Source organism: Lactuca sativa, chromosome 7 (genome assembly GCF_002870075.4).
Source record: "Lactuca sativa cultivar Salinas chromosome 7, Lsat_Salinas_v11, whole genome shotgun sequence".
Taxonomy (NCBI): Eukaryota; Viridiplantae; Streptophyta; class Magnoliopsida; order Asterales; family Asteraceae; genus Lactuca; species Lactuca sativa.
In genome coordinates, this window is record NC_056629.2 from 99,794,411 (window position 1) to 99,866,499 (window position 72,089).

Here is a 72,089-nt window from a genome sequence, read left to right on the forward strand (position 1 = left end):
ATTGGTTGAGTCCCAATCATGCAGATATCCTTTGTTTCGAAAAAGCCATCCGTCTCAACCTTCCTTCGGGTCAAACCCTAGTGATCTACGGCGATAAACTCGGTTCCAACCTTCGTATTATTTCCTGCATCAAAGCTCAGAAACTCCTACGAAAGGAGTGTGTTGCATTCTTGGCCCATGTAATCAATGAGAATCAAGAAGTTAAAAACCTCGCGAGCATCCCCGAGGTCTGCAATTTCCCTGATGTGTTTCCCGAAGAGCTTCCAGGAATCCCTCCCGAGCGTCAGGTCGAGTTCCGTATTGACCTAATTCCTGGGGCTACTCCTGTAGCGAAGTCTCCGTATCGCTTAGCTCCAGCAGAGATGCAGGAGCTATCCAGTCAACTTAACGAGTTGCTTAGCAAAGGATTCATTAGACCGAGTTCCTCACCCTGGGGAGCCCCGGTTTTGTTTGTCAAGAAGAAGGATGGATCCTTTCGTATGTGTATTGATTATCGTGAGCTAAACAAGTTGACTGTCAAAAACCGATATCCTCTTCCACGAATAGATGACCTTTTCGATCAACTCCAGGGAGCCAGTTACTTCTCTAAGATAGACCTTCGGTCAGGGTACCATCAGTTTCAAGTTCATGAAAGTGATGTGCCCAAAACAGCTTTCAGGACTCGATATGGACACTACGAGTTCGTAGTGATGCCCTTTGGTTTAACCAACGCACCGGCAGTGTTCATGGATCTGATGAACCGGGTGTGTCGTCCTTATTTGGATAAGTTTGTCATAGTATTCATCGATGACATACTCGTCTATTCCCGAAGTGAAGAAGACCACAAACAACACTTAAGGCTAGTGTTGGAGACCCTGCGATCTGAGAAGTTATACGCGAAGTTTTCAAAATGTGAGTTCTGGATACGGAAGGTAACTTTCCTTGGTCACGTGGTAAGTGAGGAGGGTATTCATGTCGATCCTTCCAAGATTAAGGCAATAGAGAATTGGTCCGCACCGAAGACACCCACAGAAATCCGATAATTCTTAGGTCTCGTTGGCTATTACCGAAGGTTCATCCAAAACTTTTCCAGAATTGCCAAACCTCTAACCACTCTAACGCAGAAGGGTGTACCCTTTTGTTGAGGTGATAAACAAGAAACCGCATTTCAGACGTTGAAGAAAGCTTTGTGCAGTGCACCTGTCCTGTCCCTACCCGAAGGGACAGAGGACTTTGTTGTCTACTGCGATGCATCTACTCAAGGTTTAGGCTATGTGCTTATGCAGAGAGGAAAAGTTATTGCTTATGCCTCTAGACAATTGAAAGCACACGAGGTCAACTATACCACACACGACTTGGAGTTAGGAGTCGTAGTTTTTGCATTGAAGACTTGGAGGCATTACCTTTACGGAACCAAGTGCACGATCTTCACCGACCATAAGAGCCTACAACATATCTTCGACCAAAAAGACTTGAATATGAGACAAAGTCGATGGGTAGAACTACTCAGTGATTATGAGTGTGAAATCCGTTACCATCCCGACAAGGCCAATGTGGTGGCAGATGCCCTTAGCCGAAAGGAGAGTACAAGCAACAAGGTGAAAAGCCAGTCGATAACCATCCATTCCAACCTACCCATGCAAATCCGAGAAGCTCAATTAGAAGCCCTGAAACCTGATAACATGACAACTGAAGCTTTGAGAGGAATGGAAAAGGAACTTGAGATCAGAAGTGACGGAGTCCATTGTTTCATGGATCGGATCTGGATACCCAAGTCCGGAGGATTTAGAGAGTTAGTCATGGAGGAGGCACACAGAACCAGATACTCTGTTCACCCGGGCTCTGACAAGATGTACTTAGATCTCAAGAAACAATATTGGTGGCCAAATATGAAGGCTGAGATAGCTTCATTTGTGGGCAAGTGTCTGACCTGCGCCAAGGTAAAAGTTGAACACCAGAAACCCTCGGGTCTGCTCCAACTACCTGAGATACCTTAATGGAAATGGGAGATGATCACCATGAATTTCATCACCAAACTACCCAAGTGCTCGAGTGGGTATGATACCATTTGGGTGATTGTCGACCGTTTGACAAAATCAGCTCACTTCGTCCCAATCAAAGAATCATACAAGATGGAAAGACTCGCGCGGATTTATATTCAGGAGGTAGTCCGACTACACGGTGTACCTGCATCCATTATCTCTGATCGAGATAGCAGGTTTACTTCCCGATTTTGGCAGTCTCTCCAGAAAGACCTTGGAACCCAACTAGACATGAGCACGACATACCATCCTCAGACTGATGGACAAAGCGAGAGAACAATCCAAACCCTGGAGGACATGCTTAGGGCATGTGTCATTGACTTTTGAAAGTCGTGGGACGCACATTTACCATTGATTGAATTCTCGTACAACAACAGTCTCCACACCAGCATTAGGGCTGCCCCGTTCAAAGCCCTAGACGGTCGAAAGTGCAGATCCCCTCTGTGTTGGGTCGAAGTGGGAGATACACAGTTAGCCAAGAGTCGAATCCCCGACAGTGCACTTACCGGTCCTGAAATCATCCGTGAAACCACTGAGAAGATTATCCAAATCCGTGAACGACTAAAGGCCTCACGCGATCGTCAGAAGAGTTACACTGATAATCGTTGGAAACCACTAGAGTTCCAGGTTGGAGACCGTGTTCTGTTGAAGGTCTCGCCCTGGAAAGGCACTGTACGCTTCGGTAAACGTGGGAAACTTAATCCGAGGTACATTGGACCTTTTGAAATCATCGCCAGAGTTGGTCCAGTAGCCTATAAGCTTCATCTACCTCATGAACTTAGTAACATCCATCCCGTCTTTCATGTTTCAAACCTCAAGAAGTGCCTATCCGATGAAACCCTAGTGATTCCATTAGACGAGATTGAGATCGATGAAAACCTCAACTTCGTGGAGGAACTGATTGAAATTATGGATCAAGAAGTCAAACGTACGAAACAGATTCGCATCCCGTTGGTGAAGGTTCGTTGGAATGCCAAGCGGGGACCGGAGTTCACTTGGGAACGAGAAGACTCGATGAAACAGAAGTATCCACAACTCTTTCTAGATCCATGATTTGTATTTTCTTTTATTTCTTGTCTTGAATTTCGGGACGAAATTCCCTCTAACGGGGGGATAATGTAACAACCCGAAATTTCATATCACTTCTTGTACCACTACTTGTAATCCAATCCGATCAACCAAACGTCATTTTCAAATTCGTTTCCAATTTTGCCATTTTATTAAGTCATTAGTTTATATCGACCTAAAATGACTAAATGGGTGTCTTAATACATTTAGAAATCATTTTAACTCCCCACTTAAGTAATCGGAATAAGTATAGAATCGACCGTATCGAGTCACGACAATTTGGTCGGGTATGACCAAGAGCCTCACGTAACGTCGGTATCGGGTAAAATTCCGTCGTGTCCAATTCCCGAACACTATATAAAGTGTTTTAAGACTTCATTTGAAGCCTTTGGCCAATTTCTCATTAAATTCTCACAACCTCTCTCCTCAAGCTAGAATTAAGATCTAAATCTCAAATCTAAGGCTTCAAATCTCTAAGGTACTTTCCCTAGCTTGTATTGTAACCTTCTTAGCCTTCAAATTTGAGTTCAAAGAATGGATAAAGACCATATTCATGAGTTTACGGCCATGGAGCCTTCATGGGCCGTAAACTCATATAGCATGGGTTTTTAAGCCCCAAATCCCTTCCAAAGCAATTTTGGACTTTAGTTATGGCTTAATGGCTTCATGGACAAGACTATTATCATTTAAAACATAGATTTTGAGCCATTTGAAGGAGTTTACGGCCAAGGCATAAGCTTGGGCCGTAAACTCATGTAAATGAGGTTTTCATGAACTTAAACCCTTCCAAATCATAGTTGGGACTTAGATATGACATTAAGGCTTGCTAATCTCGACTTGGAATACTTTAAACATGATTTTTGGGTGGTAAAAGTGAGTTTACGGCCAAGACATATTCTTGGGCCGTAAACTCCTCTTAAATGGCGATTTAGTGCCTTAAAACATAACAAAATGCTTTCAAACTCAACCAATGGCTTTGTAGTAAAATCTAGATGCATCCAAAAATAGTTTAAGGGTTTGTAACACAACAAAAATGTCATTTATAGGAGTTTACGGCCTAGGAATATACCCTTGGCCGTAAACTCATAAATCTTGCTTAAGGATGCATCAAATTCACTTATATGGCTTGTATAAAATTCTAGAATCACATGTGATTGTTTTTAAGTATCAAAAACTAACTTTTCATGAGTATAAGAGAGTTTACGGCCATAGAACATGCCTCTAGGCCGTAAACTCCCAAAAATAGGTTTAATGGTGTTCTAAATTCATTTCAAGGCTTGGAAAAATTAACTAGAATCACATGTGATTGTCCTTTGTAGTTTAAACTAATTATTCTTGGCCATGGGTGAGTTTACGGCCGTAAACTCTAAGAGTGTGGCCGTAAACTCATGTTTTAAATGATTTAAATTCATTCCAAGTGTTCCAAGGCATTTTAGATAATCCATTCCAGCAATCCCCGACCATGTCCATTTAAGCCCTTAAACCTTCAAAATCACACCAACATGAGTTTACGGCCGTAAACTCATGTGTGGGTGTGTTTTGTGGTTGCAAACTCTTTAAAATGTTTACTCTTGGGGAGTAAACTCAAGTCCCAAGTCCCTAGTGCCATTACAAGTCCGAAGATGTCACCCGGGTCACTCCAAACGCTCGTTTTGAGGTGTTTAACCTCGTTGGAATGTAATGTTCCATATAATTAGTGAATGTATCCCTAATTGTATATATATGGACATTATTTCATTTTACATAGGGACATCGCGAGTAATCAAACCCCAAACCAACGTCTAGTATCCAAAACCGACGCATTCCCGAGTCCGGTGAGTTCATACCCCTACCATTTTTCACTGTTTTTTTTCACTGTTTTCAGGGGGGGAACACAAGCAAAGTACAAGGGTTTTCTTTTAATCAAAACTTATTTTCATGTGTGTATTTCACATTTCATATGCTTTTAATATTGATTACACAACTGATAACGAGTTGAATACACAGATTACTTAAACATTTATTTGTGAAATGAGTTTTGTAAACTGTTATGCTTTATATATTTCACAAATGGTTTCCACATTTTATCAGTTAAAAGCATGACTTTATAACACATGAATAATATATTTCGTACACTGTCTTGTCCTCGGTAACATTCCATAGAGATACGCGAATGGAGGATTATCCTATTATTACTAGTAAATTTGTTATTCCGTATGATTGGAGACACGTCCTCGGCAAACACTCCACAGAGATACGCGAGTGGAGGACTACACCCGTAACCAGAATCTCTGGAATTTAGAGAGCGTGACTTGAGTGTATAGATCTATACGGGGCTGACTACCCCATAGCTGGCTGCTAGCTACAGCCGAACCGAAATGGTTCAAGGGTGACGAAAGTCATAAGGATTGTGGACTACTTATTGCCACAAGGCTGTGGACTACTTATTGCCACAGGTTTAGTCTTTAGTATGGTTATGGAACTCGCAACTAGGATAACAAAGATTTACTTATAGTAATAATGAACCACATACTACATTTTACAGATAACCAGGATTCAGTTTACATCTTTTACATCTTTTACATTTTTTTTACAAATGATAACCAACATTCAGGAAGGTATGGGACCTTCCTGGGGGAAACTTTGTACATAACCAGGTTTAATCGAATACATCTTTCACATTGAGAACCAACATACAGGAAAGCATGGGGCATTCCTGGGTAACATATACATAACCAGTAAAGTGTAACCAACTGTATAACATTATATCTTTTACATTAACTAACAATTCAGGAAAGTATAGGACTTTCCTGCGATTACACTGGTACATAAAAGGAATAGAAAAATGAATTGGATAATCAAACTATACTTTACTTTTGTGATACAACAACCAACTTTTAAGAAAATATGGGATTTTCTTGGCGTGTGTTGCATTTCAGAAAACAGAAAGGAAACATAAACATTTTTACAAAACAAAACTACTTATGAACTCACCAGCATCATGCTGATTTTCAAACTACTTGTGTTCTCAGGTCAACGATAGTACAGGTACCCGAAGACTTACTTGATTCAGGATCGTGTGCGTGCAAGGCTCGTTCATTTTGTTTATATCTATATTATGTATCACAACTGTATAAACTGTGTCTTTTGAAACAAATTGTAAAACTTTTAATATGTAATGCAATGTTTGTTTCACTTTACTTACTATGTACATTGGATTTGATACTCAACGTGGAGTCAACCCCGGAAATGTTTCCGCCTTCGGTTTTCGGGGTGTGACAGATTGGTATCAGAGCCCTTGTTTATAGTGAATAAAGTATACCAAACCTTACATGGTATAAAACTATAAACACTAAAGGGCCTAAGTGCTCTGAAATAAAAGTATCTTCAGACTACAAGTATTTTCAAAAATAAAAACACTGTTGTTACAACGTCTTTCTAAAAAAAATCAAATCTGTCAACTTATCAAAATATAGGGGCTAATTATGTAAAAACCGTTTTAGTTAAAAGAAAAGCCCGTCAGTGGAGTGGACGTCACATTTCAAGAAAGGAAAACATAATAATAATCTCCATATCTAATAAAAGATTAGTTTTTTTTGTCATGTGTCACAATGTTAGACATTGTAATTAATATCATGACACTTGTCAATCTATTCGCAGTTGTAATTAATATCATGACACTTTTCAATCTATTAATTCTCCAGATTAAATTTCAAATTTCAAAATTTAAATCACATTTTAATTACATTAAATTAATAATATTAGAATAAAAATAAAATAAAATTTATATAAATTATAATAAAATAAAATTTATACAAAGTATAAGATGATATATTACGTATTTATTTGAATTAACGATTATAATTTTATATATAACTAAAAAATATATTTTAATTAATAAGTTATTTAAAATTATTAATTAATAGTTTTGAGTTTTTACTTAAAAAGCTTAATTAATTTTCTAAACGTGTTTCCCACGGATTATAAACTAGTAATAATGATAAATGGTGCAACATTTATACTAGGATCGAAGTGGTAACGTGGCATCCTGCTTAGTGGACCAAAACACTCTTTTGTTAGAAGCCCAAAATTATTTATTTAAAAAACAAGAAACGAGTACAACCCCAAAAACTTCGACCCAGTTTCTTGTCTTCTTTACCCGAAAAAAAAAATCAATTTGCAGCCATTTTTAAATTCAGTAAAGCTCTGAAATTATACCAAATGAATAATTAAATCTACCATTCATTATCTCCACTAAATACCAACTTATTTTCATAATAAAATACAAAACGTATCCAAATTAAGTTAAATTAACATTTTATTGCACTCAAAATAACACTTCAAAAATTCTCATCAATTCTTAGTATTGTAGCCGAATCGAGACCCTAAGGGGAACCAAAACACACAAAACGACCTTGTAAACATACTCTAACAATTATAACGAGCTGAAATTGAAGGTTTATACCTTGATTTCGAGCACAACTCCAAAAATGCTTTACGACCTTCTTCCTTTGATTTCCTCTTCGATTCTCAATTGTTTTTTGCAATTTCAGTGGGATTTCCACCAGAAATTTCGAGCTCTATATATTACCTAAGGTTTCATCAGTTACTATCCCCTCAGTTGCTCGAATTTAAGGTCTAATCATGGATGACGGTTTCTAGACATTATACCTCATAATCCCCTTCTAGTTAACCCATTAATTTTGAACTAATCATCTTTTATTAACATAACCTGATTATATATATATGATATATATATTTTTGATACAAGTTACAACATATATATATATATATATATATATATATATATATATATATATATATATATATATATATATATATAGGGTGAGGTTCAATAGAGAACCGAACCATAATTAACCAAGGAACCAATCTTTTTTTCAACTTTTAGAACTTATTTTTTATCAAAAAAAAAAAAAAAACTAAAAGTACAAAAATTCATAACTTTTTATCCTTTTTCCAATGATATAAAATTTGATTTTTTTTACGTCAAATTCACAATGTGAATCTTCGAAAATTCACAACATGAATCCGGATTCATACGGTGAATCCGACAAATATTTTTCACATTCACAATGTTAATATATGAATTTAGATATTTTTAGATTTTTTTTTCGATAAAGAATGTGCTCTAGAAATTGAAAAAAAGATTTGGTTCCTTGAAGAACCCATAATTATGGTTCTCTATTGAACCTGAACATATATATATATATATATATATATATATATATATATATATATATATATATATATATAGAGAGAGAGAGAGAGAGAGAGAGAGAGAGAGAGAGAGAGTTAGGTTCAAATGTTTTCACTATCTATTGTGTGCATGTATGACATTCTGAACCAATCATTTTAGTTATTTTAAGAAAAGTAATTAATGAATATTAAATGCTGAAGATGTAATTAATATTCATTATATTTTCAACATGTAATACGCATTAATTACTTTCTTAAAATAACTAAAATGATTGGTCCAGAATCAGTCATATATGCACACAATAAATGATGAAAAACAAAATAACTAACCCTATATATATATATATATATATATATATATATATATATATATATATATATATATATATATATATATATATATATATATATATATATATATATATATATATATATATATATATATATATATATATATATATATATACTTCGGTAATTCTTTTTGCTATTTCTTGTTACCATTAAATAATGAATCGAGAAGTGAAAATAATTAACATGTTATGTGCGATAGTCTTTTAAGATTAAAATCATATCATAATTGCATGCACCATGCAATTCATTCTACGGTCTAGAACAAGAATCAAGATTCTTTATTGCTTAGGCTCCGCTCCATTGCCAATAAAGGTAGCATCCAACTATAAAATCCGTAGGGTGTATTCAAGGACTCCTACAAAACAAGAGACTCACTTGTGCTGGTAGAAAAACCTATACCTAAGAAACTCATTTTCCAATCAGAAATATCTGTTTTTCAATAGTTCAACTAAATGGGAGGACATAAAACTCAACGGAAGTCTTCTTTTTCTTTTTTTGGCATCTTCAAAATCAAGAAGAGTCATATAGGTGGTGGGAACGATACATGGGATGACTCAATGAAGGCTTATAAAGTGTATCCAAGTGATCAAGACAGAGCAGGACGTTGGGCTGATCCTCGTATTGACAACAAAGCTTCTGTTTACATCGACACCATCACAAACAAATGGAACCATGTTGAGGTATCAGGTTGATTGACTTCATGGTTCGGATGAACCAGATGAACGAACCCCTTTGTGCATTCATCATGTAGCATGTATAATACTAGCTAGCTAGCCAATATTTCAATTGCAAATATACAATAAATTGGTTAATTAATTTGACATCATTGTTACAATTTATCTTGGCGTTACCATTTTCAAAAGTTCATTTACGGTTGATATGATATCAAGATATTTCCGAATCTATAGTTCTATCTCTTTCTTCAAAAGTTTTTATTATTTCATGGATGCCATATATATATATATATATATATATATATATATATATATATATATATATATATATATATATATATATATATATATATATATATATATATATATATATATATATATATATATATATATATATATATATATATATATATATATATATATATATATATATATATATATATATATATATGAAAATCTCCAGAAAAGTCCTAAAATTTTATCCTAATTTACGAAAAAGTCCCAAACTAAAATTTGTTTACGAAAAAACATGAATTACCGGTAAAAATAACGATTTGACCCATTTTCCCGGTTTACCGGTTTCATTACTTACCTGTTTCATTAAAGTCACATTATTTTACCCTAATTTACGAATAAGTCTCAAACTAAAATTTAATGATGATTTGAGCATTTTCTCTATGTAACATACATTTTAGTGGTTTCATTTTTGACCCGGATGCCTAATCATTAAATGAGTTGATGAAATGAATATGTTGAGTTAATATAATGTTATGTTTTGCATAAAACTTGATATCTTGATCTATTGTATATTTTTTTGAAAATAAAATGTATCCAACAAAGACTACAATAATTACATAAACTAGCAACAACTACGTTTGTTTTTACGTTTATAAGAAATATCAAATTGTCTATCTAATCTTATGTAACCCAATATATCCATCTTTTCAGACATCTACTCATTTTCTGCCATTTTTTCCTCGAATCACACATTTTATTGGTTTCTTGCTGACCTAGATACATAGTCATAAATGAGTCGATGAGATGTATATCAAATTTTACAGTAAATGTAGCATTATATAACTCATCGTATCTATCTTATCAGCTAATTTAATGACTAGGTGCCTAAGTCAGCAATGAAACCGATAAATGTATGTTACATGAAGAAAATGGTCAAATCATCACTAAATTTTATTTTGGGACTTATTCGTAAATTAAAGTAGAATAATGAGGTATGCTCTGGGGGAGCCCATGGCATCCTTATGCAGGGATATATGGTAGATATAATTTTTATAGCTAATTTTGTGTGGTAGAGATAGCTTTATGGCTAATATGATATGTTATGTGGTAGAGATAGCTTTTATAGCTAATATGTTATGTGTTATGTGGCTTGTGTGTGGGGTATGCTCTGGGGGACTCACTAAGCATTAGCTTACAGTTTATGGATTTGTTTCAGGTACACTTGAGCCCAAAGGCAAGGGCAAGGTTTGATGGTGCGGCGTGCACTCTCTCACCGACATTTTATGGGATACTCTAATGTTTTTAACTAAAGTTGTAATGAATGTAGATTTAAAAACTATTGTTTTGGGATTTCATGGTTTATGGAAATGTGTTTGATTAATTAAAAATGAAAATTTTCTTTTGAACATTTGGGTCGTTACAGTTTAGGGACCCATAGAGCCCGACAAAAGCTTTAGGGACTCAACGGTGTAGAAGTGTTTAATCGAGTATGTGAATCAAATCAGACTAAACCAATGTAAAGATTGAACACAATAAGTAAATAAGATCTGGGTTTTTGCTCATATTACTTCCGATGAACACGAGTACATGAATGATAGGAAAACAGGGAAAAACTCTATCATCTACTCTATGTTCATCTCCTATTTATAGGCGACTGAAATTACAAAAAATACTAAGGCTAGACTTTCATCTTTGTTAAACAGATGCCTTAGTAAATACATAAGGAAACATACGAAACAGACAATTACACAGACTTCGACATATTACAAGACATTTCGACTCTATAATCTCCCCCTTTGTAATAATGTTGAACTTCTCAATTCGTGAGAATCTGTGCAGCAAAATGCATCATCCTTTGTATCTCCGAACACCATGGAATTATCTCCTTAACTCCATCTTATCACCATCATTGTTCTTCTTGGAATTATTCGTACGAACAATGTAGTTCGTATATTGTGAAGTGGTATATCTTTCTATCACTGAAGTTTGGAAGAAAAACCTCTTAGCTTTACCATTCTTGTCTTTCCCAGCAAATACCAATCTAAATGGCTTCAAACAAATCTCCCAATCCGCATATTTCTTCAGTATGCTTGAGTTTGCGACAATACCATAGCAACTTTCACTTCCTTTCTAAGAGTCGTTGACAATTCAACATCATTCAAGGCTAGACAGTCATAATAATTATCTATGAAAATTTTGATATGACCAAGACCAAGTCTCAATATTTCCTTGTCAGTTCCTTGAAGTTGAGAAGCATTCATCTGTTTCAGAATTAATGCAACTTGAATAAGATCATTCAAGTTCATGAGAGGAAAATCTGCTATCGAGAAATCATATGCAACATTGTTTTCTGTAACAACAAGATAATGAAAATTTTGTATCATGTTCTCAAACATTACATCTCTTGTAATACTCAACAACCTTTTCATCTTGAAGAGTGACCAAACTTCTTGTTCCTTTCCCACAACAACATGAAATCAAAGTTTCATATGAAGAAAATCATCTTCGGTCTTCAACTTCTCTATCACCTTATACTGAGAATTAATGAACACCATTTCATTAACCAGAAAGTCGAGTTGATTCATATCCGAATTTTCGATAGAATAACTCCTTCGTGGTTTCTTCTCAAATGCATACATTTGATTGTATGACACTCTGGCTTTAATGTTTTCGTAACTATGTAACGTTTTTGGATCTCCCTTATCCGTACCAGGTAGATCATTCTCACGAAGCCTGATAATGCTTTGAATATGTCTTTTTTTTTCATTTCAGCTTCTATTTCAACCTTCCTCTCTTCCTTCGATTTTTTTATCAAAATTCCCTTACCTTTATCATCATCTTCAGAAGGTTTCACTACTAGCAAAACAGCCTTTTACGACGCTCATTGTGCGTCGTAAAAGGCTCAGACGACACGCAAATGCGCGTCAAGGAAGGCCCTGTCATAAAGAGAGACGACGCGCATTTACGACGCGCGTTTACGACTCGCAATGCGTATCAAGGAAGGCCCTGTCATAAAGGAAGACGACACGCATTCGCACGTCGTAACCTTACGGCGCGCGTGTTAATGACATGCAATGTGTATCAAGGAAGCCCCTGTCAAGAAAGGCCATGTCATAAATGAAGATGACACACATTTTTGCGTATCATATTTTAAATGTTAAAAAAATATTATTTTTAGATTTACTAATTTTCAAATTAAATTTGCATTTAATGTCTCATAACAAAAAATAAAATACTATATACAAAAAGTACAATCAATTGCATAAAATTTAATATCATACAAATAATCGATCCATGTAAAGATAAAACAAATCAATAGAAGTTGTTTTCTCCCTATACATGATTATTACGTACTGAATAACAAACTTTATTTCATATTCATACATATGATTACATTATTCATTAAGAAAAACATATACCTACAGATAGACTTGGAAGATCCATAATTGAATACGATTTCCAATGTAACTTCGATCCAAATGAGAAGTAAATACCTTATATATTGAGGACATTACACTGCGACATTCTTCAAACTGTGTAGATTGTGTATGCAATGTCTGAAACTGACATGTCATTTGGTCCAGGGTGGTATCTACAAATGTACAAAAGCATTTAATTAACACATATAATAATTGCAGAATAGGATTCAAGATTAACAAGTACATAACATAATATGAAACTACTCATAAAAACAAGAATGCTCAATAGTTTAAGTTTAAAACCACAAATAGACAATAGAAAATAACTCATTTAAACTTGGTAGTTTACCTTGCTGAAATTGTTTGTGGGGAATGAACGATTCAATTCCTTACACTATCCCATCCTACCAAAACACTACATAAACCAAGGGCATAAAGCTTCTTGTTGTTCTTGTTGTTCTTTATTTTGCTGAAAGAAGGAAACTGAAACTCGAATGCAAACTGAAACTCAAATGCAAATTGAAAAGTGAAAAATAATAAAACATAAAGTGAAAGATAACATAAACTGAAACTCACCTGAATCATATGCATAGCCTCATGTGATCTCAACATGGAGTTTCCTTGAGTAGGTGTTGGTGTTGGTGTACTGGAGGTCAACAAACCAGTGGTGGAATTCATGATGGAGGAAGAGGGGGGGTCTTGCCATCTTGATGCGTCTAGTCATCCCACACATAACACCCATACCGCTTCCAGCTAGCAACATGCGTACACCTGTAAAATGTAATTTAGAATATTTTAAGCTCAAGTCCAAAACAAATAAATAAACTTGCTTACAAATAAGATTAGTTTGAATTCATCACATAACTAACATCACACTTCAGGCTAACAAAATCCCAAATACAACAAACAGAATCTCAAATCTAAAATTCTGAATAGGAGGTTTTGAATTTAAAATTGGAATAGCATATCTGATTCATATCCCAAAGCTTCAAGATGAGCAGCCATCGCCTTGTTCATTGGTGGTGGTCCACATCGTAAAATCTATTCACACAACAAACACATAATATGTATTTTAGCCTTTTTTTTACCACTGTTGAATAAATATTTGAAAACATGTTTGAATGAAAGGAGTAGAATTACAGTAAGATACTTTGATATCAGATGAAGGTGCAGGTAAATGGTCTTGGATCATTTTTTTTCATACAAACCCAACGCCACCTGTCCATCCCTCCAGTGGCTTCACAAATACAAAACCAGGCCCTTTATTTTAATTTATATTTTATAATAAACCCAAAAATTATTAGGTTTAATTCAATGCAGCAAACAACAACCTACTATCATTTATTTGTTTATCATAGGCTTTTTGTTACTAAGAATAATACCTACCTGATTCAATACATAGTAAACTTTGAAGCGATTAGGGTAATTAGAAGTAAGTCCCTCCAGTTCTTCCTGTAAGTGTAATTAATCCCTCATCAAATTATTTAAATTATCCTTAATTCAATACTATCAAAGAAGTATATAAAGTTCGCTTACTTTCAACTGATCGATCTGATATAATGTACGTTGGTTCACCAAATTCACCATATGTATTCACAGGGGTAAATTTGGCAACAATGTAACATCCAACAGCTCCTAAGGGTATGCGAAAAGCCTGAAATGAAAATAGTTATAATTAATCAACTAAAATCATGTGTTTTTATAAGTGTCCACGTTCATAAGATCATAAGAGTTAAAAGACCACTAACCTTGGCCAATTTGGATGGCTAAAAAAAATAGTGTTTATCAAAAAAGTAAATATGAAAATAACTAATATAAGGAAATCAACTTCAAGAAGGTTTTGAAAGATACACATTAGCTACCTTGTATCTCCTTCAAGTATGAAATAGTCTATTAAATATGAAAGAAAAATCTATATTGGGGATGATAAGTTGGTGGTTATGTGTTTTTCAATTGAGGCTAAAGAGAGGGTGTTACCAACAGAGACAATATTAGTAAAAATTAGAACAAAGAAATTGTTAAAAACATTACCCGATCAGAGTCGTATTGGCCCTTCTTTCTCTAAATTTCTTTGACCCAAAAGGGGTTGCACTGAATGTTAAAAACATTACCTGATCAGAGTAGTAATGGCCCCTCCTTTTATACACGAGACTCGCTCTTTTTCTGATATGTCATGCCATCTGTCTGGGATAGTAGAACGACCTCTTCAAACCTATGACTTCAACATTTTCACATAACTTGAAACCAATAAAGATGGCGCTGAAAGGATTGAGAATGTGTATCAGAAATCAATCATTTAATATAGATAAGTTGTTAGAGGCATTTTTACAAACAGGTGTTGTGCACCATGAAAAACATGTGGAATTAATCTATCTAACGTGGATGATGATTACTAATTCCCTTGATCTAACAAGCATTCATATCTAAGTATCCAAAATTAAACCTTTAAGCTAGAAGGAAAAAATGGAAACAAATCATAACGAGAAGGAAAATTAAGAGCTGCCTTCACAATTTATTTACATTTAAAATAGAAAAACAAATGACCTGTTTTGTTTGCTTCTGTTTAAGAAGAGCTGTCTTTGCATTGACTTCGTATGACTTGTCTATGCTCATCATCTAGTTTCAAGCCATCAAATAACAAGTGTTTTGTTATTCAATTTTACATTTACATTAATGAAATTGAAATTAACAAAAACTCACTCTCTTGAAATCTCTTCTTGCTTCCTCAAAATCGCCAGTCCCCATGTATGCCATTCGTCGATGATAAAGCGCCTTCACATGAACAGGATTTGCATCCAATGCCTGCACATACATTATTTATTAATATATATCACCAATCAAACAATTTTTTTATTTATTTAATAAAAAAAGTAATTACTTTATTACACGTCTCGATTGACTTTCTACAATCCCCCATCTTCAGGTAACAAGCAGCCACGTTCAGATTCAACAGATTCTTTTCATGCATGTTATGTTATTAGCATTTAGCAACCACTCTTGGTAAATAAAGAAATTTTTTAATTATTTTGTAATAAATAATGAAGGAGGCTCATTCATACTCTTGTATTTGCAAACTCTTTTCCCTCCTCATCATCTTGAGGATTTACATGATTGAATTCACGTAGAACCTACAACAAAAACCACAAATTAAATCATAATAAATTCACACACACTAATTTCGAATTCTTTAATAATGATGTTGTGTACCTGATCATACTTGGCTTTGGCAAGAGCAAATTTTCCTTCTTTGAATAGTCTGTTACCCTGAATAAGAAACATCAAACTGGATAAAAAAAATTTAATGCTCAACACTTGTTAATTTCATTTAAAAATACATACCGTGCTTTTCGTGTTCTCAACATCATTCATAATAGCTCTAAAATCCATACCAGTCCAATCCTACATATTATACATAATACTCCACTAAAATGACTCATCCATAATTCCAGATGCATCAACTCAAATACTAAAAATACAATAAAATGTTTTACCTTTTGCATTTCAAAACCAAGAAGCTCAATCACCTATTCAACATAAGCACCTTCAGGAACATTATCCGGCCTACTCACACAACAAACAAACATCAACATTACTTCATTTCATAATTTTACATATTTGTATGTATTAAGTTATCAGAAAATTAACTTGTGAACTTGTCATAAGCATAATCAGGGGGGCAGGTGACGTGTGATACCTCTTCAGGCAACATCAGTCGAACACACATCTCAAAACCTTCAGGTACCTAATCACAATCACAACCTCATATTACAATTTACAACAAAACTAACTAACACCAATAACATTTTTTATTCAAACTCAAAACTTACAAGTCCTTCCCCTGAGGAAAACTCCAAAGGTTCCCCATCATTATCAACTTTTGTATCATAGAAAACTGTCTTTTTCTCATCAAGAAGCATGCCCTTGTAATGGACACGCAGTCTACTGTCTTGAAGAGGGCAATCCATAGGAAATTCACCTAATTGTTTCAAAATTCACATCCAGTGTCATTACTAGTATAAACCAAGGACTAATATGTAATTATGTGTTACTTGAAGGACTGAAACAACACCTTTTCCATCTCTTATTCGACGTTTAATTAGACGACCATCTCCTATATGTTGAAAATAAGAGCAAATAAAGATACCTGAGAAAAAAAATGGAAACCTTAATAATCAGAAATATCTAGACATGCAGACGAAACAACACATAACGAGAAGGAAGAAGAAAGGTTATTGTTTGTTTATTGCTTCCGGACAGGACGAGGACTTTGTATTTTTTGAAGAATTGGCAATAGATGCACGAATAAGTCCAAATGGGCCATTACTACAACAAATCAATTTTATTCATGAAGTATTAAGGGATCACTACAAGAGGGGAATGTCGATTTTCAATTTCAAATGAAGTATTAGAAGACGTTAGACCAAAATCCTGATAAAAGTCGTCGGAGCCAGAAGCACAGGAACTACCGGAGGTATTATTGACATGAACAACTTACTTGATGGAAGAGACCGCGGGATATACAACAAATCAATAAGCAAGTCAGGGAATGAAACCTATGTAAAATTTACGTAGATATACATGAAAAGAGATGACTGCATCAACATATGCAGTCTGAACACCAATATTTAGGAAGTTCATAAGCTAGGTCAGAAAGGAATTGTCAAAAACACAAATTTTAAGATAGTTTACGGTCGGAGATCGTGATTTATATCAAGTTGTTTCTCCTATAGTAATCTATAATAAATCTATGAAACAATCAATAACCAATATCACTAAAAACAGGATGAAATCGAACTTTTCTTTTTGACAACATAATAATCGAGATCAGCTTCAAGTGAGAACGATTTTCAACTCCAATCAAGTAGATAACCCCAAAATAAACCCAGATTTAACAAAAACAACTGAACCGCTGTCCCCGGGGATGATGACTTTTGGAAGCATTCTTCTTCTTTAAGGCATCGTAATTTAAAATAATAGACGTTAACTGACTTGTAGAGATAATCGGTGGTGGAGAGCGACGGTGGCTTGGACCATGGTGGTGAGCGACGTTATGTAGACTAAATTGATCAGAACTGATAGTGGTAAAACTAAACTGCGATGCCGCAATCGATTTGCGAGACCTGAAGATCACAACGCCTCTAGTCACCGCCACTGGCAACCCACAAAAATGCGGGTGTTCAAAATTTTGGGGGATTTAGTTTTCCCCCTTACCTATCAGGGAGTCCTACAAAAGCACGTTTAGTAAAATCTATAAAGCGACATTTGTAGGGACGCCCTTTTTATTATAGGTGCCCTCCGTGTTTTTTATTTTTGTTTAATGGACATTAATTTTAGAGCGCACAAAAATACGTGTTCTCTATTCTTCAAATTTTGGAAGGTTGACATTATTTTTAGGGGCACACAAAAATGCGTATCGTAAATCAGCGAGTGTCATTGTTTGCACGTCATTAAAGGGTATTTTTCTTGTAGTGTTTTGGTTTAGATGAGCTTGAACTTCCTCCTCCAATAGATGAACCAATAACAATTCCCTTTAAAATGGGTTTTGTTGTTGTGTTGATTGCTTCCAATGTAATCACCTTTGCAACTATAGGTATCAGAACTTGAGTCGATACAACTTTTGAAACTTCACAAGTAGTTACTTTCAGCTTATCAACTCCTTTTGTTATTTTCGAAGATTTTCCTTCTTGATTCTTCTTTTCTCCCCCTAGCACCCTTGTGAGAATAGGTGGGGCACCAGTGGGTAACATGTTTGCAAACTTCAAAATAGGAGAAACCGCCTTCTGAATAGCTTGATCCAAAGAATGTAACTTCTGAGTTAAAAACTCAGGAGTTAAAAACGAAGTTAGAGTTGGTTTCGACACTAACTCCTTCAGTTTAGCAAGTAATTCACCCATCTTGTCAAAAATTTTAGCATCAACTATATCCTTTGCATCAAAACACTGGGAGTTACAGCTTGATACCATTGAACAACCGTTCGAACTGTAGCCGCTATAGTATCAACGTTCGACTTGATTGTCGAATAAATGGAATTCAACTCATTCGGTTCTTTGGAAACTTCAACCTTCAGCTCCTCAAGATTTCGATTGACATCTTCACGTACTGTCTTGACATCTTTAACAAAAAGGACATGTCATTATTTTGCATCATTTCGAAGCTCCTTAATCTCTGATCTAAACAAATCAGACTGAGCTTTAACCCTCAATATGTTATTTTTATCCATACCATCGAATTGCTTCTACAGTCGAAGCTCTATTGCCTTCATCATTACATCAACCTCTATTCCCGAAACCGAATGCTTTAAAACCAGAATTCGCTTGAGATTGAAGAATAGAGTTAAGTTTCCTGTTCAAAATTTTAAACTACTTACCAGACATCAACATGCGATCTGGTATATCCTCTTCTTCCAAATCAAAATGAAGATCTTCAAACGTTCCTCCGAAACCTCCTCCATCTGTTTCATCATCGGAAGTTGGTTTTGGTGGATCGGTTGATTCAGATGGGAAAAGTGTATTAAAGGGTTGTTGTAATACTTGATCGAAAGTTGGTGAAGGATTGGTAGTGGAAATGTGTTGAATAAAAGGTGGAAGTGAAACAAAAGTACTTGAAATTGGTTCATAAATACCTTGAGTTGATGTATTAACAGTAACCACAACATGTGCACCCGTATCAGATACGTTTGCAACAATGAATGAAATTGGAACCTCCTTAGGAACTGGTTTGGTTACGACAACTTCAAGTTGAACTGTTTTTATTGGTAATGAAACATTCGGAAGAACCAATGTTTGTGATATTGTTGGGGAATTCGAACCAAAGGTGTGTTTGGAACAATTTCACTATCTGATGAGTCATCTTGAATCACCAGCTTTCGTTTCTTCGTTTTCATGTTGATGTGATTCACCACATCCTCAGGTCGTCGCTTCTTTGAGGATGGCGAAACTGATGCAGGAATCTCACGAACTTTAACTCCTTTTCTATTAAGATGAGGTTTTCGAATAATAGGAGATTGATCGTTTGATAAATTTCGTTTCTGATAAGATAATGTCCTCAACTGTTTGAACACACCAGATTTTGAAGGAATGACTTCCTTGAAGATTCAGGAACAACCTTTTCCTTTGGCTTCTTAGTTTAAGTTACAATTTTCGCAGGTGCATTAGACTTAAGTTGTTTCTTGGGACTTTCGTGAATCACAACTTCCTCGGGAACCTTTTTTGACTTCGTGGACTTATTGGATGAACCTTTATTACTGTTGTCTAACAAAATACCAATTGTAATGGAAGGATTCACATTTTTCAAATAAGCCACCAAGACAGAATTGGATGGATCAACCTTCTTAAGTATCCCATCAGGAATTCAAGCAACATTGGGGAAAACCTCCAATTCATCTTCAATGGTCTTTGGAAAATGATACTTCATGAACTCTGATTTATCTTCATCACCAGGAACTGGAATACCTTCCTTCTCTGATATGATAAATGGTTATACCAAGAAAATTATTGATTTTACCCATCATGCACATTTCAAATTGGCTTTTCATCAAACTTTCGAATTCCCTAGATAAAGTAGGGTCAGTAGAGCCAAAAATAATATCATCGACATAAATTTGCACAAGCATTAGATGATTCCCAACTTTCTTTCGAAATGATGTGGGGTCAACTGAACCCTGTTTAAATTCCGATTATTTTAAGAAACTGGTAAGAGTTACATACCAGGCTCTTGGTGCTTGTTTTAACCCATATATTTCTTTATCTAAAATATAAAGATGACCAGGATATTTTTCGTTAACAAAACCTAGAGGTTGTTCCACATAAACCGTCTCTTCAAGTTCACCATTGAGAAAAGCACACTTTACATCCATTTGATAAACATCAAAGTTTTTGTGAGCTGCATATGCTAAAAATATTCGAACAACCTCGACTCGTGCGACAGGGGAAAAGGTTCTCTTCATAATCGATTCCTCCTTGTTGCGAATATCCATTAACAACTAATCATTCTTTATTTCGAACAATATTTCCATCCTTGTCGGTTTTTTTTGAAAATCCATTTTAATCCAACAATCGAAACATTTTAAGGTTTAGGAATTAATCTCCAAACCTTATTTATTTCGAATTCAACCAATTCAGATTGCATTGCAACAACCCAATCTAAGTGATCCATTGCAACCTTAACTGACTTTGGTTCTATTTTCGAAATGAAAACATTAAGCATGAAAAATTCTTGATGAGTATTTAGTACCTCATTCTTTGCACGAATTTGAGCTCTAGTCAAAACACCATCTTGTGGATTTCCAATGACTTGTTCTTTTGGATGATTTCTTGTCCATTTTTCTAATGGTGGATATGTTGGATCAAAGTCCAAAGGTGCATCTTCGTACATATCTTCATTTTCCAATCCTGCAACAGAATTATTATCATTTAGGTCATGAAATTCATCGTTTTGATCAAGATTTATGGTTTCGGCATCATTATTCTCTCCCTCAACATAATTGTCATTCTGATGCTCCCCCTCGAAAACATTATTCATACTGCTCTTCTCCCCCTCGAAAGGATGCTCCCCCTCAATTGTGAAACGTATATTTGGTGCTCCCCCTCCACTTGAGCATCTAGCATACTTTTGCCATTAGCAGTTGTATCGGATGTGATTGTCGAATCATCAGTATGTTTCGAAGATTCTGGAGATTGATTATCTGCAGCATGGACTTCAGCATCTGCATCCCTATCTGGAACACCAAAAATTAAATTATAATCAAAATCAGATGAATTATAACTTTCAGACTCATCATTTGATTCATTAAGAATTGGTTTTTGTTCAAAACATTTTTCAACTTGTTTCACATAGTAATCATCAAAAGTGATATTAAATGTCTCTTCAACTTTTCGTGTTCATTTATTCAACACTCTGTATGCAACCGAATTAGTTGAATAACGCAAGAAAATTCCTTCGTCAGCCTTACCTTGAAATTTCGATAGATTATCCTTGAGATTCTTGATAAAACACCTGCAACCAAAGACATGAAAGAATTTGACATTAGGTTTTCGGTTATTTATTATTTCATACAAAGTTATATTAAAACGACGATGAATGAAAGATTGATTCTGAGTGAAACATGCTGTCGAAATTGCTTCTACCCATAGATATTGAGGAAGATTCGCATATGTCAACATCGTTCTTGCTGCTTCGTAAGGTGACCTATTCCTCCTTTCAATCACACCATTTTGTTGTGGTGTATATGGTGATGAGAAATTATTCGAAATTCCCTTTTCAGTTAAGAATGAATCAAGCACATTGTTTTTGAACTCGGAACCATTATCACTTTTGATTTTTCGAACTTTCTTCTTTAAGCTCATCTCAATTTTCTTGATGAATTCAATCAGTTTTTGAGCAACTTCAGATTTTAACGTGAGAAAATACACCCAAGTCAATCGTGAAAAATCATCAACAATAACAAAAATGTACTGTTTCTTGTTGAGAGTTTCAACAGTTGATGGTCCAAAAAGGTCAATATGAAGAAGTTCCAACGGTTCAAAATTTTTTGAATCTATGACAATTGGATGTCCTTGATGATGCTGTCTTCCTTGTTCACATGATGCACATAAAGTATCATTGTCCAACTTTAGAATAGGGAAACCTCGAACAGGATCCTCTACTACCAATTTAGTCATATTTCGAAAGTTTAAATGAGATAAACGTCGATGCCACAACCAGCTAACATCAGATGTAGCTTTTGAAAGTAAACACACTGAAGGTTTGCCGATGATTGGCTTGATATCGAGAGTAAACATGTCACCATGTCGTTTGGATTTGAGCAAAACTTCATCAGTTTCAACATTTGAAATGATGCTGTCTGCTTCGTTAAACACCACTTGATTGCCAGTGCCCACGACAAGTTGTGAAACACTTATCAAGTGATATTGAAGACCTTCGACATGTGCGACTCTCTTAACATTAAATTTCCCATTCGTGACTTTGCCATATTCTTTCACTTGACACTTGTGGTTATTTCCAAATTTAACTACTCCTGCATTCTCCAAACTTCGATAATCATGTAAATTCTCTTTCTTTCCAGTCATGTGACGAGAGCAACCACTATCAATATACCATTTATCATCATATTGCTCGTCACATAAAACCTACAATTAACGAAAAAATTTAGGTACCCAAGGTTGTTTAGGTCCTTGGTTATCAACTTTGAAAACTGAATGAAATGAAGAAACTAAAGCCCAATTTCAAACTTTTGATTTGAAACAATCAATTAAGTCGACATCATTAGGTAACGGAGCTGATAAATAAGTTTTCGAAGGTTTAGGTTTATCACTGACATTCGCCTTTTTGTTCTAAGTTTATTTTTTAACATGTTTATCTTTCGAAACTGGTTTCCATGTTTTCACAGGAACATTTGATTATTTAGAAGAGAAACTTTTGTTTGAAGAATCATTCAAATATTTCTCATAAGCATCGCGAATTTGTTGTTGGGAATACTTGCAAGATTAAAACTTCTTTCCTTGTCCTTCAAACCAATGATCGATATTCTTCACATTTAACGAACCCTTTGTGTATGATACTTTCGAATTCTACTTCCCAGAAGGATTTGGAAAATTTGGTTTTTGTGGATTAAACTTTGCAGATTTGTTAGATTTATCATCGACAAATGTTTGATTTTCTACAAACTTTCAAACATTTTCAAACTTTCGAACATTCTCAAATTTTCAAACATTTTCAAATTGACGAACCTTATCAAAATTTTGATTTGTTCTATTTAAAGAAAATTTGTTTTGATCGTTTTTTGATTTTGGAAAAGATGAATTTGAAGTTGGACACTTTTGTTGGCTTTTTGAATGAAAATTCTTTTGTGGAACATTTGTTTGAAAAGTCTTAGAAGAATTTGATTTTGAGAACTTCACTGAATTATTTTGAGAATCATACGAAAGTGGTTGGGCGGGATTTTTCTTTTTAGCCGAATGTGTTGAAAATTTTGTTTGTACAGGTTTGTACAACTCATTTTCAAACACCTTCTTGGTTGGTATTTTTGATTCCTTTTCATTTGAAACAACTTGCCCAAAAATTTTCTTTCGTGCCTGTCTTTTCGAAATTCCTTTTTCCTTCGAAATTTTTTCAACAAGATCCTTATATTCATTTGAATTAAGTTTCATTTTCTCATTTGTTTCATTAGATTCTTGTTTGAAACGCTCTTTTGTATTTGCTTGTTTTTTAATCCATTTTCGTTGTGGTTTTTGTCTTTGAAAAACATACAAATTCTTTGTTAGATTATTTTCGACAATACTCTGGTTTGAAAAGAATCCCTTGTCTGATGTTTTCTTGTTATCATCTTCGACTATTTTTTTGAACTTTGGTGTGATGTTTTCAACATTTCCAGTAGTGACAAACACTTGATTCGGAAATACAACATCATCTGAACACTTAAAATTTGGATACACCACTTGATTTGTTTCCAAATAATGAGCACCTTTTTCAGATGAGACTTTGTCAAAATTTTCAGTGTCTCCAAACACTTGATCAACAACAACTCGTGGAATGGATGTTTCATTTGAAACAATCTTTTCTGGCTTAGAATTGTTCGAAACTTATTCTTCATCCTCATCATCACTAATATCTGTTTGACTATCTTTGACACCCACATTATCGAAATCAAAAACTTTCGAAGTTGAGGGTTTGTCAGTGACTATCTTAACCAACAAAGCATTACACTTTTCTTTTCCTTTAGCCTTGGATGTGACATTAATGACTGACAACGGAGAATAATCGACACTTTCATCCTCCACAATTTCACTAATTTCGCTAAATTTATCAGAATTATCATCGACATCAGCAAAATTAGATTAAGAGTCAAGTTTCGAATTCTCAGTTCTTTTCAAAATTTTGATTTGTTCATTTTTGGTTAAAGTGTCATTTACAATATCAGCCAATTCATCTGCATCAAGATATTCATCTATTTTCACAATTCCATAAGCATATCTATCATCTGGAATTTTATCAAATTCTGCGATTGTTTTCTCACAGTCATAAGAAATATTATCAACCTTCTCTCTCTCTCATAAGCTAGAAAAGGTAATAACTTCCTATGTTGTTCTTTGCTTATATCAGACAAATGATGCAAAGCAGTCAATTTAGCCTATAATCTATTTGTTGAATTATAGTAAATGTTTCTTTGAGCTAACAACATTTTGACATCACTACTTAATGAATCCCTATCACACATAATATTTTTTATTTGCAATTCTAGATACTCTACTCTGCTTCTTTTCGAATCTAACAATTTTTGGGTCTCTTGCAATTAGATGTTTAGTTTCTTAGCTTCATTACTAGAAGACACCACAATTGTATGAAAGTAAGCAGCGGTATCATCAAATGCAATTATTTCAGAATCATAAGCTTGTAAAGGAATGTTAAAAGATTGAAGAGTAGAACGTACCTTCGTTGTCATTGGTAATTTGTCTCCTGATTTGGTCATGAAACAACGACCAGTCACCATTTCGTCCTCATCCTCTTCCAATTTTGCAAACATAGCTCCATGAGTCGGATTACGCATCTCTTCGTCATCAGACCCTGAAGACCAGATCTGATACGTCTCATCATTGTCACCTTCACCTTGTGCAACCAAATACATCCCCTTCGTCTTTGCACATAATTCTTCCAATCTTTCGACATAATAGGCTTCGTCCTTGACCCTATTCTTTTTCTCTTCTTTCTTACTAAGCATACAATCATTTGCTAAATGATTTGCTCTGTTGCAGTAATGACAGTCATTGCCCGAGTCTCCCTTCAATTTCTTCTCACTTTTGACTTCATTTTCCTTCACATCACTCTTCTGGAATTTCTTCTTCTCCTTACCCACAGACTTATTAACGAAACTTTCTTTCACATCACTCTTCTACACCTTGGGATTGAAAGGTTTCTTGAAAAACATTTTGACTCAGTTGTTCGAGTAAAAAGCAATTGCTTCATCATCAGAATTTATTAGAAAGCCTTCTTCATCATAATCATCTTTCTCAACTGCTTCTTTCTAAGATACTTTCGAAACAAGAGCTAAAGGACCTCCCAAACATAGTTTCGACGCTTCAACCATCTCAATTACTTCAGTTTCATGAGTTTTCAACTGATTATACACATCATTCAGAGATGAAGTATCGAAGCTTAGTTGATTCTTCACCATCATGCTGGCACTTCTCCAGTCCTTACGAAGTCCCATCACAAAAGTGAGATTAAACTCCATAGATGACCTGATGATTCCATAATGACTGCATCTATAGATCAGTTCATTAAGATGATCATAGTAAATTTCAATAATTTCATTCTCCTTTTGTCTAAACTCTTTCAGCTGCCCAAGACACTGCTTAATAGAATTTATCTTCATTTTCTCGCTTCCCTGATACTTTTCCTTAAGAGTGTTCCAGATTTCCTTTGCAGTTTTACAACCACGGATGTAATTTTAAACAACAGGTGGCAATGCACCTCACAACTTCCTTAAACAACGCTTTTCGTTATTCTTCAGCCTGGTGGATTGATCAGAAACTGCAGGTGTCATCCAATTGATCAAATAGTTTGAAGATTTGGTGGAGGTTGAGTAATGCTCAAATTCAGCTCCAGAGTTCCTCGTCCAATCCGTTCAAGTAATCCTTCATTCGATCAACCCACTGATCATAGTACTCTGGAATCAACATAGGAATCTTCGTAGAAGATCCTAACAGATGCGAAAATGAAGTCATCATGTTCATGTTGAAATTCGCCATTATCGTATGGATGAGACTTTTTAGAAAAACTTGAAGAAATTTGAAATTGAAAGAATGAATTAATCAGAAAATCAAAATCGATTACTCGATTACACAAATCAAACACATAATCAAATCAAAATTGTAGATCAGTGATGTTTTTTAGAATCTAATAGTGCGGAAACTTTTGAGACAACTCACAACTCAAAAACTAGAGATTCAATTGAAAATCAGATCTTTGCAGTATTGATTCCTGCTCTGATACCAATTGTAGAAGTGTTTAATCAAGTATGAGAATCAAATCAGAGTAAACCAATGTAATGATTAAACACAAGAAGTAAATAAGATATGGGTTTTAGCTCATATTACTTCCAATGAACACGAGTACATGAATGATAGAAAAACAGGGAAAATCTATCATCTACTCTATGTTCTGCTCCTATTTATAGGAGACTGAAAGTACAAAAAATACTAAGGCTAGACTTTCAGCGTCATTAAACTAATGCCTTAGTAAATACATAAGGAAACATATGAAACAGACAATTACACAGACTTCGACATACTACAAGACATTTCGAGTCTACGAACTGGTAAACCCTAGAAAGTTCGTAGGCGATATTTGTCATTTTCTGAAAAGAAAAACCCACCATGTGCCAATGGATGCGGACAAGCGGCAGAAAGAGAAAAAGAGAGGGGGGGGGGGTGAGAGTGTCGCACGCGCATTTGGTTAGCCCTTTTATTTTCTATTTTCTTTTCCATTTTAAACCCCAAACCATTTAACCTTCACCATAAATTATAAATATATCATAGTTAGTTACTAAAACCTCATATCATCTCGCAATATATTTACGATAAATAAAATCAAATCTCCATTTTTTTTCAATTCCACAACAATAATTTGTCCTCACAGTCCTCACTTATTCTTTAGTCTTCATCCGATTCAATTTCTTCTATATATATATATATATATATATATATATATATATATATATATATATATATATATATATCATTATCATTTCATTATCATTATATACTTATAAGGGAATCATTTTTTCTTTCAACATATTCATTTGAAACTCCCATGAATTTTCAGCTTCTTTCTAATAATAATTATAATTTAGTTAATAAGGTTAAATAAATATCAAACCTAAAGTGTAATCGTATATAAATTAAATTTTAATATTAAAAGAATATTTTCACTTCTACTTAAAAAGTTATGTTTTTAACTTTTAACATATTATTTTTAATTTATTAGTTTTAATATATTGTTGGATGTAAACCATTATCATTTTAAAGATATAACTTTTGAACAATTTGTATAAAATACATAAATTATTAATCTAAATATAAAATTACAGGGTCAACTTAAATTTAAATTTTAGTTTAACTTAAACTACCCAAATATATTTTGTAAATAGTTAAAATTGATAAATTGTAGTGTCTTTCTAATAACTATTATAAGTTGGTTAATAGACCGTTATCAGTTTAAAGCTACAAACTTTACACACTTTTGACAAAATACTTAAATTGTTAATTTAAATATAACATTACAGTGTCAACTCAAAGATAAATTTCAATTCTGCTTAAAAAACCCCCAAAGAATATTTTGGGAATAGTTAAAAGAAATAAATTGTAGTGCTAAATACAAAAACTAAATTATAATCTCAATTTAACTAAAATATTTTCTAAAGATATTTGTATAATCATTAAAAGTTTTCAAATAAGAAACTTACTATAACTTACAATAGCAATAGTTAAAAAAAACTCTATATAAATGATTATATTGTTACCTTTAAAATTAAAAAACAATGTTCGATGTTTTAAATAATTATAATGACACAATTTAAAACGAAAAGTAAATAAATTTTAAAAAATTAATTAAAAATAACAACAATTATAAATAATATTAAACCATATATTATATTTAAATTTATTAATGAGTAACTTGTGGGTAAAAGTCATTCAAACGATTGAGATTATGCAGTTATAATAAATGTATATATTATGATATAATTCAAAATAATCAATATATTATATCAATTAGTATACAAATTATTATATCAAATTTAACAATAACGTTATTGTTATATTTAAAAAAAACATATATTTGTAAAGATTTTAAATATATAGGTGTTTTTGCGCAACGCGCGGGCATTCATAAAGGTAACATTTTTCCTTTCACCGCATTCATTTGAAACTGCCATGCATTTTTTCTTTCACCACATTCATTTGAAACTCTCATGACTTCTCAATTTCTGTCTAATAATTGTTGGATGAGGTGTCTAAGTCCATAACTATATTTGAGATGTACTTGACCCGACCCGGCATGGTCCATTTGGGTTGCACTTCACCCGAACTATTTATAGATAATCTTTTGAGAATAGTATGTTTATGATTTATTAATATATTATAAGTTCTAATATATTCATATGAAATCATATTATTTAATTAGTATTGATCTAGAATTAATTTAGAACTAATTGGTGATAAAAACATGACTAATTAAATGTGGTCTCTTGTATTTATATAGTGTGAGCTATTACTTATTTAGAATGGGCTAGGCTTGCATGGATAGTCCATGGAGCTTTAACCCATGGATCTCATGGAAATGAAAGATCATGGGTATTAGGGTTTACATGGATGTAACCCTAATCCACCACAATATATAAAGGAGTGCTTGGCACTTGAAATGACACTAGTATGTGTGTGAGCAAAGGTGGCCGATTTCTACAAGTGTTCATACTCTCTCTAATGGTTTCCAATGTTTGTGGTGATTTGTGACTTCCATTTGAGGTGCTAAACCATGATGGTTATAAAGTAACTAAATGTTTTATAAATTCCCAATCTTAGTTACTTTAGGAAAATGTGAATAAGGTGCTAACCCATGAAATTACACTTAGCACTTTGATTAAGTCATTAGTAGAGCGTGTGTGGTTAACCAACACACTAACCTGGACTTAACAAGGTAGGAAAATAGTGGCTTAAGGTTTATCATAGATCGGTGGAGCGTGTGTGGTTAACTGGCACATCGGTTGAGTGATAAACATTAAGATTACCAAGTAATTTGCATGGTTACTTCACACCTTGTTTTGTGATCCTCGGCATCCCAGTCACAAAACTTGAAGGGCACAATTGAGATTGAAACATGCCATTGAAAAGTTCAATGAATCTCAAAGAATCTAAGAGTTTCAAAACTAATTAAAACCTAATAATTTATTTCATTTTTCATGGTGGAAATTGGTGAATCGTCATTCACCGACCTTCAAATTTTTTATAGCTTGGATTACGACATCCTTCTTCTAAGTTATAAAATATTGTGTTGGTTCATAGCCTTAATATCACATTTGGGTGTCTTATTAAGGACTATATTTGTATCTAATCTATACTTGTGTGTTCTTCTTTTTCAGATGTCTTCCAACAATCCTACTTCTGGCTCAAACCCTACCGACTCCTTCTCTCTCATGAACCTTCGTGGGAGAGTCATCTTCGATGGTTCCAACTTTATGGATTGGATCCAGAACATCAGGATGGTCACTCGTTACGAGGACACGGAATATGTCCTCGAGAAGGAGCTTAAGGAACTTGTTGATTCGTCTGCTCCTCCTGAGGAGATCGCTGAATACCGGACACATGAGAGAGATGCCACTAAAGTGGCATGTATCATGTTGGCTACAATGACAATCGAGCTCCAAAAGTCCTGTGAGGACTATTACACTTTTGAGATGCATTATGATTTGATGGATCATACCATCAGAGTGGTCGACAAGAGCGGTATGAAATCATCTCCTCCATGATAACTATTTTCTATTAAGCATTCTAACACTCCTATGGTGTACATGCAACCCTAGAAACCTTGGATCTATGTTTTATCTATGATATATGCAAATTTGTTTTTCCAAGGTTCATAACCTATCTAGCATACATGGGGAACTTTTAAACATAAAAGATAGTAAGAAATACATACCTTTAGTTGCTTGGATTCGTTGAGAACCTTGTGACCCTAGCACCTCAAGTGTGATGCCTCAAATGTCTCACACAACATCAAATAAACTTGGAATAACCTTGAGAGAAATAGAACACTTCTAAAATCGGCTATGCCCTCTTGTTCTCACTAGTCCACTGATTTTGGGTGCTCACATATTCATTTTATAGTGTGTCTAAGTAGGGTTACACCATGTAAACCCTAACTTGACATGGCTCTTCATTTCCTTGATCTGTGGGTTCAAAAACACCATGGAGCATCCTATGGGTTTTAGCCCAACTTGATAATCCATGGAGCATTAGCCCACTATACAAGTATGGGTGATTTACACAATCAATCCATATATTTAATTAGTCTTCTTTTGATCACTTAATTAATTCCAAATCAATTCTTGGTCAATACTAATTAAATAATATTATTAAGATATTAGAACTTATAACATATTAGTAAACTGTAAGTGTTATTTCTTTCTTTTTGGTCTATCCAAATGCATGATGCCATGCAACCCAAATGGACCATGCTAATCGGGTCAAGTACATTCCAGAAATAGTTATGAACTTAGACACCTAATCCAATAATCTCCCACTTGGATAACTCTAATAACTATATCTATAAGAATAACTTCATGAACCAATCAACAATCATAGATCTTTCAAGGTCTCGCGGAACAGAGATGATGATGATACGCCATTTAAGATAAGTGATCATATAATCCTCTGTTCTAGATATCAGCCGGACAAATACATGGAATAATGTCTTACATATTGTCCAACAGTTTGTTTCTCGATTTCCGATTTGTTTGACATATAACTTATTTGAACACATCAACTTAGTTCTGACCGGGCCCGGTACATGGGTCAACACAAAATCATCGAGGGGCCCAGATATCACTTCTATTCCAAGAAGGAACAGATAAACTTCGACTCATATGCTTGTTCTACTACTTGTTGAATCATACACAAAGGCACGTTTCATAACATCGATTTACCAATGCGTTTACGTACAATCAATGTATAACTAAATCAAAGGCAACAAGTCATATCTCTAGGTTTGACGACTTATATGATATTACCGTCTCACGGTCACTCGAGATAAATTCCATGAAGTGATACCAGTGAGCGTGGGTTGAATCCAATACTCAGAACTTATAAGCACTCATGAATGTTGCAGTAATCCTTGATATGTCGCATACCTTGGACATGTACAATCCAGCTTCATGAAAGTCTTGATTCATATCTACTTCTAACATATGACCGACTGTGGATGGTTTGAATAACTTAGTCATTTAGGAAGAGCGACTTAGTTATTCTGGAAGTCAAAACATGCAAAGTGAAACACAAGAATAATCGAATCCAATATGGTCTCAGAACTTATGAATATAAATAAGACATCTTTTATTTATCACCATATTGATTACCCATCATTCATTAGATACTGTTTCAAACTATCAACTTTATACTTGAATTAAAAACAATAGTTGTCCCATGCTCCAAGCATGTACACTATGTTTTTCTAAATACTAGTCATGCCATACACGAAGTATGCACACTATGTTTTTCCAAACATTAGCTATGACATACACCAAGTATGCACACTAAGTTTGTCTATGGTCTTTATTTTGTGAAATAGATCGACTGAACATAATTCCAATGATACTCATTTCACAATCCCAAATGCTTACCGCAAATTCAAGAATTCCAAATTCCTGTCATTTACTTAAATCTGTTAGATTCTAAACTTATATGCATTGGTCTTCTTGTAATGATTATGCACAAAGTAACAAAGACTTGTCAACATACATTAGAGAGTATTCCAGTGGAGATCAACTCCATGGAACCAAAGTCTCATATTCAAAGTTCATGCATTTGAACATTCTTCTTGCATTAAGTTTCCTAATCTTACGCAGATTTAATGAATAACTTCCATGTATGGGAACATTTCCATATTACCCTTTTGACTATTACTCCTTTACAAGAGTTGCCTCTTTTCAAGAATATGTCAATATGGTCCTTCCAAAATTAACACTACACTTCCAACTGTCCCTGAGCAACCAATCTTTAGTAAACCTTAGATTGTCTTCAACAATTGCTTAATCAAATTAGTCATATCAAGTTCTAATACTTTTCCCCTCTTAAGGCTCTGGGCATCTGGGAAAATTTAGAAAAAATGAATATTATAGCACATGCAATCGATCCTATATCCGTAGCATATGGGACACAATTAATAAAGACATGATACTAGACCAGTCTTTTGCTATAATATTTCTATTTCTATTTGCCAAGTTCTTATAATTCAGATTATGAAAAGGGATGCCGTAATCATAATCAAATTTTGGAATGCAAAATAATACACCTTTCCTTAGATAGCACACATGTGTGTCTAAACATTTTCAGAACTATGAAAATGGATGCCGTAATCATAGTCTCAATTGTTTAGACCTTTTCCATTTCTCATAAGTCCTTGTTAGTGTGCCGGTTAACCAAACACGCTCCACTAACGACTTTTAGAATGCAAATATCACAATTGCTATCTACTTAAAATCTACTTAGTGAAAGTGTTTCCTCACCATCATTTTCATGAATCAGAGAGAAACCTTATGACACTTAGATTTTATGGTGTAAGTGTTCCTATCCATGTGAATTTTTCAAAACCATAATCACAAGATGAGGTTTGTGACAAATCAAAACTCTTATGAATTAAACCTATGCAGTCTTAACTTCTTGCCACCTGGCAGCACAAGGGCATGTCATTGCTTCCAAGTTATTATGAAACAAATTGAGAACTCTTAGAACTCATATGCAAAGCCAACTTTAATTGGAATGGGCACAAAAATAGGAATATGTCAACACGATAAGTTATAAACCTCAAGTCATGTGTTAGTGATAAACTATAGGTTTTTCTTCTTGATTAGATCTAGAAGTTTTTTCAAGATCTTTAAGACTCCCACCGTCCTCTTGACATATAAGACTCATTTTCCAAATATTCAAGAGATAGTGCGAACTCTTTATCAAGACAAACACTTCACACAATTGGCCTTAAGTTGCTCTCTGTTTTATCCAAAACATCACAACTTACCAATTTCAAATGTACAAGAGTAGGACACACTTTATTCTTACATTTGACTAGTGTTATAAACCTTTCTTTAAGATATGTCACTCAAGTTACAATCTTGGAGTATGACTCTAAGAATTGTTTTTGAACGAAGTATGACTCACCTTTTTGATTTAACCATTTCAACAATTCATGATTCCTCTTCTTAGCCATAAGAATGCACTAAGATGTCCTTAGAGAACCAACTGTGATATGGTTTCTTAATCATTAAGATGATTACTAAACATGATACTAAAGTACACTCCCATCTTTTCAGATTTGAGAAACTTTTATCCTTCTGCCTAACTCGATTCTTCTCATTCATCCTACAAAACATTGAAAATTTTCCAATGTTTCGGAATTATACTTAAACTGGTAAGTACAACCATATTTACTAAACTTTAGTACATAAATCATGACGAATAATCTTATGGATCCTTTGTGGTGGACTTGACCAGTGCACAAGAATGTGTACTCGATCCCTTAGTTCTTTACATGACTCACATATAAATGTGAATAAGGAATTAGTCTTAATTTTCCAAAGCTAAAAGTTCTCATTCATCATACTATACAACTTGCATGATTCCAAGTTTGGGTCCAGTTGAAGCCTTAGGTGATGAGAATCTTTCCTTATTTGATAAATTTAGACACTACCACAAATGAAAGAGTCAAATTCACATTTCCATTATTGCTAGAAACATATAAACATCAATTTTCCATAAAAGCCATTGCAAGGAGGTATAAACTAAAATAAAATTTAAATTTTATTTATTTATAAAATACGGAAACACTTTTTCCTTACAATGCAGCTTCAAATGAAAACTATGTTGTTACATATTTCCTAGCAATCTATCATAACTCCTAAGAAGTAGCTCAAGAATCCGATCTTCGAACCATGCGATTGAAATCCATCTTCGCGATCAGATTCAGCATACTCTTTGTTTAAGTGTCCTTCCCTTTGCTTGATTCTGCCAAACACCAAAATGTAACCGAGTCACATTTTGTATTCAGAATCATCAATAAGGAACTTAACAGAGTTAGATAGTGGACTTACCTGAAGCAGAATCAAACATTCTGACTAGTCCTTCTCTCAGATATTTCAGGTAGTCACGGAAACTTTGCAACCAATGCCCCTTCCTTTTTGGCAATAGAACGATATGGACCCTTTGGGAATGGTACACATGACTATCTCAGACTTAGCGTTTCTCTTTACCATTTTGTCAACCGAGTTTACTATGGCCGGTCCCTTTCCATTGGGAAGAGAAAGCTTTCTAGATTTCCAATGTCACTAATTTGTCAATGTCCATGGTAGTTTGGGAAGTTTATCTACTAATCAAATTTGGTTTACCAGAGCTCCAAATCATTTTTGATTCAACAACACCAAGCAAATAGATAAGATCATTAAGGGTCATGTCATAGTCTTTTACATAGTAGTCCCAAAGGACACTCACTAAGTGACTTAGAAAGTGAATGAACAACCAATTTTCTCAAGACTTTGACACCAACTCTCCCGACTTGTCAATATATGACTTCATCTCTGAGATGTGATCACACATAGACCTTGCTTGCTAATAGGGCTTGAGTGACCTTGAACTTGTGAGTTATGGAGAATAATTGGAGGAGGTAGATGAATTGAAGTACGATTTCCATAATCTAGTCACGGGACATCATCTTCATTAGAAAAGCTTGTTCCAAGAGTTTTGGGAAGTTCATAATTGTCTAAAGCAGACATCTTTTGGGAGATATTCAAGATAGTTGATTTAAAGTCCTTAATATAACACCCAATATAGAATATTAAGGCTAGAACCCAACACAATATTTTATAACTTAGAAGAGGGATGTCTTAATCAAAGCTATAAAATATTTGAAGGTAGGTGAATGACGAGTCACCAATTTCCACCATGAAAAATAAAATAAATTATTAGGTTTTAATTGGATTTGAAACTCCTAGATCTTTTGAGATTCATTAAACTTTCAATGGCATGTTACAATCTCGAGTGTGCCCTTTAGGTTTTGTGACTGAGATGCTGAGGATCACAAAACAAGGTGTGAAGTAACCACGCAAATTACTTGGTACCCTTAATGTATTACCCCTCAATCGATGTGTCGGTTAATCACACGTGCTCCATCGATACTATGATAAACATTAAGTTACCCTTTGCCTACTTTGTTAAGTCCAGCTAGTGTGCCGGTTAACCACACACGCTCCACTAACCGACTTAAGTAAAGTGCAAAGTATAATTTAATGGGTTAGCACCTTATTCACATTTTACTAAAGTAACTACGATTGGGAATTATAAAAACATTTAGTTACTTTATATTTCATCATTAGTAATTTTAATGAAGGGAGAATTCTAGTCCTTGTCCTAACCGTTCGGCTAACAACCCTGAACCGATCAAGGAAGCGGTGGATGAGAGTGGACACCCATTAAGTTGCCATTTTATAGGCAAAAACCTTATACCCCCTTATAGACTGGCTTCATGAATGAGGCCTACTAACGGTAAAACGACTTTTTCTTATAAATATATAATTATTATTAACTTATAGTATTATAAAGTGTAAGGGTTGAATTTAAACTTTTAAAATTCTAGGGGTTGGAACTAAAGTTTTTAAAGAGACTTTACATGGCCCAAAACTTGAGGGCAAGTTTTGTAACTTTCAAAACTTTTCATCTTTCATAACTTATGATTTAAATGGTTTATTAAAATGAGAGACTTTTTATTTTATGTAACCTATGTATTTCTTTAATGGACTTTAAAAGAATGACTTTTGGTAATCCATAACTTGAGGACAAATTATGGATTCCATTAAAACACAAAATGATCAAGAATAAAACTAACAAAAAGTTACAAGTAATTCCTATGATCTTCTAAACTCATAAGTTCATGAACATGCATATCAACAATTTCAAGAATCATAAAATTAACCATATAAAACTTGAAATTTTGATAATAGCTATTGAAAATGGATTAGCATAACCGTTACACCATCTATAACAAGTTTTATAACACTAAAAAAGTTTAGGGTAATGTTTCTAGTCCACTTCCAGCAGCAAAAGTCGAAAAACTACATTCTGGGGCTCCTACTCGTCGAGTGCATGAACCTACTCCATGAGTAGGATGAGTTAACTCATGGAATCATCGAGTCCCCCATGGACTCGGTGAGTTCATGTTGCAGAGTGCAGAAAAACTGAGTTTTTTTTTCACAATTTTGCATCATGTATCAACCAAACAAGCCTAGGCTTTGATACCACTATTGAGTTTTGAGAATTCTAACACTCCTATGATGTACATGCAACCCTAGAAACCTTGGATGTATGTTTTATCTATGATACATGAAATTTTGTTTTTCCAAGGTTCATAACCTATCTAGCATACATGGTGTCACACCCCAAAACCAAGAACGGCGGAAACGTTCTGGGGCGGAGGACGTCATGTATAGTATCACAACACAGTAAATGTAAATAAGCAAACAACATCATCCATTGCATTAAATATATAATTTTAATACAAGTGTGTTCTGTACAGTTTTAGACACCAAAATATGAAAAACAAAATAATATGAGATGAGTCTTGAATGCGCTCCATCTTCTCAAAAGTTGGCCTCGGTACCTGTCTACTAATGACCTGAGAATACAAGTTATTTTGAAAGAGTTTATCAGCATTAAGCTGGTGAGTTCATAAGTATTTTAGTGTCAATGTTTGTTTCCAAAAACGTTTGAACCTGTCTCAATGTATAGGTTTGTAAAAAATGTAAGTAAGTGTTTGAAAGTGTTTGTAAGAGTTTGAATCTCTCAGAAAAACCTATATTTTCTATTAAAGTAACCTTCTACCAAGGCTTAACTGTTTTGTATACTCGTTTCTTGTAAAAGTGTGTAATTTCCCAAGTGTAACTATCATTTTATAAAATATAGTTTGTACGTTAATGCTTAAGTGAGGTTATCACTAAAATATGTATTGGGTAAATCATTGTAGTACAGTAGTTTTGTATAATAGGAACTACTGTTGTACTAACTACCTTAAACCAGATTTATATTAAGGTATAATGTGATAAATTGCACCATGTTATCGACTGGTAACAACGACATAATGAATGGTCGTAATAACGAAATGACGTTTGGCACCCGCAGACCTGCAGGTCCGGCTGTAGCTAGCAGCAAGGTGTATGATAGTCAATCCAGTATAGATCTATACGCAAACTCACGCTCTCCCTCCAAGAGAATTTTGGCTACTACTCGGGCCATGACATTTAAGGCATGCTCCGACACAGTGGATCACAATTGTTAACGTATTCATGTATATGTAATGTTTCTCGTTCTAGTATAGTTGTATATGTTATGTTTCTAGTATAGTTGTATATGTTCCTGTTCCTAGTATAGCTGTATATGTACATGTTTCTAGTATAGCCGTATATGTTCATGTTTCTAGTATAGCCGTATATGTTCATGTTTCTAGTATAGCTGTATATGTTCATGTTTCTAGTATAGCTGTATATGTTCATGTTTCTAGTATAGCTGTATATGTACATGTTTCTAGTATAGCTGTATATGTTCCTGTGTTACCCCGATGGTAACTAACTATTGATGTACTGATAAGTATGAATATGGAAGTACTTTTATGTATATATGATATATAACTAATATTGAAACGACCTTCGGATGGTCACCCGAAATCCCACCAGACCACATCCAAATCGAGAAAAAGGAAATAGGGCGGATGGCCTTCCTAAGCCCTTTAAACATTATTTATACATCTATACATATATGGGCATGCAATTGATAATATAAAGGCATAAATAAGTTTTCATAAGACATTTGAAACATAACTATTATTTCAAGAAAAGATCGACTTGATGTCAATCTATAAAACAATTTGATGGCATAAGTTGATAAACAGTTTAAGTATAAGGAATATATGTTTGAATCACAGTTTGTAAATAAGTTTGGAAAGTAAAAGAGTTTGTAAAACATTTCAAAGTAAAACAGTTTGAACAGTGGTAAAAATCATTGTTTTCCTAGTTATTAATCACATGTGATTAAATGCAATCACATGTGATTGAAGCAATAACTATAAGTGTTTGACTTGTATTCCCCCCATAAAGTATTTAAGACATTTAAAATCATTTCAAAGGTTGATTAAAGGGGGTATGAACTCACTTGTGGTGATTTGTTCGAATTGCAGTGTCGGATACCGTGCTAGGTGGCAAACGGAGACTTGTTTACACGCACGAGCCTAGTTATCATATAATAAGCATATATATAACTAATTAGCCAAATAATAACTTAACAAATTAGTTAAGACACTTAGGAACATGTAAAACACTTTGCATAAGTGTTAAAGGTCCTAATGGTTGCATCTAAGTTGCTACGGGACAAGGCAAAAGGGTTTGAAGCATCAAATGGCCTTGTATAAGAGTTCACCACCCAACAAACCCCACCTTTGGAGTTTACGGCCATAAACTCATGGGTTTATGGCCGTGAACTCCTCACTTGGTGGTTTTGGGTGTTTTAAGGTGTTATCTTGATCCTAGAATTAGCCTAGCTTTGTTGGAATAATCCTTGAAGTAGTTTAAGGCCCTAGAATGCTCCATAGAGGAGTTTACGGCCTAAAGACCATATCCCCTAGAGTTTACGGCCGTAAACTCCTATGGGGTGTTGGTTTTAATTTATTTGAGGCACTTGCACATGTAGGATAGCTTCCATGTTTTTATCTAAGGCTAAAGGGGACAAGAGGCACACATTTGTGCCTTCACTTGGAGTTTACGGCCCAAGTGATGTTGCTTGGCCGTAAAATCCCTTTTAGGGATGGTTTTGATGTAGTTTAATCCCCATTCAAGTCCTATGTATTCAAGGGTAATTGTCTTAAGGCCTTAGGGGTGTTTAGAGTGCATTTTACCCTTGGAAAAGGGGTTTACGGCCCAAGAGATATTCTTGGCCGTAAACTCCTATAAATCTATGATTTTGAAGTGTTTTCGTGTCCAAAATAGCTAAAAGCATTAGAGGGTAAATGTCCTTAAGCTTTAGGGGTGGTTTAGGGCACTTAAAGCCCTTGAAAAGGGGTTTACGGCCCAAGAAATGTCCTTGGCCGTAAACTCCTATTACTTGTGTTTCTTGAATGATTTCTAGCCTCTAATGATCATACACTAAGTCCTTAACTAGTTGCTTAACAAGAAAATGGGACTAGGTAGCCTTAAAGCTCCATTTTGGAGTTTACTCCCTAAGAACGTTCTTGGGCGGTAAACTCCCGGATCTTGCATTTTAAACATGTAATTGATGTTATAAGGCATATAACAAGTAATGAAACACATCTAGGAAAGTAGACTCACAATCTGGGATGAAAACCCAAAGATCCGTGAGAGAGAAAGTGGCTTTTCTCTATTTGGAATTGTGAATAATGAATTAATTAAATTCAGAAATCTATTTATAGTCCTGAAATATTTTGGCAGAAAATATTTTTATTCTGGAAATAGGACTGCAACATTATGAAACTTGGAATGCTCAAATTTCACAAAACCAGGAGCATCCACTCTCCTGATATCTCCTTAAATGTAAACCCTAATGTACACAAACTTGTTCGGAAAAGTATGAAAATCACTTAAACTGGACTAGCTTCTATTTAATAGATAATGTTCGTACAAATGGAAATTTCGGGTTGTCACACATGGGGAACTTTTAAACATAAAAGATAGTAAGAAATACATACCTTTAGTTGTTTGGATTCCTTGAGAACCTTGTGAGCCTAGCTCCTCAAGTGTGATGACTCAAATTTCTCACACAACATCAAATACACTTGGAATAACCTTGAGAGAAATAGAACAATTCTAAAATCGGTTATGCCCTCTTGTTCTCACTAGTCCACCGATTTTGGGTGCTCACATATTCCTTTTATAGTGTGTCTAAGTAGGGTTACACCATGTAAACCCTAACTTGACATGGCTCTTCATTTCCATGATCCATGCGTTCAAAAACACCATGGAGAATCCTATGGGTTTTATCCCAACTTGATAATCCATGGAGCATTAGCTCACTATACAAGTATGGGTGATTTACAAAATCAACCCATATATTTAATTAGTCTTCTCTTGATAACTTAATTAATTCCAAATTAATTCTTAATCAATACTAATTAAATAATATTATTAATATATTAGAACTTATAATATATTAATAAACCTTGAGTGTTGTTTTTCTCATTTTGGTCTATCCAAATGCATGATGCCATGCAACCCAAATGGACCATGCTAATCGGGTCAAGTACATTCCAGAAATAGTTATGAGCTTAGACACCTAATCCAACAATAACAACCAAGATGAAGGAAGGTGAACCCATCACGGGCCACATGCAGAAAATGCAAAGGTATGTGGACTGTTTGCTAAAACAGAATGTGAACTTCCCCGAGGACTTGTCAATTGACATCATTTTGTACTTCTTACCTTCTTGTTATGATCAATTGTGAATGACATAGCACATGAACAAGGAGGAAGTTACACTCAGCAAATTTCAAGGACTCTTGAAGACCGCGGAAAGTGGTCTTAAGGGTAAATCGGTTGTTACCACTACTACTCCTACCGCGGCCCCTGTCTTGCAATCGGGCAAGGCAAAGGAAAGAAGAGGAAGAGCCCTTCAAAGGGTACCAAGGGAAAGTCCATTGATGGTTCCTCTTCAAGTGGAACCAAGAATGGCTTTGTCACTCCTTCTACCAACCCTAAAGAGGCTGAATGCTTCTATTGCCATGAAAAGTCGCACTGGAAGCGAAACTGCTTGAAGTACCTGCACCATGTTAAGGACGGAAAAGTAAAACCCATCCATGCAGGTATATACATTATATTGTCGTATAACTCACCCTATTCTAATTCTTGGGTCCTTGATACAAGTTGTGGTATTCACATATGTTTTGATTTGTAGGGACTAAGAAGAAGTGAGAATGTGGAGCATGGGAAAATAAACTTAATCATGGGGAATAGGAAAGCTTCAACTGTCACCAAGATTGGAGTTTAATATTTATTGTTAAGTAGTAGGTTTACATTAGATTTGAATAAATGTTGTTACTCGTCTGAAATGGCGACGAATATTATTTCCTTTCATGGTTTGTACAAACAAGGGTTTACCTTTTTGTTTGATAATGAATGTGGTGGTATTAATGCTTTCTTTAATAATGTTCTTTATTTTAAAGCAACACCTTGTGATGGTGTGTATGAAACCGTGTCGGTTGTAGATAACCTAGGAAATAATGTGTTGTGTATTGATTCTTCCACTAGCTTGGATAAAGTATCATTATGGCACTGTCTTCTTGGTCATGTAAGCAAGAAACGCATAATCCAACTCCAAAAGGATGGATTCTTGGAGTCATTTGACCTAAAGTCGGATGATAGTTGTTAATCTTGTTTGCTTGGGAAAATAACACAGTCACCCTTCACCGATTCTTGTGCTAGGGGTGAGGGTTTGTTGGATCTCATACATACTGATTTGTGTGGACCCTTCAGAACAACCTTAAGGGATGCTAACCGCTTCTACGTGACTTTTACTGTTGATTGTAGTAGATATGTATATATCTACTTAATCAAGCATAAGTCAGAAACCTTTGAAATGTTCAAAGAGTTTAAACAGGAAGTGGAGAATCAGTTGGGCAGGAACATTAAGATGCTTCGTTCCGATCGAGGTGGTGACTATCTTAATACAAAGTTCCTTGATTATCTTAAGCAATGCAGGATCGTCTCACAATTGAAACCTCCCAGGACACCACAACTTAATGGTGTGGCTGAGAGGCGAAACCGAACCTTGTTAGACATGGTTCGTTCCATGATGACTCGAGTTTTGCTACCAATCTCATTTTGGGGGTATGCCTTTGTTGAAACATAAAAATTGACCCTCTTGAACTTCAGCTACCACAACCAAGAAACCACCACAGTCAAGTCTCTTTATCAGCAGTCGCAACCGCAATCCTTGCCAACCGTAGTCTATTTACTAGATTATTTTACTTTGTCTTTTTGTAATACACTCTATTGTCCAGTATGCGTTGCATGGCTACTCTTAGAGATGTAATCTAGTGTTCTTTGTGAGTCTCTATAAATAGAACTCATTCTCCTATATTCGTTAGCGCATCTTTCAAAATTGAAATCTCTGAAGTTATCTTTTCTATTTTACTTACTCACTCTTCTTACTCTCATAGTCGATTACAATCTCTCTTCGGAGGAAGTCTTTTGTGAATTAATCACTAAGTTTGATCTCACTTATTAACTTGGTTTGAATGCATTCCTTGTTATGAATCAGCTTAAGTGTATACTTGATATAACAATTGTTGTCATTTACATTTCTTTACTTTTCCGCAACTAACTATCTAGCCATCTAACTCTAAATATTATTGTTGAGCTTTTAGATCCTTCGAGATTAAATATTCTGCAATATACTTGTTCTAATGTTTGTTCAAGTGTGTCTCTAAGTTTTTCTCTCAACAATTAGTATCAGAGCCATAGTGGTTGCTCTTTGAAAATCGGAACCCTGATTTTTTGAAGAGCCTTCTATACCACTGAAGCTCATTTCTTAAACAAAAAAAAAACTTCAAAAATATGGCACAATCGTTATCTCTGAATATTTCCATCAGTGTTGGTGGTTCTAATCGAGTCCCAATACTGGTTGCAAATGAATATCATCAGTGGTCACAAAGAATGGAAAGATACTTAAGGAGACTTGGTAGAGATGTATGACGACCCGTAGAGGAAGGACCACATGTTCCTGTCCTTACACTAGTACAAACTGACGGAGCCACAACAAGACTAGGAGGAGGTCAACCAGCTACGAACCGTCCCACCAAGGATGATCTCGATAAAATGGAAAATGATGTTGTTGCTTTTTATGAAATCTCCTGTGGAGTTGTTCCTAACAACTTCGATATTATCATAAATTGCAAATCAGCCAAAGAGATCTGGGATGTTCTCAAGAATCTTTACGAAGGCTTAGAACAAGCACAAGACAAGCAACTTACAACTGCACTCAATGAGTTCAACAACTACAAAGCTCAAACTGGCGAAAGTTTGGAAGACTCCTTCAAAAGATTCAATCTGATTGTCACCAAGTTATCCAATACGGGCACTATCCGCAGTAACCATGAAACAAATCTTCAATTTCTTAATGGCTTGGGAAGACATTCGAGTACTGCAAAGATGATAGTTCAAGGCGATAGAAAGATTCACTCCTTGTCACTCTACATACTCTATGGGGAACTGCAAGCACATGAATCCACCGTACTCAAAGACTGTGCTGACTTCGGAGGACCTCTTGCTCTCATTGCACAAAATCCACATAATCAATCTTACTCTCCCTCGTTTGACACTTCACCACAGTCATACGAAGCTGATTCCGAGTATGATGATGAAGAAGAATTTCAAAAGGCAATTGCTCTCGTTAGCAAACAATTCAATCGACTACCACCTCACTCTTTTCGCAAAAACCAACAATTCAACAAACCACCCTTCAATGGTAACTTCAACCCACAAAACAATCACTCTCATTATCCTAAAATTTCTCATCCACTACCGCAATCTCAAAATACTCAACCAAAGGAAGCACTACAGTCTACTCAAACCACTGACTCTTGTACTCCCTTAGAAGACAAGACTGATGTTGTAGTTTGCCATAAATGCAACAAAGAGAATCGCTTTGCAAGAGATTGTAACGCCAATGTAGTTAAAGACAGATCATTCCACCTTGGAATGGCTCAAGACTTAGAAGAACAGGAGAAAGCAAGGGCATACGTAGCCCATGTCAAGAGAGACCATCAAGTTTGGTCATCCAAAGATAAAGATGAAGCCATCAGCAGTGTCCAGGGAAAAGGGAGGATCTGCATGATGGCGACTGCTGATAATTTTGGGTCTATAAAGCTGGACAAAAACTACTATTCATGGCAAAGGACATAACTCTAAGCATCATCGAACAAGATTTGTGCAAGGAGGAACAAGAAGATTAATGGTTAATTGATAGTGCCTGCTCCTTGCACATGACCGGAAGGTTAGAATACCTTCGGGATTTCAGGTCAATTTGCAACGGTGGAAATGTTACTTTCGGCAACAATGTTGTAACATCAGCAAAATTTAGGTCAAAATTTAAACTTTAATAAAATCGTAATTGAGTATACTAAGTGGTAAATATCGTAACAAGGTTTTCATACATATAAAGTACACAAAAATCCGAGTTATAACGAAGAAGTTATGACCATTCTAAGATTTCCGACAAAACCGGCAAGACCGATTAAACGAAAAACGTGAAGTTCCAATACAATACTTTTTAGCCTTAAATATCTAAATGAAAGTCGTAGATATCATTAAACCGTGAACATATGTAAAAAGAACGCCCAAATCCGACTTCGTATATCGAAGTTATGATTTTTCCAAGTTCGGCTTAACAGCAGACATCTAAAACTCGAATCGGAGATCGAGCGACTTTTGGCCGGAATGACCTAAACAAGAATCGAAGGTCACGACAATGGTAATTCAGCGGTAAAAAGTCTGGCAAAAACCGACGTCAGATAAAGAAGTTATGAATTTCTAAAGAAATTCCTTAAACACGACCTTTTAAAAATAAATAATAAAAATGATTTCAAAATTTGCCGACGGAGTCTAAACAAAAGTTGTAGAGCGTAGTCTCACCTACGCGTGGATATAAAGACCATCAAAAATGGAATTCGTATGAAGAAGATATGAATTTTAGAAGTTTATTAATTAAATTAAATATAAATTTAATTATAATTGTTTGGTATTATCCGAAGGGAGTCAGCAGATAGGGCCGAAGTACGCCTTGCGTACCCTCGTACGCCCCACGTACTCAAGGCCTAGGCCTCGGATCGTCCACGTCCCGACCTATGCGAAGCTACCCCTTGTCCCATCCGAAATCCAAGGCAGTCGAGGACTCGGTCATGCATGACGTACGCGTACGCCCCGCGTACCGAGTCGGTTCCAGCCCCTATAAAAGGGATGCGAGGGTTCCGAAGAAAGGGCTCCATTTCTCTCCTCTCTTGTGCGTTCTTTCCTTGTTTTCCGTGCCCGTTCTAAACTAAAGCCCCGGTCATTTTGCTCAAGTCCCGAAGGTCGTTTTTACTCCCGAGATTCCCGAGAATCCTGAGGAAATCCGTTTCCCGAGATGAAATTCTGCCCGGTTTCCATCTCGCTTTCTTCAAACCTTCAGGTGAGTTCATGCCCCTACAACCACACTTTATATGCTTTTTAAATGCTTTTTAAACACTTTTAGGGGGGGGGGGGGGGATACAAGTAAACACACGACTAAAATCGTGTGAAACATCGATCTTTTGCTATACTTTTCATACTTTCATTTTAACTATCTTATGAAGTCATCATCATGCAAAACACCTCACAACACAGCTTTACCCTCTTGGGATACAATATTTTTTATAAATAGAAATAATGTTTTATTTATACGTTTACATACAAATATATCATATCAAGGGTAACATTCTTTACTAAATCATTTTATGCATTCAAAGAACTTATGATTTATGCTTTTTCAAACATTGTGAAAAAGGATAAACTTTGCATACAAAACTACTACTTTAATACAGACTAAGTTGAGAATCCGTGAGACGTGTACATCTTCAAATAATACCTTTTTGCTAAAAGGTACCGCTACAAGTCCTGTCTATAACCAGAGTCTCGCGTTCGGAGAACGTGTCAAATGTGTATAGATCTATACGGGAAGTCATGATCCCGCGCCCTGACTGTTAGCTACAGTCCGTCCTTTGGGGTGATAGTTTGTCATAAAGCTACGACGCCTGAAGAACGTCGCTACAGGCATATTATGTTTAGTATGGTTATAAAACTCATCGGATATACAATTATTATAGTACTTCTAATTGATGAATGAGTAGGTATTAAAACTAGTCTTCATCTAACAAACTGCAATCTTCTAATAGGTTTTATTATATAAATCTATGCTTCAACCTTCTAAAGTATGTCATTTGCTTTTGGTTTTTAGTCTGGGACATTAGGCTAACTATTACTTTAGGAAAATATGGGATTTTCCTGTATACAAAACAAACAACTAATAGGAAAATAAGGGATTTTCTTGATTCAACTATCTACATTATTCAATACAAATATTCTCATGCATTTCACACTTTTATAAGAAAATAAGGGATTTTCTTGGAAAACATACACTCAATTTGGAATGGCATACAAATTTTCTAAACCACTTACGAACTCACCAACTTAGTTGTTGACACTTTCTCTTTGAAATAACTTGTATTCTCAGGGAACTGCTAAGCAGGTTTGGAAATCAACTTTTGGGGATTAACGCGCTGACGTTAATTACTTCTTTTGAAAGATGTTTATGTATTTATCTTTTGAACATGTAATGAATACAATTATGTAAACATTTTTAAAACCTTTATATATGTATGGTGGTGTGTACTTTCCTTTCTATGAACTGCTATGATACTGAATATGACGTCCTCCGCCCCCGAACGTTTCCGCCGTTCTGGTTTGGGGGTGTGACAGATTGGTATCAGAGCATTGTTTATAGTGAATTAAGTATATGAAAACCATTTTTGGTATACAACTATAAACACAACTGGGCAAAAACACTCTGAGTAAGTGTCATACTTTTAAAATTAAATTTATTTAATTTTTGAAAAGTAGGCATGCATGCAGTTCATATTAATAACAGGGTCAATATCATAATTAAAACAATATAGAAGTATTAAAAATAAGTTGTGCAGTGCAGGTATGCCTTGGGACATGTAATCGAAACTGGGAAGAATATAGCTTGATCAACTATATTTGTCCGAGAGCCGACTAACGTATGCCAAGGAGTGTCTACAATGGACAACAAATTTAAAACTTACCAAAAGCATATCGTTAAAGAATACTAAGGGAGTATTCGAGTACCTACAACCATTAATCTTAAGGGTAAATTCCATGTGCTTTAGCTTGTAGTAAATTCTTAACCTTATTCTCGTATAGACTCAATGGATGGATTCCATCACCCCGGTGACCCCTACTACCCCAACCAAGGTAATGGAGAAAGGATAGAGAATGATCCTAAAGAAGGAATGCAAGAAGAATCAGACTCAGATCCCGAGGACAATAACCTACCCTTAACAGCTCCAATTCAAAATCCTAATCCTCGACCGGAATTTCATGGCTCGACGCCCCTTTGGGCAACTAACCTGAATAGGTGGAGCCGCGAACAAGATCAACCCCTTCCATTCAACGGAGACCGAAGCTTTTACAATCTAAGCGAGGGAGGCTCAGTAGACATAGCCCTTCCTATATTGGTTCGTCGGATTTCTCACATCGGTGAACAAGGACGGACGACAATCCATCGAACTGAGGAGAATGATGCAAACACTGGAGTAAACACAGTTCGCATCCGACAGTTAGGATTAGCTCATGGGAGAATCGTAAATCGAAATGAAGCGTTGTAGAGAGAGCTAACAGCAACTCAAACCGAAGTGATAGAACTTCGGGCACGCCAGGCAAGACATGAACTACGTATGCTCGGGATGGAGCGTCAGTTGGCAAAATCTAAGGCCCATGTAGCCAGCTCGCGTAACAAATAATACCTGTCTGACTTCCAAAAATTTTGTCATAGCATAAGACCTCGGATAAAATCCTTACTTTTCTTAACCTTGTAATCGGAGACCTTTATATAGGTCAAATTTTCCTAACTACAAAATGTAACGCACCATGTTTTATAATATATATGACGTATTTCCTTTATTAAACCCTTTGCATACCCCTCCAATTCATGATTTTATTTACTCTCCTTATGAGTCGAACTCAAAACCCTATTCAAGGGTAAATCAAACTTCTACTATAACAAATCACTAATGCGCGACTTTTGAATCATTAAAACTCATAGTTTTTCTTGTTATTTCCTTATCAGAACAATGTCTCATCGTAGATCAGCACGTTGAAACGCAACCCCACCACCTCCCCAATATGACCCCAACATAGTGCAATCTGCTATCACGGCGGCAGTAACAGCTGCACTGTCTCAAGCAAACTTTAGCGGCGCAGCAAGGGCCGGAAATAATCAACTTACCAACGCAACCCCATTCCTACGATTAGACACCGCCACTTTGCAAGCTACAGTTATAGCCACAGTGGCAGCCATTATGGCATACAATAACTCTGTCAACTCAAGCAGGGAAGGAAACGATATCAAAAATCCTAATCAAAGAAACAATCGAAGCCACCTACCAGTAGCTGCCTATAAGAATACCGTAAGGTGCGAACACAAGAACGTGAAACGAAAACCCTAGAGCGAGAGGGGAGGCAAATCAACTCAAAGAAACGCCAAAAAGCAATCAACAAACCATACCCCTACACCTAAAAGGTCGTACAACGACAACTAGCCTAAGTGCAACCGATGCAACTTTCATCATCACGGACCCTGCTGTGAAATGCATTGCGTTAGGTGTAATAGAAAGGGACACATTGTCCGCTACTGCAGAGAACTAGCCCAACCAACTGCTCCAGCCACAAATGTAGGAGTAGACCGTGCTTGTTATGAGTGCGGAGTAGCGGGACACTCCCGAAGGGACTGCCTGGAGTCAAACATCATGAATGCCGGTGGAGGAGGCCGAGTATTCGCAATGGGCCAAGGGGAGGCTATTGCAGACCCCACGATTATTCTGGGTACATTTCTCCTCGATAATTTATTTACGTATATATTCCATATGATAGCAGGAACGCTGTAACACCGTAAATTTCAAGACAAAATTTTCATTTAAAATAATCATTTTAATCTTAGAACACTTGTTTAAAATCTCATTCATAATTAAATTACAAAACGTAGCTTCATTTTCACTTGCATAGAAAACTAGGATCCTCCAAAATATGACTCCTTCTCTGGTGTGTACAATCAAGCCGGTGCCGTCCCGTGATACTGAAAGAAACCTGAAAACAACATAACACAAAACACTGTAAGCACGAAGCTTAGTGAGTTCCCCAAAATACAACTTACGCACATACGCCTTTCCAAGCCCTGACCTTCCGGTCCATGTGTCTCAGGGCACTTCCGTCCCTGCTGGGTAAACCTTCCGGTCCTACCCACGCCAAACTTACGGTCCTCAACACAACGCCTTCCGGCCCATAACATATTCGCCTTCCGGCCCATAACATAATGCCTTCCGGCCCATATAACATACATAGCACGTATAACAACTAACTTATAACATATAGCACATATATCTCATATCATATCCGACCTTCCGGTCACACAGTCAAACCCTTCCGGGTACAGTATAGTGAGAAGACTCACCTCGTGTGTCTCAATATCTCACAACCCTGGGAATTTCTCGTGCCCGATTCTCCGAGCTCTAATCCTCCTATAACATCATATGTCCATAGTTTGTTTATATCTCTAATGTTGACTATCCCTAAGGAGTCAACACAGGTCCACTCTGGTCAACGGTCAATGGTCAACTTTGACCGGACTCGGCGAGTGCTAGGGCGACTCGGCGAGTCTACACGTTCTCACCAACTTTCTAAGATTCCCTTTCTACTCGTCGAGTATCCCCCTTGACTCGACGAGTTCCTCCTGGAAGAATCGCGGGGCCACCCCGACTCAACTCGCCGAGTCTGAAGAACAACTCGGCGAGTCCCAGTTAATCTTCAAGCTACTCGCCGAGTCTATTCATCGGACTCGGCGAGTCCATGCCATGCAACCGCTCAAACTGCTTTCTAAGGTCAGATCTGCTCCGACCATTCATAGGTCTGGCCTTCCTAGACTGATTCATCACGTAAGGTCCTCATTTCGGTGCCATAATACACCCCATGACTCGTAATTTACATCTTGACCTAAGGCATATGGATTCCAATCCAAAACCTCCATTGATTCCCGAAATGCTCGGGCATGGGACATTCTGGACTTCCAAAGGTCCCAATATAGGGTTCTAATCGTATGGGGGACTAAAGGAACACTCAATCTAGCCACAAAAGGGTTCAATAAACCCTAAATCCATATGCACAACAACATAGAAGGGAACAACTCGAAGATATTACCTGAATGACGTTGTTTTGTGTCCTCAACCCTCAGAATATGGCTTCTCCTGTTGTTCCCTTAACCAAGCCTCCTCCTCCTTGCACAATAACACTTCCAAGATCAATAATGATCTTCTACCTTGCTCCAGATGCTCATAATCGAATTAGGGTTTCTTTCAGAGGACTAGGGTGAACAATGACGGCCATAAGGCCCCTTATATGTGTCCCAAACTTGGACGGTTAGGCTTTCGCTAAACAGCGCGGACTCGCCGAGTCCATATCCGGACTCGTCGAGTCCAGTCGCGAACCCGCGACCAGATCCGCGATCCTACTAGGCGAGTCTGAGCTCCAACTCGCCGAGTCCCCTCTTTAAAACACCCAAAATCATAAATATAACAATATCTGAAATTCCGGGCTGTTACAAACGCAGAGGAGTTCCGTGAGTCACAAGTTTAAAAATCTACTCGAACAAACACCCCAATCATTAAACAAAACTTTCATAGGAGTAATAATAGAGATAGACTAAAAAGCACTGAAAACACATACGTAGAATGCATTATCCCACTAACGAACATCTTACAATGAGAAGTACCGACATCGGCATTCGACGTGGTTTGGTGTGGCCCTACCCATACCAGTTCCATTAGTTTTAAAAGACCCATTCACTTTAACCATCGACTAATGAAACTCGATCGATTGACAATGACAAACCCGACACAAATCCCAATTGGTTTCTAGTTTCAAAACCCCGAACTACTCATGTGAGGAGTACTCTATCTTTACAACCTTCCCGTAGTATCCCCCAACAGATCATTTAGAAATACCACGCATACAACAAGACAAATCCAAGCTCAGAAATTAGGAATGAATTCAACCATTAGCTGCAAAACGTAGCTGCCCTAATGCATCGAGTGAATAAGCTAACATTTAGAAGAACATAAGTAAATAAACCCAAAACCACACAATCTCGATCGATCGAAGTGATAGGCGGAGTAATGAATGTCCGCTGAAAAACGAACATTAGGATCTAGATTCATAAAGGAACAAGAGGAACAAATGGACCAGAAGCACTCACGCCTGCCCGCAAGAATTGGAGTCCCAGTCAAAAAGCGAATTTCGGGACGAAATTCTCTCTAACGGGGGAATAATGTAACATCAGCAAAATTCAGGTCAAAATTTAAACTTTAATAAAACCGTAATTGAGTATACTAAGTGGTAGATATCGTAACAAGGTTTTCATACATATAAAGAACACAAAAATCCGAGTTATAACGAATAAGTTATGACCATTCTAAGATTTCTGACAAAACCGACAAGTCCGATTAAACGAAAAACGCGAAGTTCCAATACAATACTATTTAGCCTTAAATATCTAAATGAAAGTCGTAGATATCATTAAACCATGAACATACGTAAAAAGAACGCCCAAATCCGACTTCGTATATCGAAGTTATGATTTTTCCAAGTTCGGCTTAGCAGCAGACAACTAAAAACTCGAATCGGAGATCGAGCGACTTTTGGCGGGAATGACCTAAACGAGAATCGAAGGTCTCGACAATGGTAATTCAGCGGTAAAAAGTCTGGCAAAAACCGACGTGAGATAAAGAAGTTATGAATTTCTAAAGAAATTCCTTAAACACGGCCTTTTAAAAATAAATAATAAAAATGATTTCAAAATTTGCCGACAGAGTCTAAACGAAAGTTGTAGAGCGTAGTCTCACCTACGTGTGGATATAAAGACCATCAAAAACGGAATTCGTATGAAGAAGATATGAATTTTAGAAGTTTATTAATTAAATTAAATATAAATTTAATTATAATTGTTTGGTATTATCCGAAGGGAGTCAGCAGATAGGGCCGAAGTACGCCCTGCGTACTCAAGGCCTAGGCCTCAGATCGTCCACGTCCCGACCTATGCGAAGCTACCCCTTGTCCTATCCGAAATCCGAGGCAGTCGAGGACTCGGTCATGCATGACGTACGCGTACGCCCCGCGTATCCTCGTACGCCCCGCGTACTGAGGAGGTTCCAGCCCCTATAAAAGGGATGCGATGGTTCCGAAGAAAGGGCTCCATTTCTCTCCTCTCTTGTGCGTTCTTTCCTTGTTTTCCGTGCCCGTTCTAACCTGAAGCCCCAGTCATTTTGCTCAAGTCCCGAAGGTCGTTTTTACTCCCGAGATTCCCGAGAATCCTGAGGAAATCCGTTTCCCGAGACGAAATTCTGCCTGGTTTCCATCTCGCTTTCTTCAAACCTTCAGGTGAGTTCATACCCCTAGAACCACACTTTAAATGCTTTTTAAATGCTTTTTAAACACTTTTAAGGGGGGGGGGGAATACAAGTAAACACACGACTAAAATCGTGTGAAACATCGATCTTTTGGTATACTTTTCATACTGTTGTTTTAACTATCTTATGAAGTCATCATCATGCAAAACACCTTACAACACAGCTTTACCCTCTTGGGATACAATATGTTTTATAAATAGAAATAATGTTTTATTTATACGTTTACATACAAATACATCATATCAAGGGTAACATTCTTTACTAAATCATTTTATGCATTCAAAGAACTTACGATTTATGCTTTGTCAAACATTGTGAAAAAGGATAAACTTTGCATACAAAACTACTAGTTTAATACAGATGTAGTTGAGAATCCGTGAGACGTGTACATCTTCAAATAATACCTTTTTGCTAATAGGTACCGCTACAAGTCCTGTCTATAACCAGAGTCTCCCGTTCGGAGAACGTGTCAAATGTGTATAGATCTATACGGGAAGTTATGATCCCGCGCCCTGACTGTTAGCTACAGTCCGTCCTTTGTGGTGACAGTTTGTCATAACGCTACGACGCCTGACGAACGTCGCTACAGACATATTATGTTTAGTATGGTTATAAAACTAATCGGATATACAATTATTATAGTACTTCTGATTGATGAATGAGTAGCTATTAAAACTATTCTTCATCTAACAAACTGCAATCTTCTAATAGGTTTTATTATATAAATCTATGCTTCAACCTTCTAAAGCATGTCATTTGCTTTCGGTTTTTAGTCTGGGACATTAGGCTAATTATTACTTTAGGAAAATATGGGATTTTCCTGTATACAAAACAAACAACTAATAGGAAAATAAGGGATTTTCTTGATTCAACTATCTACATTATTCAATACAAATATTCTCATGTATTTCACACTTTTATAAGAAAATAAGGGATTTTCTTGGAAAACATACACTCAATTTGGAATGGCATACAAATTTTCTAAACCACTTATGAACTCACCAACTTAATTGTTGACACTTTCTCTTTGAAATAACTTGTATTCTCAGGGAACCGCTAAGCAGGTTTGGAAATCAACTTTTGGGGATTAATGCGCTGGCGTTAATTACTTCTTTTGAAAGATGTTTATGTATTTATCTTTTGAACATGTAATGAATACGATTATGTAAACATTTTTAAAACCTTTATATATGTATGGTGGTGTGTACTTTCCTTTCTATGAACTGTTATGATACTGAATATGACGTCCTCCGCCCCCGAACGTTTCCGCCGTTCTGGTTTGGGGGTGTAACAAATGTGAATGGAATAATCTGATGTTACAGTGTACTCACTGTGGGGAACTTCTAAAGTCAAAAGGTTGCTTATATAGAAAGCCTTAAACATAATCTCATCAGTGTTGGCCAACTATGTAAGGCAGGCCATCGAGTTGAATTTGATGATCATTTTTCTTATGTAATGACAAGTGATAGGAGCACCTGTTTGATCAAGTCACGATCCAAGGGTACCATGTATCCTCTGCATGTCTCTCTGATCATTGGCAAACTGCAGTTGTGTTTCCTCTCCAAAGTTGTATCCTAAGTCAGCTGGCTGTGGCACCGCAAGCTCGCTCATCTTAACTTCAGATACATCAACACCTTGGTTACTAGAGAGCTGGTCATAGGACTCCCTATTCTCAAGTTCAACAATGACACTCTCTGTCCTGCATGTGAATGTGGTAAGCAATCCAAAGCAAGTCATCCTATGGTGATTGACTCTTCATTATATGAACCACTTGAGCTGCTGCATGTTGATCTCTGCGGTCCATCAACCGTAGCCAATCTCCATCACAAAAAGTACATACTGGTTATAGTAGATGACTTCACACGCTTCAGTAAGATGTATCCGTAGTGATAATGGAACTGATTTCACTAATCATCCTCTCAAAAGCTTCTTGGTGTCTAAAGGTATCACTCACAACTTTTCAGCTCCTTATACACCACAACAAAATGGATTAGTAGAAAGAAGGAACCGCACACTAGTCGAAGCAGCAAGATATATGATCAACTTCGCACACCTTCCTCTCTACTTTTGGGCTGAAGCTGTAGCAACCGCATGCTTTGTACAAAACCGAAGTATTGTGTGCAAACGCCTCAATAAAACACTGTATGAGGGCCTTAACAACCGCAAACCGAATGTTCATTTCTTTCATATCTTTGGGTGTAGATGTTTTGTGATCAACAACAGAGATCAGCTTAACAAATTTGCACCAAAGTCTGATGAAGGCATCTTCCTTGGCTATTCCACGAAAAAGGTTGCTTATCGAGTTCTCATCAGATGTACAAGGCTAATCATTGAAAGCTTAGATGTGAAATTTGATGATTCTCTCATCCACAACGCCCTTCCATCCACTGAAACTACCGCAATCATGGAAAGTCATATTCCTGCTTCTTCAGGTCCTCTAAATCTATTTGAAGTCAATTATGACGACCTTTTTCAACCCTGTTGAAACGGCAAAACTATCCGAAGTTCTTGTGTCACCAGCCGCTCAACAACAACACGCTGATGTTTCTGGCCCATCTCTATCCGAAGTAGCATCTCTCAATACTTTCACCTCTTCGGTTGAGGGGGAAAGCTCTACTACGGATCAAGCAACAACCATCGAGGTTCCAGTACTTGATGATGCTCAAGTTCCTATCCGCAGGAAATCATTACCATCAAACGTATCTTCGGATTCGAATGATGAACTCATAGAGAACATTGATACTAGAGTCGATTAAAGGATTATTACTCTCCCATCCGCAATCCGGGGGGAACCTTCTCATGTTCCAGAGGAACTCCCATCCGCAATCAAGGGGGAATCTCTCCAAACGACTCAGGAAAATTTCACTCTCATTCCACCAAGTCAAGATGATTCTGCAGGATGTTCTCAAATCCAGGGGGAACTGCCATCTCCAATCGCAGAAACTTCTGATATTGAAGACATTCTCTCTACTACAGCTGATGATCATCTACAACCCCGTCTACATGTATGGATGAAGGACCACCCAATAGGCCAAATCATTGGTAAGCCATCCGTAGGTATCCAGACTCGATCTGCCAAGGACTTATCTGATCATTGTCACTATGCAGCATTTATGTCCTCAGTTGAGTCGCGATCGATCAAAGAAGCATTATTGGAACCTGATTGGATTTCAGCAATGCAAGAAGAACTAGAAGAATTCAAAAGGAACAAGGTGTGGCAACCCGTTCCCATACCGCAAGGTCACACTATTGTTGGAAAGAGATGGGTGTTCAAGAAAAAGTTAGATGAATCCGGTGCGGTTACTAGAAATAAGGCAAGACTGGTTGCAAAGGGGTACAGTCAACTTGAAGGTTTTGACTACGATGAAACGTATGCTCTGGTGGCACGAATGGAAGCCATCCGAATCTTCTTAGCATATGCAGCCCACAAAAACATCAAGGTACACCAAATGGACGTTAAGAGTGCTTTTCTCAATGGAGAATTAAAAGAAGAGGTTTATCTTCAGCAACCTCCCGACTTTGAAAGTATTGAATTCGCTGACGACTGCTACAAGCTTGAAGAGGCAGTCTACGGTCTGAAGCAAGACCCAAGAGCTTGGTATGAGACTCTTTCTGAATTTCTAGTCTCTTCAGGTTACAAAAGAGGCATGATTGATCCCATGTTATTTAGAAAAGAAAATGGTGACCACCTTATGCTTGTACAAATATACGTGGATCATCTGATCAAGGAATGGTGGATGAATTTGCCAAGCTCATGACCAATAAATTTCAAATGAGCATGAATAGAGAGATTAATTTCTTTCTAGGTCTTCAGGTCAAACAAATTCAGCAAGGGATATTAATTCATCAAGAAAAATACACCACTGAACTTTTGAAGAAATATTCTATGGACAACTGTTCCTCGGCTAAGGTCCCCATGGCCTTTGGTTATAAGATCTTTGCTGATCCCTCTGGCGAATCTGTAGATTACAAGACTTATAGAGGTATCATTGGCTCTCTGATGTACCTCACCGCAAGCAGACCGAACATTGTCTTTGCAACTGGTGTATGTTCAAGGTATCAGGCTGAACCAAAAGTGTCACATATGACCGCAGCGAAACAAATTCTTCGATACCTGACAGGAAGCAAATCTCTTGGTCTATGGTACCCTACAGACAATGAATTCAGTATTCAAGCATTTACAGATGTCGATCATGCCGGATGCAAACTTGATCGAAAAAGTACCTCAGGTGGATGTCAATTTCTGGGAGGAAGACTCATCAGCTGGTCCTCAAGAAAACAAAGTTGTGTTTCATTGTCTACCGCAGAAGCCGAATATGTGGCCGCAGCCAGCTGTTGTTCTCAAGTTCTATGGATGAAGACACAGTTCTTAGACTACGGATATAGAATGCTGCGGATACCAATCTACTATGACTCTGAAAGTTCCATAGCAATTTCTCATAATCCTATTCAACACTCCAAGACAAAACATATTGAACTACGGTATCACTTCATCAAAGACCACATTCTAAAAGGTAACATTGAACTCAACTTTGTCCCTGCTCATGAAGAGATTGCTGATGTATTTACAAAGGCACTTGACTATACCAAACTCAATATGTTCTTACAAATGTTAGGAATGATGAATCCGTACCCTCAATTCTTCTTGAATTGATAGGTATCGCAGACCATCCTTGGTCTCCATTGCGGTCCCAACTGAAAGTTATTCATAATAAATGGTTTTGGTATATCCTGTATACCGCAGTCTATGTACCACAACCATATATTATATTTATCTTTCACGGGTTTTTCTTGTTGTTATTACTAACTTCTCGTACAAGTGCTCTTCTCAGTTTCTCCCACTGCAGTCATCTGCAATGGCAAAAAATCCATCCGCAATAATGTGTCCATCCGGAGTCACATTAATTGATTTTCAGACTGATAATTTAAAAAAAAAACAAAAAAGAAAACATGGTGTGCTATTTAATAATCCTTCATTAAATAAAAAATTAAATAAAAAAAACATTCCTTGAGAAACTGTCACATTCCTTTTCGTCTAAACCTTGTGTCAGACCTATTTTAGGTATGATGACAAAATAAAGATTTTCCAAATCAAATCCTTTTAATATGTCTTTTCCTATTACTCCAAACCATCACATCCGTTTCAACTTCCCCTTTATCCAACGGGTTAATCTCTCCCCTACCACACGTTCACCAGACGTGATACAAAATCTGACATTTCGTTAAATGCAGATCCCTTTTTGGTTAATCCCAAATTCAGATTTAATCCATCTTTTATCAATATGTGGCTGAGATTAAAGATCCTAATACAAAAGATAAACCCAAACGTTTTTAACCAAATTCACCTAGGTCAAAAAACGTTTCCCGCTCCCTTAAGCCACTATAAAACCCCTTTCTTCTTCACAAAGAAAAGTTTACGCTCTCAAAACTTTCAACCTTCTTTTGCATTCTTCAAATCTTTCTCAACCTCTCAACAATGGTGAAATCCAATGTCTCGAAGAAACAATCCAAGGCTTCTGGATCAGTGAACCCGACTGGTTCAGACTCCCCTACAATTGCTTCAAGCAATTTCAGAGCCATCTTTGAAGAACACCCTTTCTACAATTCTCCCACGAAACTCATGATCAAATTCCTGAAAAATCACCCTCTGTTTGGTCTCATCGATGCTTTCATAGATGTTGTCCCAACCTCAACCCTCTTCAAATGTGCCTTTTCAACGTATCGCCCATTCAATAATCCCCAAGAAGTTCATTTAAACCTAATCAATGATTCTTTGGTCATTCTGTCCAAAGAAAAGTTTCTCACCGCCATTAACCTCCTTGTTCATCCCTCCATCAAGATTTTCTCCCCATCAATGGCGGACATTACATCAGCACTCTATCAGATGGGATATCAGAAAAGGATCAAGGGAATCAGTGAATTCAAGAAGAACCAATTGCCTGCGATCTGGCAATCTATGTGCCACTTCGTCATCCGCAGTCTATCCGGCAGAACCGGAGGCACGAATAATATGGGTCTCAAACTGTTGGAGCTAGTATGGAGCATCTTCACAAGACACGATGTAAACTACGGACAGATCCTTTGGTATGATTTTCTCCAATACATTCCTAAAGAGAGCCCAAGGCAGAACCCAACCGAGCTCACCTTTACAAGGTTTTGGTCCCTCTGTATTTCAGACCTTCATGCAGACGCTGGGATTGACATGGGCAGTGACATCAACTTCTTCATCGCCAAGGATCTCAAAAGGTACAATCCTTCCTCTGATCAATCAATTTTTGGCCCAATCCGCAGACTTCCTGTCCATATTCTTTCTACCCTCGGTCTTGAGACTGCTAATGTCTCATACCACATTGAGGATACGGAAGGTATTGACCAATACCTTCCTACCACACCTCCTCCATCCGCAATCGTTAACCCAGAAGGCATCGCAGTCCCTTCCTCCACAACTCTCTCCAATATTTCTCAAACCCAAAGACGCAAGCACAAAGTTTCTGCTCTTCATGGCCCCCGCAACACCAAGAAACAAGGAACTCCTAAAAAGGATGCTTCCAAGCCCTCCAAGAAAAGGAAAACTCCACCAGCAATCACTATAGTGGAACCAAGCCAACATGACTCCAGCAGTGACTCAGATGACGATGATCTACCCATTTCAATTCTCAAGAAATGCAAAAATGATCCCTTTAGCCATATGCATGATCGGACTGATTCTCAACAGGCTCCGGTAGTCCTTGGGATTCCCACACATCCATTCGAAACTACCATCTTCTTCCTTTCAGACTTAGAAAGTGAGTCTGATTCAAAGCAATAAGGAGACTCCCCCCAGTTGAATCCCAAAAGGATAATACCGGTTCTCGCCCTAAAGTCTCCAGGGCTTCCTGACTGCACTTATTTTCTCCTGAGGAGTTGAACTCCATCCCAACCGTAGGGCATTTCTTCCCCCCATGCTAGAACTGACCCGAGGCCACACTTGACCACGGGTCAAGGAGACCAAGGAAGCTTATAAAATCCTACTTTTCTTACATCAGTAACAGGTGGTTTAGGCACGGTTAGCACAAATATGCAAGGATCTGTGAGCCTGAGGGACACCTCAGTGCGATTTCAAGGAATTAACGATGGTAACTCTAATGATTCATGGCGCAAATATCAACCCTCCAATGAGGCTGAAGCAAAGAAATATGCTGCTTTTTGTAGGGCATTCCAAGCTCTCAAGGATCAACAAATCAAACAACAGCAGCTGAAGGAACAAGAAATCCAAGCGGTGGCTAAGTATTGGGCAGATGCAATTAATAAGGCCAATACCGTAGCCACCGTTCTGAAAGTTCAAGACTGGATGTCCGAATTGGTCGACACCTTCCACAAGGCTCATGAAGCAACTGCTGACCAACATGCTTCCAGAGTTCCTCCCACTCCCACTGTTGAAGGATCACAAGACGAAGGACCCGAAATCGAAGTGAGCTCTGCTCCGACCTTCGGATTTGATGATGCTGATCTGCAAGAGGTAAATAAACCCTCACCTTCTGATGATGATCTCATGATGTTCGATGAAGAATAAAAATCAAGTGGCTCTCATCATTCGACTTCAAAGCTCAAAGAGAAGAAGAAGAAGAAGAAGAAGAAGAAGAATGTTGTCACTAGGAAAGAATTCTTAAGTTTACAAGCAAAGGTTGATCAAATCCTTGTTGCGGTCAAGCCAACTCAACCGCAACCAGAAGATACCCTGGACCGCAGTCGCTGATAGAAAGGATCAAACGACTGGAAACACGTGAGAGGATGGCTGCTGAGCGTATCTCACTCAAGGTTGAAATGGGAATACGGTCCCTTGATAATAATCGCCAGGTAGATCACAAAGAATTCATGGCTGTTGCGGAACGCCTCATCTCTGAGGTAACCGCAATCAAGAATGATCTTCATGCAGCTGTTGCGGATAAAGCCTCCCACACTGACAAGCTGATTGCTGAGACTCAGACTACTTATGAGTCCGCAATCTCAGTCCTTCAAGCTACAATCAACCGTCTACAGCGATCCTTGTCTGCAAATTTTCATGGTCCCGAAATCCTTCATCTCACCAAGGAAGTCCACAGGCTACTCTTCAACCCCACCATCCCCAACAATCAACAACTGGCCAAAGCCCTCAAAGCTCAATTCCAAGAAGTTTTTGCCAATGTTGATAGCCTTCGACAATGGCTTAAGGAGGCTCCTGGTCTAAACTCCTCAAGAGGGGGAAGTGAAGAAGAAGAAGTCCATCACTCCAATCACTCCATCTCACCACAACATCAAACTCCCCCCATATCTACAGAAAAGATACCTTCACCGCAACCATCTCATCATACTCCACCCAACAACTCTCCACCGCAAGAAGAAAACTCTCCAGAGAAACTAGAGACCTCCCCCCACTTCAAAAACCTTACGGAGAACATGTCTTCTCCTAGCTCAAATGACTCACCTGCCACCACCCAAAGGAAAATAAATTGGAAGGCAACCAAACTAGCTGAACAAGTATGGAGACTATGCGGTTTTGATACCATCATGGATGAGTCCTTGATAAATTCTTGGGTCAATCCGCACCGAAGATTACTTGATGATGACTACACTCCTCATCTCACCTATGCGGAACCCCCTTCAAATGGCTACTGGGATGTCCCAATTTCTCCAAATGCCAGATACTTCACTGTATTTGAGTAGTTCGACCGTAGCCTTCCAAACGACAAAAGACTTCCAATGGAATTTGAGAGACTTAGTTTGTTTTATGTTAAGCATGCCTCTCCCATTGAGAATATTTGGTCTAACTAAAGACCATCCGCAGTCAAGAACTACAAAATCAGGAAGTTCATGAAGGCTGACTTCTTCCAATACACTCTGACTAGAAGGGAACACGATTATGTCTGCACCCAGGCTGATTTTCCATGTATGAATCCGGAAGAAGTCTTTCTCATTGCAAAGGTGTTTCAACACAAGTCTGAGAAGCACCCGAAAATGAAGATTGCATTTGAAAGGGCTAATACTTTCTTGAAGGAAACATATGTGTCTTTGCCAAAATCGACGCAGACATCTACCTGACCATTGCCAAGAAAGTCGATCTGCCACCACTTGACCCCGCACCAATGCCTATCGAAGGCTATGAAGAAAAATCCTTAAGTGCAACCAACTACCCTGAATTTGGTGTCATTTTCAAAAGGAAAACCGATAATGTCAAATATTTCATTCCTATGATTGCCATGCATCGCCTCACCAGGAAGCAACTTGACATCTGCCGAAACACAATGGAAAAATCAAAGCACACAACTGCAGAAGTCAAGTTCGAGATCTTAAGAAGAATCATCTAGTTGGAGAACATTAGGAAGTTTTGGTAGATCTTGATCAAGTTTCTCAAACTTGATAGCTGATCAAAAGTTAAAGAGGTCACTTAGGGGGAAATTGTTGAAACATAAAAACTGACCCTCTTGAACTTCAGCTACCGCAGCCAACAAACCACCATAGTTAAGTCTCTTCATCAGCAGTCACAACCTGTTGGGGTGCAAAGTTATTCATTCATGACTTTGTAACTGTTTGAATTTTGTAAAACCCACTTGCATGTGGTGCTTTAGCCTTTAGACCCATTTCTTAGTTAGAGTGAGAGAGAGAGAGAGACATGTAACCACCTCTATAAATAGTGGGTTCATACCACTTGTAGAGGTGTGCTTGAGAGATGTAGAAGTGAGTGTGTAAGTGTGTGTTAATTATGTAGTCTAGATCTAGATCCTTTTTTTGTAACACCATATACATTCAATATATCTCTTAAACACCCAAATCACCATGTTCAATTGTGCAAGCTTTAATTTCGCATGCCAAACCATGTTCTTTGTCACTACAATTGGTATCAGAGCTTGGTTTTCACGATCAACGTGACTTTTGAAGAACGATTCTCGGTTTGGCAACATTTGTCGCAATTTGAGCAATTTTGGTGAGTATCTCTCTATGATCTTTCATAATATTTGATTCGTGCGTTACGTTCTTGATTTTTGAGCATTTTGATTCATTGGATCTAGTTCGTTTCAAATCTCATTGTTGATCCAATAATTTTTCATTGATCAAAGCCCGATCCAATCATATTTGTTTGTTTGAATCGAGATTTATGCCTAAAATTCTTTTACGATCTACAATTTTCGAATCTTGTACTGTTCATAAACATTTTAATTGCTACCAAAAGAAACTCGTTACTGTTTCATGTCCGATCATTGAGCCCAATAAATTTTCAAATCATTTAATATCCGATATACTTCCAGTTTGAGCCCAATTTCTATTCATTGTTCGCGTATTCAAAGTTTAAGCCCAATCCATAATCTAAAGAGTTGTAATCGGATCATATCAAATCCACTCTCAAGTTCATTCTCATGTATATGGATCTGATACGCACATGCTTTAGGTAGTTGTACTTTCTGGTCGAACATCTATAATTTTTCCTCAGTTGATCATTTACTAATCGATTGTTCTGTGTGATCTGAATGTATATCATCGTTTTTAACAATCATTTGTTGTTGATTGTTAATCTGAATTTAGAAATCGATTTCAGTCGATTTGTTGTATGATGATATCGGTTTTTGACTCAAAAATCGGTAAATGATTCATTGATTTTGATAAAATTGATCAAGAAATTTGAAATTGTTAGGAAGAACAGATGAAGAACAGTTGTTTGAACACCTTTTGATCTGAAATCGGACCTCAAAACCATTGATTTAGTGTTTATGATTCGTTGACTTTGAAAAGTCAAACTATGAAACACTCAAATCTGACTTTCTGGAGCTGATTCAGTGGATTAGAGATTGATTTTGCTCAATATAAGTTGTTTTGGGGATATAGATCTTGAAATCAAGTCCAATTTGGAGATTAATTTCGAAATCGGTTGGATTTATGATCTTATTGACGAACGATGGATGGGAAAAAACTGAGAACTGATATGCTCGATCAATTGTTGTTTGCGAAATCGATTTGATTTTCGAAGATGATTTGGTTGATTGTGTGAGTTCGCAAGTTTGGAATTGAAAAATGATGTTGATGGAATGAAGTCATGAAAAGTGTTTACAGATAATCGACTGGGAAATTGATGTTTACAAAAGAACGAAAATTCGATTTTGAATCCTTACAGGGTGATTGTTGATACTTGTGATTTTGATTGTTGATTTGGAGTCGGGAACTCGATGATGTTTAGTTGTCGTTGTTGAAGAACTGGAAGAACTGGATTCGCATGTGAGAATCAAAATTGGGTTCGCATATAAAAATGTTCGCATCTGTGATATGGAGGTAAAAAATGTTTGCATCTAAAAAGGGTTCGCATTTGAGATCAGTTTGCATATGAGTGACTCAAATTGTATTCGCATTTGGATTTCAAACATAAATTCGCATTTGGTGAGAAAAATGTGTGGTTAATGGTAAAACAAGATTCTCACATAAGGTTGTAATACTGTTCGCATTTGGGAGCAGTTCCATATAAAAGCAAAATCAGGTTCGCATTTGTGTGAATGGAATTTGCATTTGGTGATTAGTTCGCATTTGGAGTCAAAATGCGAAGTCATCTCATCCATGATTCGCATTCATGAAATTTTCTTATACATCGTTTGCATTCATGATTCACAAATGTGCGAAGAGTCAAAATGCGAAGTCGAAATGTGCGAAGTCTTTACTATGAAACATTGGTGAATTGGGGAAGACAACAGAAGTTTCAAAAAGCTTCCCTGCAGTTTCGCATTTTTGGCAACAAATACCCAACTTCGCATATGGGTAATAAAAGTTGAAAAAATGCAGAATTTTCTGTTCTGGTCCTTGCAGTTTGTGCGAATTTACGCTTTATGCCCGATTTCGCAAATAGGCTAGAGTTTCGCATATTTTACTGTTTTTGGCGCAACGGGTCACTGCAGAATTTTGAAATTGACAGTTTCTACCCATTTTTGAGAATTTTTGTCAAAGGCAATCCGTGAACGACAATAAAAATTGATTATTTTTTGGTTTCTGGATTGAAGCACAAAGTTTATGCCACATGTTAAGGGGGAGTTTTGATATGAAAAATTCCGAATAGAGCACGTTCTTTTTCCTTTGGAGTTTTATAATCAAATTTCGATTATGAAAAGGGGGAGAAGTTTTATATGGAAATTCAAATTTGAATTTTTCATATTACGCGGATTTGAAGACCGAAGTGATCTTGAAGTTTTGAAGCCACGAGATGATGCAATTGGAAGTTCGGAAGTAATGTATTCGAAATGGGTTTGGAGTTATTGAAGATTTTTGGGGTGTGTTTTTATGCCAACTTTGGGGTGATTATTTGGAGTTAATCATTCGTTGCTGCTTAGTTTGTATGGTCTCACATCCTAGAGCCCAAATTGAAGAGTCATGGAAGAATTGAAGATTGAAGTTCGTTTCGACATGTGTCACCTTTGAGGCTCGAACCGCGTAGTCCTTGATTTTGGAAGATTTGAAGTGGGTCATTCATTCCTAACTTTGAAGGGGAGAATGTTGGGGTGCAAAGTTATTCATTCATGACTTTGTAAATGTTTGACTTATGTAAAACCCACTTGCATGTGGTGCTTTAGCCTTTAGACCCATTTCTTAGTTAGAGTGAGAGAGAGACATGTAAACACCTCTATAAATAGTGGGTTCATACCACTTGTAGAGGTGTGCTTGAGAGATGTAGAAGTGAGTGTGTAAGTGTGTGTTAATTATGTAGTCTAGATCTAGATCCTTTTTTTGTAACACCATATACATTCAATATATTACTTAAACACCCAAATCACCATGTTCAATTGTGCAAGCTTTAATTCCGCATGCCAAACCATGTTCTATGTCACTACACAACCGCAGTCCTTGGCAACCGTAGATTATTAACGAGATTATTTTACTTTGTGTTTTTATAATACACTCTATTGTATAGTATGCCTTGCATGGCTACTCTTAGAGATGTAATCTAGTGTTTTTTGTGAGTCTCTATAAATAGAACTCATTCTACTGTATTCATTAACGCATATTTCAAAATTGAAATCTCTGAAGTTATCTTTTCTATCTTACTTACTCACTCTTCTTACTTGATAAACAATTGTTGTCATTTACATTTCTTTACTTTTCCGCAACTAACTATCTAACCATCTAACATTTTGTTCAAGTGTGTCTCTAAGTTTTTCTCTCAACACCCTTAGAGACTGCCGCCCATATCCCTAATCTCGTCCCTTCGAAGAAGGTTGCCAAAACACCTCACGAGATGTGGACTGGTAAAGTTCCCAATCTGGACCACATCAAGATTGGGGGTTGCGAGGCTTTCGTGATGCGCGAGACTCATGATAAGCTCGAAACTCGAAGTGAGAGGTGTATTTTCATTGGCTACCCACATAAATCATTTGCTTACCTCTTCTACATACCCAATGATAATGTGGTCTTTGTGGCAACGAGAGGAGTCTTTCGCGAGAGAGTTCATAAGCCAAGGCAATAGTGGGAGGAAAATTAACCATGAAAAATTCAAGATTCAAGTGGTGAAGGATCCTCAAACCCTAGAAATCAACCTGAGGAGGAAACTCATGTTGATCCGACAGATGAGTTTGTACCTCTGAGGCGTTCCACCAGAGTTAGGAATGCACATAAGCATGACTATTGTTTCCATATTACTACCGAAGGTGATACACTTATCAATGATAGCATACTGTTAAGTCTGGATGAGCCTAATAGCTACTCGGAAGCCATGGCACGCCTTGAGGCAGCTAAATGGAAAGAGGCTATGGAAAGCGAGATACAGTTCATGTATGAAAATCAAGTTTGGAACTTGGTTGACAATGTACCAGTTCGCAAGACCGTCGAGTGCAAATGGATCTTCAAGAAGAAGACCGACATGGATGGTAATGTATACACTTATAATGCGCAACTGGTTGCAAAGGGTTTTTCTCAAACTCCGATAGTTCATTATAATGAGATCTTTTCACCAGTAGCAAAAATTACGTCCATTAGGGTTATGCTAGCCATTGCTACATTTCATGACTATGAAATATGGCAAATGGATGGCAAAACCGCTTTCCTTAATGGGAAGTTGGTTGAGGATATTTGCATGAGTTAGCCAGAGGGTTTTGTCAGAGCAGAGTACCCTAACAGAGTGTGTAAGCTTGAGAAATCCATCTACGGATTGAAACAAGCACCTCACAGATGGAATATTTTCTTCGATGAGAAAGTCAAAGAGTTTGGCTTTTCATGGAGCGAAGATGAATCTTGTGTATATGTCAAGGCTAGTGGGAGTATATTTAGCTTTTTTTTTATTGTATGTGGATGACATACTACTCATAGGAAATGACATCCCAACTCTGCAGGAAGTGAAGTCCTGGTTTGGAAAGTGTTTCTCTATGAAGGATCTTGGAGAAGCTGCCTATACCCTAAGGATAAGGATTTTGAGAGACAGGAGTAAAAGACTAATTGGACTTAGTTAAAGCACCTATGTGGACAAAGTGTTAAAAAGGTTCAACATGCAGAATTCCATGAAAGGTGACTTACCGATCCAACATAATGCCAAACTGAGCAAGGCTCAAAGCCCGAGTATAGAGGATGAGATAGATGAGATGAGTCGATTACCATATGCTTCTGTTGTTGGCTCGATCATGTATGTTATGACTTGTACTCGCCCTGATGTGGCCTTTACTTTAAGCATGGTCAGCAGATATCAGGGGAGTCCTGGCAAGGCTCACTGGACTGCGGTAAAGAACATTCCCAAGTACCTGCGAAGCACTAAGGATTGGATTCTTACCCTTGGTGGGAGTGATGACCTGAGAGTTGTAGGGTATAGTGACGCTAGCTTTCAGATTGATAGGGATAATTTCCACTCTCAGTCGGGCTGAGTGTTTACCATGAATGGAAGAGCGGTTGCGTGGAAAAGTTCGAAGAAGGAGAAGGTAGCTGATTCGACATGTGAATCAGAGTATATAGCAGCAAGTGAAGCGACGAAGGAGGCGATATGGCTGAGGAACTTCATCGGAGACCTTAGAGTTGTACCAGCAATAAAGGAGGCTATGGAGATTTTATGTGAGAGAAATAATGCGGTTAACTTAGCCAAGGAACCAAGAGATCATGACAGATTCAGACACATTGATAGAAAGTATCACTTCATAAGACATAAGATAGAAGAAGGACTCCTATTAGCAAAAAGGATATCGTAAGAGGAGAACCCAACAGATCCCCTTACGAAGGGACTGACTAGGGTTAGGCATTTGCAGCACGTGAGGCGCATCAGGCTAAAGGACAATATTAGTTTCACAAATTAAATAGTTGTTGAAATGTGTAAAGTGTAATTGACATTTGATGATGAATAAAAGTTGTTTCTTATTTATGAGTAAAGCGTTGCTATATTTTGTCAACCATTTACTATCATTTCATTTTGCAAGTTTTGACTTTCAGAATAATTATGTCAAGGTATTTCATATTATTCAAATTCTCCATAGTCGGTCATATGTAGGAAGTAGATATGAATCAAGACTGTCATGAAGCTGGCTTGCAGATGTCTAAAGTGTTGGACATAGCAAGAGTTGCTACAACATTCATAAGTGCTTATAAGTTCTGAGTATTGGATTCAACCCACGCTCACTTGTATCACTTCATGGAATTTATCTTGAGTGATCATGAGACGATAATATCATATAAGTTTTCAAACCTAGAGATATGAGTTGTTGCCTATGAGTTGGTTATGCATTGATTGTACGAAAACGCATCAGTAACTTAATGTCATAAAACGTACCTTTGTGTATAATTCAACAAGTAGGAGAACAAGCATATGAGTCGAATTTTATCTGTTCCTTCTTAGATTAGAAGCGATATCTGGGCCCCTCGATGATTTTTTTTTGCCTATGTACCATGCCCCGTCGGAACTAAATTGATGTGTTCAATTAAGTTCTATGTCAAACAAATCGGAAATTGAGAATAAACTGTTGGACAATAAGTATGACATTGTTGCATGTATTTGTCCGGCTGATATCTAGAACAGAGGATTATATGATCCCTTATCTAAAATGGCGCTTCATAGTTCAACAGAGTTTTAAGACCTATGATTGTCGGTCGGTTCCTGAAGTCATGCTTGCAATTATAGTTATTTGACTTATCCAAGTGGGAGACTGTTGGATAAGGTATCTAAGTCCATAACTAAATTTGAGATATACTTGGCCCGATCCGGCATGATCCATTTGGGTTGCACTTCACCCGAACTATTTATGGATAATCTTTTGAGAATAGTATGTTTATGATTTATTAATATATTATAAGTTCTAATATATTAATATGAAATCATACTATTTAATTAGTATTGATCTAGAATTAATTTAGAATTAATTGGTGATAAAAAAGGTGACTAATTAAATGTGGGCTCTTGTATTTATATAGTGTGGGCTATTGCTTATTTAGAATGGGCTAGGATTGCAAGGAAAGTCCATGGATAGTCCATGGAACTTTTACCAATGGATCTCATGGAAATGAAAGCTCATGGGTATTAGGGTTTACATGGATGTAACCCTAATCCACCACACTATATAAAGGAGTCCTTGGCACTTGAAATGGCACTAGTGTGTCTGATAGCAAATGTGGCCGATTTCTACAAGTGTTCAAACTCTCTCTAAAGGTTTCCAAAGTTTGTGGTGATTTGTGACTTCCATTTGAGGCATCCACATTATTGGTGCTAGGCTCTCAAACCCCAAGCAAGCAACCACTACTAAAAGGTATGTAATTCTACTAGTGTTTTATGATTAATGTATCCCCATAGCATGCTAGTTAGGAAGTAAACCTTTGAAAGTTATTATTTGCATGTATCTTAGAGAAAACATAGATCCAAGGTTTCTAGGGTTGCATGTACATCATAGGAGTGTTAGAATGCTCAAAACCCTTCAATAATAATTATAAGTTGGTTAATAAGGTAAAATAAATATCAAACCTAAAGTGTAATCATATGTAATCTAAATTTCCATATTAAAATAATATCTTTACTTCTACTTATAAAGTTATGTTTTGTTTTACCTTTTAACATATTATATTTAATTTATTAGTTTTAATATATTGTTGGATGTAAAGCATTATCATTTTAAAGATATAATTTTGGAACCATTTGTATAAAATACTTAAATTATTAATTTAAATATAACATTATAGGGTCAACTTAAATATAAAATTTATTTTAACTTAAACAACCAAAAAATATTTTTTAAATAGTTAAAAGTGATAAATTGCAGTGTCTTTCTAATAAAGATTATAATTTGGTTAATAAGGTTAAATAAATATCAAACCTAAAGTGTAATCATTTATAAACTAAATTCCAATATTAAAATAATATTTTTACTTTTACTTATAAAATTATGTCTTTAACTATTAACATATTACACTTAATTTATTACATTTAAAATGTTGTTGTGTGTAAACCATTATCAGTTTAAAACTACAACTTTTGAAGAGTTTAGACAAAATACTTAAATTGTTAATTCAAATATAACATTATAGTGTCAGCTTGAATATAAATTTCAGTTCCACTTAGAAACCAAAGAATATTTTGTAAATAGTTAAAAGTAATAAATGCAAAAACTAAATTGTAAAATCAATTTACCTAAAATATTTCTAAATATATTTTTATAATCATTAAAAAATTCAAATAAGTAGCTTAAAATAACTTACAATAATAATAGTTAAAAATAACTTTATGTAAATGATTTTATTGTTACCTTTAAAATCAAAAAACAATGTTTGATGTTTTAAATAATTATAATGATAGAAATTAAAGTATTAAGAAAATAAATTTTAAAAAATTAATTAACAATAACAACTAAAAATAACATTAAACCATATATTATATTTAATTTTATTCATGTGTAACTCGCGGGTAGAAGTCATTCAAATCGTTGGGATTATGTAGTTATAAAAGATGTATATATTATCATATAAATCAAAATAATCAATATATTATATCAATTTAGTATACAAATTATTACATCAAATTTAACAAAAACGTTATGTTATATTTAAAAAACACATATATTTGTAAATATTTCAAATATATAGGTGTTTCTGCGTATCGCGCGGGCATTCGCCTACTATACTTATAAAGTAAGCATTTTTTCTTTCACCACATTCATTTGAAACTCCAATGAGTTTTCAGTTTCTTTCTAATAATGATTATAAGTTGGTTAAGAAGGTTAAATAAATATAAAACCTAAAGTGTAATCATATATAAACTAAATTTCAATATTTAAAGAATATAGTTTTTATTCTACTTATTTAGTTATGTTTTTAACTTTTAATATATTATACTTAATTTATTAAGTCTAATATGTTGTTGTATGTAAACCATTATCATTTTAAAGCTACAACTTTTAAACAATTTGTATAAAATACTTAAATTGTTAATTTAAATATAACCTTACAGGGTCAACTTCAATATAAATTTCAGTTCCACTTAAAAAACCCAAAGAATATTTTGTTAATAGTTAAAAGTGATAAATTGTAGTGCTAAATGCAAAAACTAAATTGTGATATCAATTTAACTAAAATATTTCCTAAAGATATTTTTATAATCATTAAAAGTTTTCAAATAAGCAGCTTAAAATAACTTACAATAACAATAGTTAAAAACAACTCTATATAAATGATTATATTGTTACCTTTAAAATAAAAAACAAAATTGTTTGATGTTTTCAATAATTACAATGACAGAAATTAAAACGTTAAGCAAATAAATTAAAAAAAAAAAAATCATTAACAATAACAGCAACTATAAATAACATTAAACCATATATTATATTTAATTTTATTCATCAGTAACCCGCAGGTAGAGGTCATTCAAAAGATTGAGATTGTACAATTTTAATAGATGTATATATTTTCATATAATTCAAAATAGAGTAAATTACACGAATGGTCCCAATGGTTTAGAGTAATTTACGTGTTTGGTCCCTAACTTATTTTTTAACTCAAAAGGTCCCTACTATTTGTTTTTGTTACGCACTTCGTCCCTGTCTTACCTAAAAAGACTATTTTTACCTTGGTTTTTTAATTTATTTAAATAAATAAACCCCAACCCCAA

General features: G+C 36.1%; 1 protein-coding gene and 1 long non-coding RNA gene across 2 annotated transcripts; one reads left to right on the top strand and one right to left on the bottom strand.

The window, feature by feature from the left end:
* The first annotated feature begins 9,003 nt into the window (after window positions 1–9,003).
* On the top strand, window positions 9,004–11,109 carry LOC111898490 (uncharacterized). Its single transcript, XM_023894389.3, has 2 exons — window positions 9,004–9,316; window positions 10,764–11,109. Exons 1-2 carry the CDS (start codon window positions 9,089–9,091, stop codon window positions 10,842–10,844), a joined length of 309 nt encoding a protein of 102 aa, XP_023750157.1. The 5' UTR covers window positions 9,004–9,088; the 3' UTR covers window positions 10,845–11,109.
* Window positions 11,110–16,176: 5,067 nt separating this feature from the next.
* Window positions 16,177–16,529, bottom strand: LOC111898489 (uncharacterized). Its single transcript, XR_002852591.3, has 3 exons — window positions 16,458–16,529; window positions 16,306–16,365; window positions 16,177–16,230 (listed from the first exon to the last, which is right to left on the bottom strand). It is a non-coding gene; the product is annotated as an uncharacterized LOC111898489 (long non-coding RNA).
* Window positions 16,530–72,089: the final 55,560 nt, after the last annotated feature.

Excerpts from the sequence above, each read along its gene's own strand:
- LOC111898490 (XM_023894389.3), top strand. The coding sequence starts at position 9,089 with ATGGGAGGACATAAAACTCAACGGAAGTCTTCTTTTTCTTTTTTTGGC. Across the intron at positions 9,317-10,763 it reads ACAAATGGAACCATGTTGAG|GTACACTTGAGCCCAAAGGC; the intron begins GTATCAGGTTGA and ends GATTTGTTTCAG.